We start from the raw sequence: 72,089 nt of genomic DNA on the forward strand, positions 1-72,089 counted from the left end.
AAGCAAAACCACTGTGCTCATTCTTGCTGTCTTGAAACAAACTTTAAGAAACCTAACTTTGTTTTAGAGAGTTCCCTTTATTCACCACCATGCTTAATTGAAAACAATTGTTAAGTATGCTTGCTTCTAAATTATTTTAGTAGATTAGTCCAGTACTTAAACGATTTCATCTGGGCAGAGTTTAAACCACATGCTAATGTCTCAGGGGCCTTAAAAATGCTCTGTATCCATTCTTAGCCATTTAGAAATCTTCGAGAAATTGTTTTTAAATGATCTCAGCTTGCTATGCTACAATTCCATATTCCTCAGTACATATAAATTCATTGCATTGGACTGGAATTGCTAGGTAGTTCTCGGGACAGTGAATTGTTAGCCTCTGCTTTCTGTACCATTTGGTCAGTCCATACTTCAGTTCTGGGCACCTAGGGCCTATGATTTTGGAACAGGAGTAGTCTTTCCTCCACTTTTTGATTTCTAATAGGGTGGTGGAAAATAATTTCAGCCAGGTGATTCTCAACATTAATATCATAGTTTCAGATTAAACACATACACACCCACACACACACAGAGAGAGAGAGAGAGATGCACACATTATACAGGAATTGAAGTAGGTTTACAAGTGACAGAACACAAATATGAAAGTCAGCTTGTGTTAGATAATTAGATTCAGGTAGCTATTCAACAAGAAAATAAAATTAGAATCCCGAGTCTTTATGAGTATAATGAAACAAAAATATAATTCCATTTAAGTGTGCTGAAAACATGGAAGACATTAAAAAATTACCATGACACTAAAACTACAGTATTGTTTTAGGCATGAGTCACCCAAACAGAAACAGAATAATTATACTCTCCTCGGACTCATTGTTCTGAGTCTACTTACATGCAATAAGGACCATTCAGTTCAAAATATTTGTAAAGAAAAATGAATGAGATGCTGAAAACAAAGCCTAAAGTTTTCAAAAGATACAGAGTCTTTCCATAGGTTTTAAGTAATTCTATAACTTCTATTACTTTAAAAAGAATTACAAAATAAAAATACATTAAAATATTTTAAGTACGAACGGAAAATAATTTAAAATAATTACATTGCTCCATAATTGGTTATTGTTAAGATGACAGGCATTCTCCTAATGCTTAACTACGATAAGCAAAACAAGAAACATTTTTTGGTATCTGTGTCAAGTACATATAATCTCAACCTAAAAGAGAAAAACCAGTGGGAAAATCCAAATTCAGAGACATTCTAGCAAAGTATTTATATTCAAAGGTGTGGTCATAGAAGATGAAAATAGTAATGAATTATCACAAAACAGAATGATGTTAGATATGTAATAACTAAATATCAACTGGATTTCTGGATTGAATACAGGCATAGAAAATGTACAGTTCTAGAAACATTGTTGTTATGATTTGGTCAACCTACTGTGTCACTTGTAACATTTTTTTCCAATTTTCTGATTTTTGAGAATTAGTCATTAGATTGATTAACGTACATAAAATTCAGGAATTAGGTTACAATACAATACCATACTGTTTCCTATCAATTAAATGTGTTTTTCTGTATAGTTTGAATTCTGCTTTATTTTTTGTATTTATTTATTTTATTAATTTATTTATGTCTCAAATGCTGTCCTCCTTCTTTTTTCCCCAAAGAGGCCCTTACCCCAAACACCATCCCTTTCCGATTTCTTCTTTCAAAAAGACAAAACAACAGTAGTTAGAAGGCATGTTTAGTCCCTGAATAGTTGTTCATTTGGCCACACATTTGAAAATCTACAACTTTGGTAGTGCAGACATCAGGAAATAGCTTCAAAAGTGATCTTCAAAAATTAAATATTCTCCAGTTATCAGCTATCAAGCTATCAGCTTGACAAAACTGGAAGAATCCAAGAACAAAATTATCCTTTAATGTACGTAGAGAAAATTGATCAGACAGGAAGGAAAGCAGATAGCAACCTTCCTGGATTCAACACAAGAGAGCCTAAGTTCCTATAGTGTATTCTGCATGAGTATATAGAGTTTATGGGCTAATACCTGGAAATGAACTCCTACAAAAACCTACAACAAACTAACCACAAACTGCAATATTTATAAAAGCCAAACAAATATGTGGAAAGTATTATTTTCTGCTCTATATGAGAAAATTAATGTTTTTTAATTTGTATTTTAATAAAATTTTAATTTCATTTCTGCAAATTTTTATTGCAATTTTTTAAATAAATAGATTTTGAGTGACTCATGTGATCATTATCTTTTAGTGGCTTTGATTGCACTTTAGTTCAATAAAGTGTTTATTTGACTGTGATCATCAATATGAATATTCACGAAAATCAAATTATATCAACCAGGAACTGCTCTTCTGTATTTATACTTTTTGTTGTACATATGAAAGTGTTTTACCTGCTTGTTAAAGTGTGCAGCACATGCATGCCTAGTGTCCAGGAGGTTGAAGAGTGTGTGAGATTCTGTGATGCTTAAATTACAGACACATGTAAGCTGTCACTCGGGAGCTGGTGATTGGCCCCAGGTTCTCTGCAAGAACACATAATGCTATTAATCACCGAATCATTTCTTCATCTACAGCAAATGCCATTTTTTGTCAATATAGTGCCTAAGCTGTCCTGTCTTCTGCATAGACCACTATTTTCTCAAATGTGATAATTTAATATTAAACACACACCCACCTGCTTCTTATCTTCATATATATATATATATATATATATATATATATATATATATATATATATATATGATATATATAGTCACACAGACACACACACATACACACACAGTCACACACACTCACACACAAGGACACGCGCACAACTGCTCTTACATTCAAGTTTACTTACTTACACACACACAGTTACACACACACAAAAACACACACACACACACACCTGATTCTTACCTTCAAGTAGACTTAGTTATTTTCATAGTTATTTGTTTATTTATTCACTTTACACGCTGCATATTCCCCCCCTCGACTTCACCCTTCTCACAAACCTTTCCCCAACCCTTTCTCCTCTGACCAGGTGGGGACCCCACAGGTATCTCCTCCACTTGCATATCTAGTCTCTGTGATCACATCATCTGCTACAGAGGACAGACACAGCAGCCTAGTTGGATAGGGTTGGGGAAGTAGAGGTCATATCTAGAAAGAGGCAGAGAGCTGGGGTAAAAGATGCCCATGAATCAATGGGTGTTTCCTTAGCTGAGACTCACAGGCTCAGTGATATGGACCTGAAGAAGCTATCTCCTGTAGCCACAGAGCAAACCAAATGGAATGACAGAGACACCAACTTTTGACCCAAAATTTATTCTGCCAAAAGTAATGAATGGGTCGTGCATAGAGCAGAGAGTGAGGAATGATCACCCAATGGTTAGTGCAGATTTAGACCCACCCCATGGATGAGCACCAATCCCTGACAATATTAATGAAACTCTGTTACGCTTGCAGAAAGGAGTCTAGCATGACTTCATTCTGAGGGAGTCCACTAAGCTGCAGACTCAGACAGAAAAAGACATCCACTAGCCAAACCATGGATGGAGCTTGGGGACTCTGATGGAAGAACAGAATGAAAAGGATTATGACCTCTAAGGCATAGGGACCCACAGGCTTTGGCTTCATGTGGGTACCGAAGAACTAGAATTGGGCTTTCTCAAAATATGTTGTCTATAGATGGGACATCTGTGTCTTTAAAATTCATTTATTTATTTACTCACATTCCATCCCAATATCGGTGCTCCATCTTCAAGGTACGCACACCCATTGTCAGGGGAACCCATAAAAAGACAAAGCTACACACTTCCTACCTATGTCCTGGGGGCTCAGGTTCAGTCCATGTTCACTCTCTGGTTGGTGGTTCAGTCTTTGGAAACCTCCAAGTGTCCCCGTGAGTTGACTCTTTTAGTCTTTCTGTGGAATCCCTCATATCATCTGGGCCTCAATTCTTCACCTGTTTTTCTTTTTTTTTTTCAAAAGACTCCACAAGCTCCATCTAATGTTTGGTGGTGAATCTTTACACTTGTTTCTCTCAGCTGTTGGGCGGAGTCACTAAGAGGACAGTTATGCTAGGACTCTATCTGCAAGCATGTTAGAGTATGTTTAATAATGTCAGTGATCAGTGATTGCCCAAGGAGTAGGTCTCAATCTGTGCTCACCATTGGTTGGACATTCCTTCCAAGTCTGCTCTATCTATCTTTGTCTCTGAAGATCTTGTTGGCTGTGTTCATTTTGGATTGAAGGTTTTGTGGGTGGGTTTTTTTCTTTGTCACATCACTGAGGGTCATGCCTGGCTACAGAAGTGGCAAATTAAGGATCTGTATCCCCACTGTTAGAGTCACCCCAATAGACACCCTGGGGATTCGCCTTTTCCAGATCTCTGGCACTTCCAAGAGATGTGCACCCCACACTTGTGATTTACATTCCCTTTTCCCTGTATTCACTATACCTAATTCTTCCAAATCCACTATACCTAATTCCTCCTACCTATTCCCTTCTCTAACTCCCCTCCCATTCAGTTTTCTTCCTCCCTCAATCCGCCTCAATATTTATTATGCTAAATGCATTTTAAAGTCAATATTTAGGAAATTGAGGTGGATGTTTGGGGAAGATATGAACATATTAAATTTTATAGAGGCCAAAATTACTACATATATTGTTAGAAGAGATACTGGCTTCATTACATTCAACATGAAGGAAAATTATTTATATATTCTATCAAGTTATACAAGGGAATCTGTTAAAAGAGCTACACACATCACACAATATTATTACTTTGAAAGCTCTTTATTGCAAATATTTACACAAAGAAAAGTACAAAGGTTTAAACTCATGTGAGTGTACTTTGTTGTAAAGTTAAAACTTATATATACAGGTTGATGACAAAAGTCATCTCATATTCACAGGGGATAAATACATCAGGGAGTCATCTATTACCTTACCTGTCTTCTTTCCTTTATTCCTGATGAAGACTCATCTCATTTGCAGCCCCTGCTGTGAGGGATGGATCGAAAATGCCTGAGTGTCTACAACCCAAAATACATCGATAGAAAAGATAAAAGACAACATCTCCAAATAGTATACACAATCGAAACTTTCTTGTAGGTCTTGAAAAAATGCAAAGAACAAATCCACATCCTAGAATACTACCTCATAAAGGAAAGACTACCTGTAGGAAGCTTTCTCAGGGGATTTTAAACATCTGCACCTAAGACCAAAACTGTGTCCGTGAACATGAAGATTTTGTCCTTTGGCAAGAAAGTCAGTCTGTCTCTTGACAGTTGTGTCGTCTGTCCATCACTAAAGTGATGGCCATGCTTTATGAATGTGTACAGATAAACACATACCGGTTTTCATGTCTTCAAAGAATTTCATGAAGAACCTGAAAGAGAATATATAATATTCTAGAGACGAAATACGGGTATTTAAATTAGCCAGCATACATATGTTGTTAAAATTTTCTGCCTACTATTATTTAATAATTTTGATTATTCCTGTTATGAATGAAAAGATGATTATGTAATGTCTACCAATCCCCAAAGCCTGAAACATTGTGAAAAACTGTCTTATTTCTCCCTAACTTGAGTCTTTGGTCACCAACCTTTTCATTGCTCGTCTAAATTCTGTTTCTCAAATAGATCAGAGGACTATGTGAGGGTGTCACTCTCATGTGGAAGACCAAGGAACTTTCTGTACTTGCATGTACTTGCACTTGGGAACATGTAAATAAAACTTTCAGTTCCAAGAACCAAAACATGGCCGTCCAATAGGACCCAAGTGAACCGAAATCTTCCTGCCATCAGTGAACATTAGCACACTTGTAACAGCGCAGACAATAATATTATGTAATAATCCTGTAATAATAATAATAATAATAATAATAATAATAATAATAATAACAATAATATATGATGATATTGATGATGATGATGATGGTGATGATGATGATGGTGATAATGGAATAATCCACTCAAGTGATCACAGACTAAGGAAAGTAAATGTTGAGACGTGTTTTTCAAGGGTTATTGTAACCATGAAAGCAATTTTCACTAGGACAGACTCCTCATACATGAAAATCATTCAACCTGTCATGACTTCACAGAGAAAGTTGAGAACCAGGGTGGTCTTTTCTTAGGAAAAGGGAACAATTTACAAACCTTCCAAAATGTAAAGCAATCCAGACAGTCTGTGTGTGAGGATGGTTAGCTTGTGCATGACTAACACACAGATACACAGACACACAGACACACACACACACACACACATACACACATGCACACAAACATACACAGACACAGACACACGTACACAAAGTAACACACAAAGAGACACAGACAGATAGACTAACAAACAGACACACACACAGAGACACACACACAGTGACACACACACATACACACACATACCCACACACATACACACAGAGAGACACCCACAGACACCCACACGTACACTCACACACATAAAAATACACAGAGACACAAACACACAGACACACACATACATACACATGTACACATACACACAGAGAGACACACACAGACACACACACATACAAACACTCACACACATAAAAATACACACACACACAGACACACACACACACAGACACACAGACACACACATAAAAATACACACACAGACACACACACAGACACACAGACACACACACACACAGACACACACACACACACACACACACACACACACACACATCTCTGATGTATCCTTCTTAGAGTGTCCAGGTGCAAAAGTGTGAAGTGGCCCCAGGAACCAGTCGGTCAATAGAATATTGGTGTGCCGGCAAGTGAGTTGGGGGTTGCTCCAAGTTATACAGTGTCACCACTCTGTTAGAAGGTATTCAGGGACGCGCTGTGTGCATATATTTTACTCAGGTTGAACAAGGGCTACACAAACCTTGGAGAGCAGAAAGGGGTTTTCGGGTGCATTTACATAGATGGAGGCTTAAGGTACCAGGAAGGCCTCATTGGCTTGAGCTTTTATAATCTCTGTCCCAGCATCGGTCTGTTGTTCAGAGAGCTCCATCAGACCTCCTCAGAAACCGACTCTACTGAATGTGCCCCTTCCGCAACCCTGAGGTCCCACATGCTTGATTCCAATGGATTGAAGGTTCGGACTCTGTGTTCTCTATCAGATTAAATCCTCCGGAGTTTGCCGTTTAGATTTCATGAATTAACCAGTGCATCCATCGAGTTTTTGCCTTAACTCGTATGTCCCCTAATTCTGGCCGGTTCTCTCTGCACCGCGATATCCCTCCATCGTCCCCACCGACCTTCTGCTCCTCTCCTCAGTCGTCTGAACTCACCCACAGAATCTGTTCCAGTTTTCCTTTCAGAGAGGTCGATGCTTTCCCCCTCACCGGCCTTCTTTCCTTTGTCCTCTCTGCATTTGTGGATTGTAGATAGAATAAGATTTATCTCACAGCTGACACCATCCATAGGTAAACACACGCCATGTTTGTGTCTCTAGGTTTCAGCTCCCTCTCAGGCTGTTTTTTTTTTTTCTAATTTTAACTATTTTCCCTGAAGCTTCATGATATCATACCCCCATCACTATGATATCATTCCCCCACCCCCATGATGTCATGCCCCATTCCCATGATGTCATGCCCCACCCCCACGATGTCATGCACCACACCCAGGATGTCACGCCCCTGTCCCCGTGATCTCATGCCTGTGCCCCTTGCTAGAATGGTTGTATCTATTCACCAGGTAACATCCTGAATGCTGCCCTGTCACTACACTCCTCCAGGGTACCACCATTTACAATCCCTCCTTCTATCCTGTCCCCTTCTTCTCTGACAGAGTGGAGGACCCCTCTGGGTGCACCCTCTCCCTTGGAACATCAAGTCTCTGCAGGACTAGATTCATCGTCTCCCACCCGGTCCTGAAAACGCATCCCGGGTAGGATCCACAGACAGGCGACGGGTTTAGTTAACCCACGTGCAGACCATTGTGCTCCTCTGCCTCTCTTAGTCCTTCCCTGATCTCTTCAGTGAGACTCACTGAGCTCCATCCAGCCTTGTGCCTCTGCTTCTGTGTCAGTCGACTGCTCGGTGAAGCCTTTCAGAGAACAATAACGCTACCCTCCCGTCTAAAAAGACAAAAAAAGGACCTTTAATAATGTCAGTGTTTGCCGTTTGCCCACATCCTGCCACTTATCCTTTTGCCATTCACTCATTTCCTCTTCCATCTCTGTCCTTGTGTCTATTGTAGAAAGGGCAATTTCTCGGTCAATATTTTGGGGGTGGGTTTGTGTCCTTATCCTTCCACTTTAGGTCCTCCGTGGCTACGGAAAGTGACCATTTCAGTATCCGTGTCCTTAATGCTATGAGTCTCAACTAAAGACAACCTCATGGACGCCAGGGTAGCCTCACCCATCAGAGATTGCTCTCAAATCATACAGATAGCACCCACCTTGGACAGTCAGTGATTTCAGTTTATTCTCTTGGCCCTCTGTCCTTCTTGTCCGTCTCTCCCAAGAAATGATTCTCAAACCCAATTTGCCTTCCCATCGTCTCAGGCACTCAATCCTTTCCTTCCATCTGCCTTCTGTCATTATTTTATTCCTCCTTCTGAGTGAAATTCAAACATTTTTCATGGGTCTTTCTTTATGTTTAGTCTCTTTGGTTCCATAGATCGTAATGTGTGAATTCTATACTTTATGGCTAATACCCTCTTTTAAGTGAGTATGTACCTGTTATTTTGGGTTTCAGTTACCTCACTCAGAACAATACTTTCCGCATCTTCACAATGTCCTTATTTTTCATAGCTGCATAGTATACCATAGTGTAAATGAACCTCATTTTCTGTAGCCATTCTTTGTTTGAGGAGCCTCTGGGTTATTTCTATTTTCTGCTCATTATGAAGAAAGAGTTTAGGAACCTTATGGAGCACATGTCCTTGCGGAATGGCAGAGGTCCTTTCAGATATAAGACCAGGAGTAGTATAGCTGGGTCTTTAGGAAGAATATTCCCCATTTTCCCACAATCCACTGGATAGATATGCAAAGTCATTATTTGGATATGATCTTCCCACTGCACATGTGATTTGTATCTTGATATTTATCTGTTTCCTCAAAAGAGGTTGCCCCTGACTAGGCCTCTATCATAGATTAAGGAAATTGCATATATATGAACTTTCTGTCCATTTTAACTGTTCAGTAAATGCTAGAGACTATGACAGGGAGCCAGAGGGGAAAGTTGATACTGGAGAGTTGATGGTGAGGTTAGGTAGAGAGGCAGAAGAGGGTAAGAGAGCTGTAGTATTATTACGATATTATAATTTAATATACTAAAATAATATATTAATATTAATCATGTTTTATCATGACATTAATATATAATTTAATATAATATACTATCTCTATATTTATTATTTATTATAATAATATAATTCAATATATTAATACAGTATATTAATATTTATTATATTATTATACTGTTGATATATTACAATTTAATATGTTAATATAGTATATTAATAATAATTATATTATTATGTTAGTATATAATAATGTAATACATTAATTTATTATAATGTTTTATATATGTATACACACACACACATATATATATATATATATATATATATTACATGATATGCAACTTCCACAAAGTTAACTCTAAGTGGAGATCACATGTCAATGGGAAATGCTGAGGGTAGAATATGTTTTTTCAGTTCAGTTTGCTTATACAGTGGATCACTTTGATGGGTTTTCACAGATTGATCCACTCCTGCAGCCTCAGGAGGAAGCCTACATGATGGAACTGAATGGCTGTTTTTATTTGCCCTTGAATATTATTTTCGAGCATTTTCCCTAATATTTTTTCCACCAATGTTCGTAAAGGAAATTCGTCAGAAATTCTTTCTTTGTTGAGTCGTTTGTGATTTAGGTGTCATGGCGACAGTGGTTTCATGGAATCAGTTTGGCGATTTTCCTCCTTTTTTTTTTCTTTTTTTTTTTTTTTTTTGGAGTAGGTGGAGATTTCTTTGAAAATCTGGTAGGAATCTGCACTCAAACATTCTGGTCCTGGGGCTCTTTCAGTGGGGAAACTTAATTACTGTTTGTGTCTGATTAGGTGTTGTAGAGCTATTTACATAGTTTATATTACATGAATTTACCTTTGGTCAGTGTAATCAGTGTACAAAATCATCCACTTCGTTCCGATCTTCTAATTTTGGCACAGCAGGTTTTTGAAGTGAGACCTAACGATTCTGTGACTTTCATCAGTGTCCATTGATACGGCTTCCTGTTCATTTCTGATTTTCTTATTTAGATGCAGTCTCTCCACCTATTACATTATCTGTCTGAGGGTTTGTCTGTCGGGTTGATGTTCCCAAGGAACAAGCTCTTGTTTTTTTTTTTTTTTTTATCTTTGTATTCTCTTTGTTTCTGATGGATCATTTCACCCCGAGTCTGATCATTTCTTGCTGTCTCCTCCTTTAATATGTATTTGCTTCTTTTTATTTTAGAGATCTGGGGTGTGCTGGGAAGTTGCTTGTGTGGGGTCTCTCTGTTTTCTTTATGAAAGATGCCTTGTGCTGCATATGCATGTTCCTCTTAGCACTGTTATCCTTATGTCCCTTAAGTTTGGAGAAGCTGTGCCTTCATTTTCATTAAATTCTAGGAACCGTTTTGTTTTTCCTGTCTTCTCTGCACTGGTGATTCTTCAGTTGCAAGCTATTGAATTTCAATGTGTTTATACACTTTTTCTTCTTTTTGAAGTCCAGTTTTAATCCATGGTGATCTGAGAAGATCCAATGGTTAGTTCAGTCTTTCTGTATCTGTTGTGGCTTGTTTACAGTGGGAGAACATGTTCATTTTAGGATAAGGTTCCATGAGATACTGAAAAGTGTGTGTGTACTTTTGTGTTCATGTGAACTATTCTGTAGATATCAGTGAGGTCAATTTAATTGAACCCCATGTTAGTTACATCATTTATTTATTTATTTTTTAGTTTCTGTTTCAATGGCCTGCCCTTGGTGAGAGTGGAACATTGATGTTCCCCACTATTATATGTGATGTTCGATGTGATATTTAAGCTTCAGCAATATTTCTCTCACCAATGTTGCTGCTTTTGTCTTTGGCATATAGACATCCAGAATCGAGATGCCATTTTGGTGGATTTTTCCTCTGATGCGTATGAAGTGTCCTTCCCCATCTCTTTTGATTACTTTTGGTACAAACTCTGATTTGCTGGATGTTGGAATGGCTATACCATCTTGTTTCTTGTGTCCATTTGCTTGGAAAAAATTTTCCAACCTCTTAGTCTGAGGTTGTGTCTATCTCAGTTGCTGGATTGTGTTTCTTGAGTGCAACAGAAGGATGAATCCTGTCTTTAAATCCATTGCGTTAGCCTGTGTACTTTTACTGTTGAGTAGAGGACATTAATGCTTAAAGGTATTAATAAGAAGTGATATTTAGTTGATGCTATTTTGATGTTGTGGGAGCAGGTTTTTTTTGCTGGCATGTTTTTTGGATTGGGTTGTTTGAGTGTGTGAGTATTAGATCTGTTCTGTAGGGTGCATGCTTTTTTTGTTTGCATGTTTTTGTTTTTGATTTTTGGGGAGAGGTTAGAGTATGCGTGTGAATATGAGATCCCTTCTGTAGTTTATGCTGTGTAATTATTAATTTCTAGTGGGAGGCAGGGATGGTTCAATTTTTGAAAATCTATCAATATAATCCACTATATAATGAAACTGAAAGAAAAAAATCACATGACCATTAGAAAATCATCTCATTAGATGCTGAAAAAGCTTGCAAAAATATTCCAACCCCCTTTCATGTTAAAAGCATGAGAGCGATCAAGGATACTAGTCCTATGCAGAAACATACTAAAGGCAATGGTGAGCAAGCCGGTACCCAACATCAACCTAAATGGAAAGAAACATAAAGCAATTCCATTAAAGTCAAGGAAAACGTAAGGCTGCCCATGCTCCCTATTCATTGTAGTATTTGAAATTCTATCCAGGGAAAAAGCATGGTTCAAATTTAGTTCTGACATGGAGTATGGCCAATGCCTGTGAAGGAGGAATGACAAAGATCTTTAGAACTCCTGGGGTATGGCCCACTCTTCAGCACAGTCTCGTTGGCACTTGGTTAGTCATGAACTCAACAAGAACTTCATGCAGAGTGTCGCTCAGTTATTGCACTCATATCTCTCTTAATCTAAGAAGTGCATGAAAATCCTCATGGAGCTTCCCACCACTCAGAGGACAGCATCATTGGCATTTGCAATAATAGTGGTCAAGGTCTTTTAGGAAATGTCTCTGGGGCAGATCAGTGCTTACATTATTGCCTGACGAAATGTAGAATGATCAGCGACGACCACAACCCTTAAAAAGCATTTGGAAAATTAAAATTGTTCGTGAAGTTGGCTAATATGTTTTACCTACTGACTCCTATGTAAAAAACAATTTATGGAACAATTTGAAGTTCAGAAAGGATTGGAACCTTTTAAGGTCAAGGATCAAGAACAATGGCTGCACAAGCTAATGGTGTGACTTTCTCAAAGGCTGGACTGTTGATGACTGATTTTTGACCCAGTTTTACCCTCAGCTTCCTGATAGCATTTAATAAGGATTGCCAATCACAGTTGTGCATTCTGATCATTTAAAGCAGATATGACATTTTTATACAGATGTTTAGATTTCTGTTTTTTTTTTAATTTTTTAAGAGTACTTTTAAAGATAAATAATACAATACTTAACCATTTCCCTGTAAGTTCAAATTGCTTACTTATGAGGTTATATTGGCCTTGGGAGTAATTTGTTTTCTTTAGGTTTTCTATGTAATATTCGTTCTAATACAGTATTGGGTATCACCTTTTTTCAGCACTAAGCAAGAGAAGAAAACAAGAACATGATCACATTGTGTAACACAATATTCAATAAATTAATGGTCTATAGGGAAATACTGCCCGTTGGGAAACAGAGAAAGCCTAGAAAATTGAATTCTATGTCACAGCAATGAACCTGGGAATAAAAATATTATCTAGAAGAATCTCATATACTCCATGTTCCTAAATCTTTTTTACCCATGCCGAGCCCCTGACTAACTTTCTCCAGTCAGAGCATGTAAGCACTAATGAAGAAAAGAGAAGTCTCTAGATTTAGAGACATGGAGTATGTAAGATTTCCTTTGTGTCACAAGAGACTCTCCTGGAAAAGGCCCTCTCGAAACTGGTCAATGTAAGGAAAGCTGTTCAGCAGCTATGCCATTGCAATTCTCAGTGACATCATCAAAAGGACCTCCCTGAAAGATCTCTTGTAACCTGGAGAGCCCTAGCTCCTTCTGTGAGGTCACAAGTGTTGTTGTGACAGCACCTTCCTCTCAGATATTCCGTCAGTACCTCTAGGGCTTACTAATTGACCTTTAATTCAGAGGAAACAGTCATTTGGGAGGGAGAACAAAGAGGATGAAGACATCAGAGATGGGGAGAAAGTAGCTGCCCTTTTGTATTGGTATAAAAAAAGGAAGAAATGTGTGGTCCATTGGAGAGCTCAGTGAGTCTTGGGTAGGTATTTAGTGGATTTCCTGAAGAGACAGCCTTTATCGGAGACTTCCACATATGGGAATCAGGAGATGGGAGCCTCTCAGAAGCATCAGGACTTCCCTGGTCTTATGGTTCCTGGAAGCAGAGAGTTTATGTCATTCATTTCTTCATTCCAAAAGCCAAGTGTTGGGAAGGGCACAGTTGTTTTCCTGAGAGCTCATAGCCTTTATTCTTTTTGTCAAGAAGAAAAAGGTCCTAAGTAACAAGTATTTTGTCCTCAGCTCAGAGTAAACTCCTCCAGGATTTGGATCCCTATAGTGCAGTTTGTGTCTGACACTGTTATCTGGGAGAGAGAAGTTCTTCTAGTTGAGATTTCATCATCTCAGTCTTTCACTAGTATTACTCTACCATTCCCTGACAGTGACCCTTGAGATTTCTGAGTCAATAGTTGAGATTAGCTAGCAGTTTCTTTTCTTTTATTTTTTCCATTTTTTTTTATTTTTAGCAAATTTTATTGCTTATTTAATTGGATATTTCTATATTTACATTTCAAATGTTATTTTCTTTCCCAGTTTCCTTTCAATAAGAACCCTCTATCCTTCTGCTATAACTTCCCTTATTGCACCTTGACATTCCCTTGAAATGGGAGTCAAACCTGAGAAGGACCAAGGGCTTCTCCTTCCATTGTTGCCCAACAGGCCATGCTCTGTTACATATGCAGTTGGAGACATAGTTCTGTCCATGCACAGAATATTGGTTTAGTACCAGAAATCTTTTTTCCTTGGCATTGTTTCTCTCATGGAGTTGAAAACCCCTTCAGTTCTGTTTGGAGCAATGCCCTTGATGACCTCCATTGTTGATGTCATTATTATGGTCAGAATTAAGTATGACTATTTTCATGGAAAATCCCCAGCCAGCTGCAAAATACTGATACACATCTGGTGGTCAAGAAAAATAATAATATATTAAAGTTGTCCTGCTGACTAATAATATGACAAACCTGTGACATTTCTGTATTATGTGTTTATCAGCTGATTCCCTGACCAAACCAATATTGTGTCTTGGGCCTGGGTAAATGTTTCGTACTTCTCTCTGCCCTCTATTACCCCTGTTATGGTATAAATTTAGCCTTGGAGGAAAATAAAATTATCACCTTCATCAGACTCTTATCTTAATGTCCTTCTTTGCAACCCTTGTCCCAAATTTTATTCCAGGTACCCTCAGACATATCACTTACAAATGGCACCCAAGATGCGGCTCTTTGAAGGTGTCCTGGAGGAGAAGGTCTTTCCCTGTGAATAGGCTGGTCTGTCTTCTTTGTTGTGGAAGCCTTTGCTCCCCTTTGGAGCTTTTCCTCCCACCACCCACCCACTCCCAGAGCTTTTGGTGAGTGATGGGACAAACATTCTACAGTCATCTTTTGTGACAGGACTCAGGGAGTCACTCAGGAAACTAAGAATAGGGTTAAAAATTCTAAAATAATTTAGATTTTTGTAAAAATATTTGTCCATAGTTCCCCCAGGAGGGAAAAATTGATTCAAAAGATAGTACAGGTCAGTGATTGTTTAATGGATGGGCTAACCCTTTTACTGAAGTCTACCCTCTGTAATGATAAACGTTGTGTGCTTTTTGGGTACAAGGTTGCCTCTCTTTGTGTGGATGAGCAACCACATGTAGGTGGATTAAAAATCTTATACCCTCATGCTACTGCAGCAGTCACTTTGTCAATCTGTGCTCTGTGGTTGCACTCCAGAAGTGGGTCACTATGGGGTCTTACAACATTTTGGTGAATCACAGGGAAATGTGCTCCTTCCAGACCACAATTGTCGAAGAGATCGGAGGTGAGCACGAGCAAATCTGTGTTTTGTGTTCTGTATTACTTTCTCTTTTGTCTCTGTGTCATGTCTCATCTTTGTTCAATGTTGACTTGTATTGTCTGCCTCTGCAGTCTGAAGTGTTTGAGTCCCCACTGGAGAAGGTTTAGAGTCCACTCAGTGGTCTCTATTGGCCCTGTAAGGGGCTTACAGCTGTGACAGGTTGACTTGCTAGTTTTCACAGGCCACAGGCCTTAGAGGATGCTATAGAAGGAGAAAGGAATCTAGAGGACACTCTAGAATCTCATTGGGAGGTGGGATCAGATGGTCTGCTTAACCCAGAAGTAGCTAAGGTTAAGATGAATTTTGGATCAGGTTCTGAAGGTAACAGACATCTGTGGGATTCGCTTATAGAATGCTTTTTCTTGGTCTTGTATGTCTAGTTTGTTGTCTTTGGTATTGTCGAGTGTCTTTTTTGGCTTTTGTTTCAATTTTGGACTTGGAGTGATGATAGTGTTTGAAATCATGGAACTGTTTGCTTTGTGTCTCAAGAAGTTTTACTTGGTCCCCTTGGTGTTCCACTTGGTAATAATATGCTTGACAGAAATTGTTTTCTGCCAGGTTGTCTGCCTTATCTGCTGACCCTATTGCAAGTGCGGAGTTGGTCTTCAGCATTAAGTCACCTTCCTTGTTAGTCATCATTGACATAGACAGTGCCTCTGATCCTATCCCTGCAGCAGTCAGTTCTTTACCCTATGGTCAAAATGCCCCAGGTTGGGGGTCAGGGTAGTCCCTAATATAGTTTCAGAAAGAGTCTGCATCAGACTTCGAGGAACTTTGTTTTGCCAGACAAAACAGGCTTTACTCTAGGATGACAAGAGTAGAATGTCTTGGCACTGGATCTTCAGCTTACTCCAAATGGAGGCTGTGGTCAAGTTCGGGATCAATGTTTTCTTTTCCTTGGCCCTCTATCTCAGTGAGATGGCTTGGTGAAAGGCTACTACTGCTGTCCTGGGAGGGCTATACTTCTATTAAAGATCAGTAATCCAGTGTTAGTTATCTATTTATTGGTTGTAGGTGGCAGGAAACCCAATGCAATTGTGATCCCTGCCTCAGGAATGGCAGCAGAAAGAGTCCTTAAAACCAATTGCCTCTAACTGTAGGTTACTCTCTGATACCTGAGGCTTCTGTAGGATAACACCTCCCTTGGTCTAGCTCCCCTTCAATACTCAAATACTATTTTCTCCTGGTCTTTTGGTGCGAGGTCACCAGGCATGTCTGACCACCTGGAAGAAGCTTTGCCCATAAAGCAGACGAACCATACAATTATTTTTCAGCCACTTGGCATCTAGTACTCAGGTCCTAACCATCTCTCCATCCTTTTGTTATTAATTCTTACTGGAAGCATAGTGTCCTTCAGAGACTGGATCTCTTGAGAGGCAGAGTCACTCAGCTGTCTCTAAGGAGCTGAGCTGAGCTGAGTCCAGAGAGACAGCTCTTAACAGACCAGCTGCCCCTCTGCTCTCCTTTTTGTTTCACAGGCACAAAGCTTGCGCTCCACTATAGGCTGGCCTTTTCACCCCAAGAAAGCTGGCTCATTTAGCTGTGTGACTGAATGCTATTTTTCACCTGATCCGGTTGTTCCAACTGCTCTCACCAGGCCACCTCCTAGCATTCTTGCCTGGTCCCTTATCACTGTTCTTAAGAATTTTATCACCTAAGACTCTGTGTCCTTTGACTTAAAGTATATCCCAACCTGCTAATATGTATGTCCCAGATTCATGTTCTGAAGGTCCTAATTCTAAAACAAGGGGATGGTGCATCCCGCTAAATATTAAATTTACCTCCACGGTCTGAACCAGGATTGATACACTTGGGGTCTTAGAATGTTTAAATAAGTTGCTGATACAGAGATTATATTTACTATAAAATTGTTAAAACAGACAGTGCATTCCTACTGCCCCGCTTTTGGGCACTGATCCAAAAATGGAGCCCAGGAAGGCACTGAACATGGTGCAAGGTACACACGACTTCATGTACAGCGTGCACTCCACTGAGAGGAGCTGCTTCCTCAAAGAAATGCACCACTTCAAGAAGAATTAGAAGCCTACCACCCACTCCATGATAGCTAAAAAAAGTCTTCTTCAACAATGCAATACCCTTCGTAGAATTTGACTTTTTGGATAATGCAATTATGTTGCAGGAACCCAAATTGTATTGTCTATTTGATTTATTTTGAGACTTTAAAATATGTCAATCAGCATGTTATTTTTCCTTCTATGTACAAAACATTATTTATTTTTCAGTTATTGATGCTGTACTTTAATGACATGAGGTTTGCTTATTTCTTATTTGACATGCATGGGATACCTATTTATTATCTCTTTATCTTTTGCTTATATATTTTGGTCCTTGGACATTTAATCATTTAACCAGTCTTGTTAAATAACAGGGAGATAATATAGCAACAAAACCTATTAACTTATATTATCATAGGCTAACTATCGACGATGCTTTGATGAGTGTTAAATTCACCTACAAATCTCCATCTGAGTCCAGGCAAGGACATTTTTGTCCTTCAGTCAAATGAGGCCAACATTCTCTTCTGCCTACTGTCCTAATGCCTTGCTGAAAAACCAAAAATTTGTCAGCCCTGTGTGTTGAGCTGGACAGTCAATGACGGATAAGAGAGTGATATATTCATGAATAAAGGGCCTAAGACAGGAGGGCTGACATTAGCTGCTGCCTTGTCCCATGATGCGCACTGGGTACATGATTCTCTTGGCCATGAGACAAATAACACCCCAACCTAAGAGAGACACAGTTTCCAAGGGGTACATTCCAGGACATGCATGACCATTGGTCACTTTTACATTTGAACATAAGTATGGGGGAGATGTTGGTTGTGATTCCCTTGAAGCCCTCCATTGTAGATGTTATTATTATGGTTAGAATTAAATATGACTAGGTGCATGGAAAATCCCCAGCCAGCTGCAGAAGACTAATACAAATCTAGTGGTCAAGAAAAATAATAATATGATACTGTTGTCCTGCTGATTAATAATATGACAAACCTGTGAACTCTCTGACATCCTTTCAACATCAGTTCTGTGACCAAATGAATCCTGTGTTCTTGCTCTGTGTAAATATTTCTTAATTCCTCCCTCCCTCTGTTACCCCTGTTATGGTATAAATTCAGCCTTGGAGAAAAAATAAGATTGACGCCTTTTTCAGACTCTTGTCTTGGCATCCTTCTTTGTGTCCTTTGTCCAACATTCTCTTCCAGGTACACTCAGAACCCTCACTTACACAGCATGTGTAATCCTCTCTCAAAATCTACCAACAACAGATAAGTTGACAGTAAACTAGTTTGCCACGAGCATTCACTTCTCTATTTGATATGCTCTAGCAGTGTCTCTCAGGAAAGATCTATATCCAGTACCTGGCACCATGTACTTCAAAGCTTCATCAATCATATCTAGTTTGGGTGATTATATATATATATATATATATATATATATATATATATATATATATATATATGCATTTGGTGATTAGCATATATGTGCTATATATGCATTTGGTGTCTCCTACAGCAATGAGGTTAGGTAAAATTTTAGCATGGATTCTACGCAACTAGCTCAAGAAAGTAGAATCCACAAATGACAATACCAAATAATCTCACTCCTGTTTTATGAACCTATTGAAGTTGAGGTTTAACTGGATTTCAAGCCATTCCTCTCACTGCCTGTCCTCCTAAGTATTATGTATGGCCTGAAGATAGAATCATGGTAAAACATCCAATACACTCAAGGTTGAAACTGGGATCACAGGTAGGTAATTATGAGATAACAGATACTTATTTGGAAGCAGAACCACATTCTACAGTTCATGTTGTCCTTTGTTTTATTGATATCTGGTATTTTTGGATAAAATAAGCATTTGGGAGTTTATCCTTTGAATTAGGAACACAATATTTACAGTTATATTCACTCTGTTGCTGGACCCACTTTGTTGCCAAAATCACTGAAAAAAATGTAATTGGAAAACAGATTTTTTGATGTCACATTCAGGAATATATATAAAGCCCCTATCAAGGAATGTTCAATTAGAAAATAAAATATGATACTCACACAATTAAGGGTCAGTAGGGTAAATACAGGTCTTTGGGAAACAAAGAAAACCTAGGAAATTGAACTGTATGTCACCGGAGTGAACTTGGTACTAGAATTATGATCCAAAAGAATCACCTCCATTCTATGTTCCTAAATGTTTTACACCAATGCCAAGCCCCTGAATAACTTTCTCCATTCAGACCATGTAAACACTAATGCAGGAAAGAGAAGTCTCTAGGCTTAGAGAGATGTAGTACGTAAAGGTTTCCACTGTGTCACAGGAGACACCTGCAAATCACACCCTTGAATCTATTCAATGTAAGGAAAGATGTTCAGCAGGGTAGGCCATGGCAGTTCTCAGTGACATCATCATTAGGCCCTCCCTGAAAAATCTCTTGTATCCTGGAGTGCACTAGCTTCTTCTGGGTGGTCACAAGTGTTGCTGTGACAGCAACTGCCTTTCCGATATTCCTTCAGTACCTCTAGGTGTTACTAATTGACCTCTAATTCAGAGTAAAGAGTCTTTTTGAGGGACAACAAAGAGGATGAGGAGATCAGAGATGGGGAGAAGGAAGCTGGCCTTCTGTCTTGGTATAAAAAAGAGGAAGAAATACGTGGATTATGGGAAATCTTAGTGTGTCCTGGGTAGGAGTTGAGTAGATTCACTAAAGACACAGACTTGACCTTAGCCCTCCACATACGGGATTCAGGTGCTGGGAGGCTCTCAGAAGCATCTGGATTTCCCTGCTTCTTATGGTTCCTGGAAATCAGAGAGTTTATATCATTAATTATTCCAAAAGCCAGGTGTTCGGAAGGGCACCATTGTTTCAGGAGACTTTATGGCTTTTATTCTTTTTGCCCAGAAGATAAAGGTCCAAAGGAAGAAAGGAAGACAAGTACTGTGTCTTTAGCTAAGGGTAAACTACTTGATGCTTTAGATTCCTATAGTGCAGTGTGTGTCTGACACTGAAATATGGGAGAGAGAAATGTTTCTAGTTGAGACTTCACCCTCTCAGTCTTCCACTAGTATTACTCTGACTGCCATTCCCTGACAGTGACTCTCTAGAGTTCAGAGTCAATAGGAATGTTAGCTGGCAGTATTTTTTTTTTATTCCTTTCATTTTTTTTTACGTTTTACCAAATATTATTACTTTTGTGATTGGATATTTCTACATTTAGATTTCGAATATTTTTTCTTTCTCAATTTCCTGCACAAAGTTCCCTAACTGGTCCCCCTCCCCTTCTTCTATAAACGCCCTTGCTTCCCTTTGACATTCCCTTTAACTGGGTGTCAAACCAAGGGAAGACCAAGGATTTCTCCTTCCATTGGTGCCCCTCAAAGCCATCCTCTGCTACATATGGCTCCAGTTTGAGCCATAGTTCTCTCCATGTACAGTCTTTGAATATGAATTTAGTACCTGTGGTTCGTTGACATTGTTTTCCTTAAGGGGTAGAAATTCCCTTCAGAACATGTAATCCTATCTCAAAATCTACCAACACGAGGCCCTTTTCAAGTTTACTGTTTTGCCAGTAGCTTTCCTTTCTGTATTTGATATGCTCTAGCTGGGTCTCTCAGAGAAGATCTATATTCAAATCCTGGCATCAGGGACTTCTTAGCTTCATCAATCTTATCTAGTTTTTGTGGCTGACTATATATCTCTATCTCTATCTCTATCTCTATCTCTATCTCTATCTCTATCTCTATTTCTCTGTATCTCTATCTCTATCTCTCTATATCTATATCTATATCTAAATCTATATCTATATCTATACTTTTGGTTGCTCCTACAGGTATGAGGTTATGTGGAATTTTAACATGCATTCTTGACCTGTGCAATTAGGTCAAGAATGTAGAATTCAGAAATGACAATGCCAAATAGACTCCATCCTGTACTAATGAAACTATTGAAGTTGAGATTTCCCTTGACTTCAAGCCATTCCTTTCCCTGCCCATCTTCCTGAATCTTATGTTTGGCCTGGAGAAAGAATCATGGTAAAACATCCAAAACCCTCAACACTGGCTATGGGAAAACAGGAAGGTAGATATTATAGAACTGATATCTAATAGGACTTCAGAACTGCTTTCTATACTCCGTGTTATCTTTTGCTTTACACATGTCTCGTAATTTTTGGATGAAATATGCATTTCAGAGTTCATCATTTGAAGTAGGCACACAATATTTTCACTGTTCTGTTCACTCCAAAGCTGTGCCCCCTTTGTTGCCAAAATCATTGCAAAAAATAGAACTGGAAAACAGAATTTTTGAGTGCATATTCAGGAATATATATATATATATTCCCCTATCAAATAATGTACAATAAGAAACTGTTATACAATAGTCATTCAAGTAAAGGTCTGTAGGAAAAGACTGGCCTTTGGGAAACGTAGAAAACCTAGAAATTGAATTGTATGTCAGAGGAATGGACCTGGTAATAGAATTATGATCCAGAAGAATCTCTTCCACTCCACGTTCCGAGATCATTTCGCCCATGTCAAGCCGCTGAATAAGTTTCTCTTCAGAGCATGTAACCACGAATGAAGCAAAGACAAGTGTCTAGCTTTAGAGAGATGTAGCCTGTAAAGAATTTCGCTGTGTCACAGGAGACACTGCTGGAAAGGGCACCCTCGAATCTGATCATTGTAAGGTAAGCTGTTTAGCCAGTAGGCCATGGCAGGTCTCATTGACATCATCATTAGGCCCTCCCTGAAAAATCTCTTTTTCTTGCAGAGCCCTAGCTTCTGTGATGTCACAAGTGTTGTTGTGAAATCATCTGCCTCTTAGATAGTCCTTCAGTACCTCTAGGGTATACTAATTGATCTGTAATTCAGAGTAAACAGCCATTTGGGAGGAAAAAGAAGAGGATGAAGGGATCACAGATAGGGAGTAGGAATCTAGTCTTCTGTCTTGGTATAAAAAAGGAAGAAATACATGGTCCCTGGGAAAGCTCTGTGAGACCTTTGTAGGGTATGAGTGGGTTTGCTGAAGGATAGACTTGATCTGAGCCTTCCACATATGGGAATCAGGAGCTGGGAACCTCTCAGAGTCATCTGGACTTCGGTGCTTGTTTTGGTTCCTGGAAGTCAGAGAGTTTCTATCATTAATTTTTTTATTCCAAAAGCCAAGTGTTGGGAAGGACAGTTTTCTTTCTGAGAGCTCATGGATATTATTCTTTTTGACCAGAAGAAAAAGGACCTAAGGAAGAAGGGAAGGACAAGTATTGTGTCCCTAGCTCAGGGTAAACTCCTCCATGCTTTCTATATCTATATCAGTGCAGTTTGTGTCTGACACTGATATCTGGGAGAGAGAAGTGCTTCTAGTTGATACTTCACCATCTCAGTCTTTCCAATATAATTTCTCTGACTACAATTCCCTGACAGTGACCCATTAGATTTCTATTTCAATACCTGTGATTAGCTGGAAGTTTTCTGTTCTTTTATTTCTTATTTTTTAATTTTTTTTTACAAATTTTATTTGTTTTTTTAAATGTATATTTCTCTATTTACAATTATAATATTATTTCCTTTAAGAATTTCCTTCCACAAGATCCCTAGCTGGTCCCTCTCCACTTTTCTATAACCCCCCTTACTGACCCTTCAAATTCTCCTTAACTGTCAATCAAACCAAGGGAGGACCAAGGGCTTCTTCTTCCATTGGTGCCCAACAACTCCGTTCTCTGCTACATATGCAGTTGGAGACATAGGTCTGTTCACGTTCATTATTAGTCTCATACCAGAAAACTTTGGCTCATTAGCATTGTTGTTCTTATGGGGTTGAAAGTCCCTTCAGCTCTTGTTAGCCTTTCTCAAAATCTACCAAGAAGAGGTCCATTTTCAGTTCACTGGTTTGCCACTATCATTCACTTTTGTATTTGACATGCTCTAGCTGTGTCTCTAAAAACATATCTATATCCGTTTTCTGGCAGAATACACTTCGTAGCTTCATCAATCTTATCTATTATTGGTGGGTGATATACATATATACATTATACATATATACATTATATATATATATATATGTGTGTGTGTGTGTGTGTGTGTGTGTGTGTGTGTGTGTGTGTGTGTGTATCTATACACACACACACTTTTGGTGCCTTCAGTTATTTGGTTTGGTGGAATGTTAACAAGGACTCTGCGCAACTAGGTCAAGAATGTAGAATTTACAAGTGTCAATGTTAAATAGACTCCCTCCTGTACATGAAGTTGAGGTTTCACTGTTCCTTAAGCTTTCTTCACCCTGCCCATCCTCCTGTTTCTTGTATTTGGCCTTGAGAAAGAATCATGGTAAAATATCTAAAACTTTCAAGTCTGGCCAAGGGAACACAGGAAGGTAGATAGTGTAGTGCAGTTATCAAATGTGAGTAGAGAACTGAATTTATAGTCCATGTGGTCCTTTGTTTTATTGATGTCTGATAATTTTTGGATAAAATAAGGATTTGGGAGTTTATCATTTGAATTATGTTCACAATATTTTCTCTGTTATATTGACCCTATAGGTGGGCCAAGTTTGTTGCTGAATTCATTGCAAAAAAAAAAGGAATTGGAAAAATGAAATTTTGAATACACATGCAGGAATATATATAATGTTCCCTGTCAATGAATGTACACTCATAAAATGTAAAACAATATTCACTCAAAGGTCTGCAGGGAAAATACTGGCACATGGAAAACTGAGGAAACCTAGGGAATTGAACTGAATGTCACAGGATTGGACCTGGGAATAAAATCAATTGCCAGAAGAATTTCCTTCACTCCTTGTTCCTAGATCTTGTCTACCCTTGCTAAGCCCCTGACGAACTTTCTCCCTTCAGAGCATGTAATAACTAATGAAGCAGAGAGAAGTCCCTAGCTTAGAGAGATGTAGCATGTAAAGGTTTCCACTGTGTCACAGGAGACTCTCCAGGAAAGGGCACCTCCAAATATGGTCAATGTAAGGAAATCTGTTTACAGGTAGGCTAGGGCAATTCTCAGTGACATCATCATTAGGCCCTCCCTAAAAAATCTCTTGTATGCTGGAGAGCCCTAGCTTCTTCAGTGATGTCACAAGTGTTGTTGTGACTGCAACTGCCTCTCAGGTATTCCTTCAGTATCTCTAGGATTTACTAATTGGCCTCTAATTCAGAGTAAATAGTCATTTGAGATGGAGAACAAAGAGCATGAAGAAATCAGATATGGGCAAAGAAAGCTGGCCTTCTCTTTTTTATAAAGAAAGCAAGAAAGATGTGTATATGAAAGCTCAGTGAGACATGGGTAGGCATTGAGTGGGATCATTGAAGAGATAGCCTTGATCTGAGCCTTCAACATATGGGAATCAGGAGCAGGGAGCCTCTCAGAAGCATCTGGACTTCCCTGTTTGTTATTTTTCTTGGAAGTCAGATAGTTTATATCATTAATTTCCATATCCCAAAAGCCAAGTGTTGGAAAGGGCAAAGTTGTTTTTCTGAGAGCTTATGGCCATTATCCTTTTGTGCCAGGAGGAAAAGTTTCTTTGCCAGAAGGGAAAGACAAGTATTGGGTCCTGAGCTCAGAGTAAACTCCTCCATGCTTTGGATTCTTATAGTGCAGTTTGTGTCTGACAGTGATATCTGGAAGAGAGAAGTGCTTCTACTTGAGACTTCATCATCTCAATGTTTCCTCTAGTATTACTATACGATTCCCTGACAATAATCCTTTAGATTTCTGAGTGAATAGTTGTGATTACCTGGCAGATTTCACTTCTTTTATTTCTTTCATTTTTTAAATTTTTTAAAGGAAATTATATTGCTCTTTTAATTGGATATTCCTATATTTACATTTAAAATATTATTTCTTTTCCCTATTTCTTGACGATAAGATCCCTAACCGGTCCCCTTCTCCTTCTTCTATAGCCCCCCTTACTGTGCCTTCACATTCCCTTTAACTGGGATCAAAGCTAGGGAGGACCAAGGGTTTCTCCTTCCATTGGTGCCCAAACAGGTTATCCTCTGCTACAGATGTAATTGAGGCCTAGGTCTGCCCATGTATATGGTCTTTGAATATTGGTTTAGTACACATACACCCCCCTCACACACATATAATTTGTTGGCTCCTACAGCTATGACCTTATGTGAAATTTTAATATGGATTCTGTGCAACTAGGTCAAGAATGTAGAATCCACAAATGACAATGTCAAATAGACTCCCTCCTGTACTTTTGAACCTATTGAAGATGAGGTTTCACTGGTCCTCAAGCCATTCTTCTCCCTGCTCATCGTCCATTATCTTATGTTTTGCCTTAAGAAAGAGTCATGGTAAAACATCCAACCCTCAAATCTTGACCAGGAACACATTAAGGTTGCTAATGTAGTACCGATATCAAATGGGAATAGACCACTGAATTATGTAGTCCATGTGGTCCTTTGCTGTATTGACGTCTTGCAATCTTTGGATAAATTAAGGATTTGTGAGTTTATCATTTGAAGTAGGTACACAATGTTTACATTGTTATACTTACTCTAGAGCTGGGCCCATTTTGTTGCCAAAATCATTGCAGAAAATGGAATTCGAAAACTGAATTTTTGAGTACACATTGAGGAATATTTATAAAGTCCCCAATCAAGGGATGTACAATAAGAAAGTGAAATACATATTCATTCAATTAAAGGTCTGTATGTAAAATATTGGCCTTTGGGAAACAGAAAACCTAGAAATTAGTACTGTAGGTCAAGTAATAAAACTGGGAATAAAAATATTACCTAGAAGAATCTCCTCCACTCCACGTTCCTAGGTCATTTCTATCCATGCCAAACTCCTAACTAACATTCTCCATTCAGAGCATGTAACCACTAATGAAGCAAACAGAAGTCTCTAGCTTTAGAGAGATGTAGTAAGTAAAGGTTTCCACAGTGTACCTGAAGTCACTCCTGGAAAAGGCACCCTTGAATCTGGTTCTCGTAAGGAAAGCTGTTCAGCAGGTAGGCCATGGCAGTTCTCAGTGACATCAGCATTAGGCCCACCCTGAAAAATCTCTTGTATCTTGAATAGCTCTATCTTTTTCTATGATTTCACAAGTGTTGTCGTGACAACAAATGCCTCTCAGATATTATTTCTTACCTCTATAATTTGCATATTCACCTCTAATTCAGAGTAAACAGCCATTGGGAGGGAGAACAAAGAGGAAGAAGATATCAGAGATGGGGAGAAGGAAGCTGGCCTTCTGTCTTGGTATAAAAAAGGAAGAAATACGTGGTCCTTGGGAAAGCTCAGTTATTCCTGGGTAGGGGTTGAGTGGTTCCACTGAAGAGATAGCCTTGATCTGAGCCTACCACATATGGGAATTGGGAGCTGTCATACTCTTAGAAGCATCTGGATTTCCCTCCTTGTAATGGTTCCTGAAATTCAGACAATGTAAATCATTAATTTCTTTATTCCAAAAACCAGGTGTTGGGATGAGCACAGTTGTTTTCCTGAGAGCTCATTGCTTTTATTATTTTTGCCCTGAAGAAAAAGGTTCTAAGGAAGAAGGCAAAGACAAGTATTGTGTCTGCCACTAAGTGTAAACTCCTCAATGCTTTGTATTTCTATAGTGCAGTTTGTGTCTGCCACTGACATCTGGAAGAGAGAAGTGCTTCTAGTTGAAACTTCATCATCTCAGTCTTTCCACTAGTATTACTCTGATTACCATTCCCTGAGAGTGACCCTTTGGATTCTGAGTCAAAATGTGTAATTAGCTGGCAGATTTCTTTTCTTTAATTTCTTTCATTTTTTAAATTTTTTTAGCAAATTTTATTGCATTTTAATTTGATATTTCTATATGTTGCATTTCAAATGTTATTTTTTCCCAGTTTCCTGTCCATAAGACACCTAACTTGTCCACCTAACATTCTTCTATATCCTCTTTTATTGCACCTTGATATTCCTTTTAATGCAGAGTTAAACCTAGGTTGGACCAGGAACTTCTCCTTTCATTGGTTCCCAAGAAGTCCATCCTCTGCTACATTTGCAGTTGGAGCCATAGGTTTGTCCATGTACAGTCTTTGAATATTGGTCTAGTACCAGAGAGCTCTGGTTCATTGGCATTGTTGTTCTTATAGGATTGAAAGCCCCTTCAGCTCTTGTACTCCTTTCCTAAAATATACCAACATGAGGTCCGTTTTAAGTTCACTGCTCTGCCACAAGCATCCACTTCTGTATTTGACAGATTCTAGCTGTGTCTCTCAGGAAAGATCTATATCTGGTTCCTGGCAGCATGCACTTCTTAGCTTCTTCAATCTTATCTGGTTTCATGATATATATTTTTTTCTTATATATTATATATGTTATATATTTAATATATATTTTCCATGTGGACGTAATGCTCAGAATGGGATTTATTCAGTTTCCACTCTAAATTCAAAGATATTTTTGATCCCCCTTTAAAAAGGAGTGAAGCATGCTCATTTTGGGTGTCCTTCTTGGGCTTCCAGTGGTCTGTGTTCTGCATCTGCGGTAATTTGAGCTTTTGTGGCAATATCTGTTTTCGGTGATTACATACCATGTATATTTTTCTGTGGTTGTGTTACCTCAGTTAGTATTATATTTTCTAGTTCAACCTATTTGTCTATGAATTTCTTGAAATCATTGCTTTTGATAGCCGAATAGTACACCATTGTTTAGATGTACTACGTTTTCTGCATCCATTCCTCTGATGAATGCCATTAGGGTTCCTTCTAGCTCCTGGTATCATGAATAAGGCTGCTATGAACATAGTCGAGCATGTGTCTTTTTTGAATGTTGGAGCATCCTTTTCTTATATGCCCAGGATAGGTTATCTGGGTCCTCAGGTAGTGCAAATTCCAATTTTCTGAAGAATCTCCAGACTCATTTCTAGAATGTTTGAACCAGTTTGTAATCCCACCAATGAAGGAGGATCATTCCCTTGACATCTTTATCAACATCTGTCTCCAGAGTTCTTTATTTCAGACATTCTTACATGTGTGAAGTGGAATCTCAGGGTTGTTTTCATTTACATTTCCTTGATGACTAAGTATTTTGAACATTTCTTTAGATACTTCTAAGATATTTGATTTTCCTCAGTTGAGAAATCTTTGTTTAGTTCTGGAACATAATTTTAATAGGGTTATTTGTCTCTCTGAAGTCTAAATTTTCTAAATCTTTGTATGTACTGGTAATAGCCCTCTATCAGATACAGGATTGGTATAGACCTTTTCCAAATCTGTTCCTTGCTGTTATGTCCTAACAGTGTCCTTTGGAAAACAGTTTTCTACTACAGTGAAGAACTGTCAGTTAGTAAACTAGAACACGGACTGGCTACTCCCTGACTTCCCTATATGTTTTGAACAGTAATTGGGGAAACTAAACAACCATGTTATACCCCTACAAGGCATGCCTATCTATAGTCGTGGGTCTAGAGAGACCTATCAGTGATTATGGCCATCTGTCAAAGAAATGTAGGCTGGTGGAGTTTGCAGTTTTCATCCTGCCTTTTGTGGCTACAGCCTATGGTGTTATGAAACCAAGGTAAACTATTTGGAGCTCTGAATAGGCCTGAGAAGGCTGACTCCTTGGATTTATGAAACATTGCTAAGGGATCCATAGGAAATCAGCACCCCTTGCTCAACAGAGCTCTGGGAATGCTGACACTCTTGCTTCCTCTCTTTATGAAGCTAGGTCAAAAGATCACCTGTCAGGAATGTTCTTGAATATCCCTCAGTGTGCTAGCATTGGAGTGCAATGAATTACTATTCAGGAGAGGTGTGGGAAACACCTGAACTCTTCCATTAGAGATCAGAGAGATGAGCTGTATTCACATTCAATTGACTGTGTCTGTTCCTGGTCTTTGGCTTTGATCATGCAGATCAATTGTCTCATATTGCATTGTTCATGTGGGCAAGTTGTGGGGGAAGCACGACTCACAATTCTTTCCCATTTTCCCATCCTCCATTCTGGGGTAATAGATTTTAGTGAAACCCTTCACGTTTTATATAGTAGACCAACTGACCTAACTTTTTTAATAAGCTCTTCTCTCTTATCCATAAACCGTGTGTGAATGTGTGTGTGTGTGTGTGTGTTTCTGTTTATGTGCTTAAATGTTTAGTTTGTATGCAAGTTTACAGAAACCTTGTCACTGAAAGGAGTATGTATGAAATATATAAACTGTGGATAGGGAAGCATCCAAATGTTCTCCCACAACATGACCTTCTAGAAAAAATAGGATATTCTGCAATAAAATAATACACTTGAAAGAAAAACTTGGAGGAAATGCCCTGGCATGGCTACATTATCACTGTTAACTGTGACATTTTTCTCTTGGCTTCTGTGGCCAGACATGAAGGCTCTGAAGCAAAGTTGCATCCTTTTGATCTGTGAATAAGCTGAAGGAGGCTATCAATTTGGTCACATGAATCCTATGGGAGGCATGAAAAGACAGTATCAGGCCATTTTGACACTGCCCACCCAATGGGAACATGGAAGTTTTGACAATCACAGAATGAGGTCTCATGTCTGAACTTTAACACACAGCTAGGCAAAGTGTAACCTGCCAGTTAGATTCCTTAGTACCATCCACAAGACAGGGTAGGCTCAGATGAAGCACCATTGAAGATAGCTGCTATTCCTTGTGAGATACTTTTCAGGGTATGTGGAAGACCATTCAGCCTCGTGTGACATGGGAGATCAGAGTAATGAGAGACTGACAGAGGGGACAAACCACTGTTTGTTTTTCTGGACCATCATAACTGCTTTATCCAGGCTAAGGATTTGCTCATGGAAGTCTAGTGTCTCACATTGGTATAGGCCAATCTGTATGCAGTCTCAATAGGACACCTGACTCCAGGCTTCTTTCTTAGTTACTGGGATTTACAGGCAATGATTTATACCTTGCCTTCTAGATTCACAAATTATTTTCTGGCTTCATATACACAAGGAATAGTATTCTTTCACTCTCTCTCTCTGTTTATGTGTCTCCGACTCTCTGTCTAATCTCTCTTTCTCTGTCTGTCTGCCTCTCTGTCCTATTTTTAATAGTCTTTACTAATGATAACATATTTCATGTAAGTTTATGCACTTGCTTCTCTCATAAACCCCAGTGTGATCTGAACTTGCTCTCTACTGGAGAACCACAATTAAAAATAGAATTGATGTCCAAATCTATTGAACTAGAACTTTAACAACTGAGAAGATGTAGAATATTCAACAACCCCCAACAGGCCTAGGGGCCAAGGATCATGTATGGAAGGAAAATTTTCAGAGATCAAATAAATGCATGACAGGCTTACAATGGACTGGCTTCTCTTTACAGGGACTGCCAGCAGCAGGAGAAAGTTAACATGAGGCTTTAATAAACATGCATCGTGTAATAGTCTGTTCCTACTTTACTCTTCCCTGTCTGTATTTTCCTAATGGATGTTTTACATAAATGTAGTAGTGACTGCCTTTCAGGAGTATAGACGTTGTCATTTAAGGCACCCAAATGAAGAATTTGACTTTTCTTCCCTGGCTGAAGCTCCTTACCAGTGATCTACAACATCTTTTCCTATGACTGCTGCTTTGTTTTGTGAGTGTATGTGAGTGTGTGTGTTTGTGTGTGTATATCTGTATGTCTGTCTGTCTTTCTGTCTTTCTGTCTTTGACTCTGTCTGTCTGTTTCTTCCACATGATACCTCTCTCTACTTAGTTTGACTTCTTAATCGCTTATTCCAAGATTGACCCATCATGCTTTCAGTGAGTGTCTGCTTTTGATGACTCAAATTACACCTGTGTTAATCAATACACCTGTAGCCAGAAGTGTGTACCACTGATCACATCACAACCAGCCTCATGGCTAAAATAAGTAATTTTTGAGGCTCTGAGGGAAGTTTTTATCAGAATTTATATGTTTTCTGAATTTTTTACTCCCCTATCCAAACTGTTCTAGTCTGTGGATCTTCCCCAAGTCTTTGCTCAATTGTATTTATCTATGTACCTGGCCTACTAGGAAGACATCATTCCAACCCTTCAATATTACTTATCAGGAGGAGTAGATGACGAATTTGGAGAAATTGGTCATTTGGCTACTGAACATGTCCCCTGAGATGGATTAACTGTGTTGAATCATCACATCACTGACAAGCATTCTGAACTATGTTCTCAGATTATTTTATTCTTTGTCATTTTGAGTGTGCTATGTAAGTTGGGGAGGACCATTTCTGGGCTGTGTTAGAAAATTGAGTCTTTACTATTCATGCATGAAGGTGGTAAAAATACAATAGATCAGTGATATCTCTGGGTTAGAAGGGATAGTGATAGAAAGTCTTCCCTTGTGTCTCAGGCATAGATCCTTGAAAGAGCAACTTTGCTTGTTTATTCGGATAAGATCTAGTTAATGTGTAGTTATGTGCTTTTGACGGGGACTCTCTTCTGGATACTATAATGTATGCTGGAATTTCCATGGTATTCTCTGTAATGTCAGTAGTGTTATGGAAACAGAAACTGCCATTTTAGTTAGCATTTAGTTAGTACTTATTTGCTTACCCACACAAATGCTTTTCAGGATGATCAAGCTATTTACAGAGAAAACAGAGAACATGGAGAGACAAAAGAGAGAGGAAGAAGAAATTAAAATACTTTCTTGTTATAGAAATGGAAATATAAATTATCTGGTGGAAAAGGGTGAGAGAGAGCAGTGGGCTGGTTCTGAGGATCTTCCTAGAGGAGATTCTCTTGCATCTGGCCTGCTAGTAAGAGGACTTATGACCTGAACTCTCTGTAGTCTCTCCTAAAGAAGAGACCCAGTGTCAGGAATATCTGATGAACTTTTGGCAGAGAGCCAGGAATTGTCAAGCATGCAGCTGGTCTACTATGAGTTCCTTAATTTCATTCTGAATGAAGAAGAATACCAATAAGAGTCACAGGGATCAAAGCTTTGACTCTCAGGGTAGAGTATTGAATTTTATCTTCAGAGGATACCTGGACATGCCATTGGAATTTTATGACAAGGGCTACTCCCCTGGACATGCATCAAGGTCTGTGACTCTTTGTCTTGAACACACATGATTAAGGCTTATTAGTCCTAAACACTATGGACTCCAGGACTTACCTGCATCCTATCAGATACAAACTGAAAATGTCCTCCATTTCTTCATTTCTTGGCCAGATTTTGTTGTTAAGGTCCAGGGGGACTGCAGAAGGCAGTGAGGCCTATGTCTAGCAATCATTGTTGAGAGAAAGAAAATAGCGAATAGGTTCAGCTTGAAGAGAGCTTTCCTCCTCTTTCAGTGCTTCCAAGTGTCTGTAGATTTCCCATTTCATCATGCTTCATTGGGGGACTAGCAGTTTCTCTCATGTGTCTGGGCGATTACTATGCATGTTCCCTTGTATTTATCTACAGGGCCTGCTGGGAAGGCATCATCCCAACCTTCCACCATCAGTGAGCAAGTTGGAGAAATTGACTGACTAGCTTCAGAAGATGACCTGTGATTTGGGTAAACTCCCAGGAGTGCTGACCCATTGCACCAACAGCATTTGGACAAAAGATAGCCATTATGCCCACTTCCTTGTTGACTGCCATGACCTGTCTGTGTTAACCTCAGTTTTCTCACACCACAGGAAAGTGAAACTATAATGTCCTCATGTACAAACTGATTTTCTTATGTGCCTCTCAGAGGCAGGATATGAAAAAAGGATAGCAGTGTGATAAGAAGCTATGTAATTTCACAGAAAAGCAGAAGCTGTGTTTTGAATAACAGGCTTGGGATATGGCAAGTAATGTGTGAGCTCTCATCCTGGATGTTAATAGACAGAGAATGCATTTTCTGTCCTCAGAGGAATAAAAAAAGCTGGTCAGCTACAGAAGCACAGTAACTTAAACTTTGATAAGTAAATATTTTTGTTTACTTTAAAGATTTATTTTATTTGATATGTATGATTATTCTGTAACTGTCAGACACAACAGAAGTGGGCATCTGATGCCATTATACATGGTTGTATGCCACGATGTTTTTTGGGGAATTAAACTCATGATCTATGCAAAAGCAGTCAGTGCTCTTAAATGCTGAATCATCTTAACAGCCTAAATTACTTTTGATGGTGATGGTGATTTTGTTGATGATGCTGATGTTATTGAGAAGGATGATGATGGTGATGATGATGATGATGATAATGGTGATGATGATGATGATGATTATTATTATTATTATCATTATTATTATTTTATTTTACTGGAACTCTAAATGGATCAAGACTTACCTTCCTCCAATGCTCTTCCCCCTCTCCTGTCTCAAGAAGAACCTACAATAAGGAAGACACCATCAGAGCTGCCTATCCTTCCCAGCACTAAAGAAAGAAAATATTTTCTTTGACTTGGTTATGTAGATTTTCTTGTTGACTGGGCTCATAACTTCAGACCTGAAGTCAGGTAGACTATGGAAAAGGGAGCTCCTTTTGGAGGAATCTGTTTATCTTGCAGTAACTGGAAAAGAGTGAGCAAGCATAAGATATTAGCCCACCACCTTATCCCTTGTTGAGAATAAAGTCTCCTGGAAACTGGGTAAGCAAGGTAAGCCGGCATGGCTAACAAGTCAATCCAGGTGGGTTAACATTTGTCCATTAGGTATACAGATGGATCATTTCATTGAATAAGCTGAATGTATCTCCTGTCCACTATGTTCTAATCCCATGCAAGGAAAGTTTTGTTGATATTGTCTATCCTGTGCCCCAGCAAGTGTTTTTCACATTCGGTGTGCAGTCTTCAGTGGTATGAACCTTGTGAGAATGGAGGGAGCCAGGGAAAGCCACAGACAACAAAATTCTACATTCTAGAAGATCAAGGCCTTCTCATAAAAAAAATCCTTGGACCTATGAATTCAGCAGTGAGGTAAATTACAATCAACATCTGGTCATGCAGCTGATATCTGGTAAACAGGCCTGTTGACTAACTATTCCTTGGGGGAAAGAAAGCATTAAAAATTAGCATGAGATTAAAAAAAAACTTAAAAATGAGTTAGAACTCTGATAATTAGCAGTAAGTGGTCCCGATGAGGGTCACAAATAACACTAAGTGCATTATCTTGAGCAAGATTTATTCTGCTGGAAATCTCATATGTTCATACGTGCTTGAAAATCTGTCACAGAAGACTGTATTATATTATACTCTAAACCAGAAAGACCATACCCAAAAGTATATTATTCTTTCTGCAGTAAAGTGTTGCTACTACTTCACATCACACTTTTGTATGTGAGGATGAAATTAATGATCTACATAGATGAAGGCAGTCCCTCAATCCTTGTCTTAGTAATTTTTTTAATATGGAAAATGTCTGAGAGTTCATCAGTTCCACATCTGAACTGAAGTAACTGTTCTTCTGACTGTATACATAGAGGACATCTGAGTAGTAGTTGATATTTTTAGTCAGTGACATCTCCCCATGGATCTGTTTGAGCCTGAATAAGCATGCATAGTCATATTTTAGCTAAGGGAATCATGTAGTATCCAAAACATTACAGGATTCGTCTGTTGTAAATATTTTTCTTTTACACAGGTTAAGGAAGGTGCATAAAAGTCTGTATATCAAAGGTTGAAGATTTTACACCATCCATAGATGAAAATATTTTGGTTTACACAGGTGAAGGAAGGTGCATAAAAGTCTATATATCAAATGTTGATGATATTAGACCATCCATAGATGAAAATATTTTGGTTTACACAGGGGAAGGAAGGTGTATCAAAGGCAGTATACCAAAGGTTGTAGATATTACACCATCCATAGATGAAAATATAACAAGATAAATTCTGTAGGGCTACACAGATCCCCCCATTGCCGCCCTCCCCCCAACAGTCTAGTTCACTGGGGGTTCATTCTTAGCAGGACCCAGGGCTTCCCTTTCCACTGGTGCTCTTACTAGGATATTCATTGCTACCTATACGGTCACAATTCTAAGCCAGGAGGGAAAGAAATCACTTCACATGGAAACTTAAAATAAGCAGATGCTTGGTATGTAGACTGTTAATAGATAATGAAAAAAACATCTAAAAATCACATGCATATATACAAGATGCTATTCAAAAAGTATCCAGAGGCAGTTTCCAACCTATATTTAGCACAAATAGATTGATTTTCCACTTTAAAGATTGTGATCACAACCATTGAGTATTAAGAACACTATATTAGAACTCACTTGCATATCATAAGACTGTATAACTAGGTAGTCACAGCAAACATGACATTCAGGAAACATAGCCTGAATTTGCCAAGAATGGAGGGAATGCATTTAGCTGATGATTTCTGGCCATGAAACTCAAAGGTCAAAAATACCATCTGGATTCGCATTTACACAACAAAAAATAATTAGTTTTAGGACAAAATTTGAATCTAAAGGCTCCAAAAAATTATTTATCATTGACCTCTGAATCCCTATGGAGATTGGAGGATATTATGAGTTTAATGTGTTACCCAGAGGTATAAGTAAATGGTGCTATTTGAAGTGATTAGATATGTTAAAGAGGAATGCAAAACAAAGGATGCCATGGTATCTTTGAAGAAGTGTGCTTCTCCAACATGTATCAGGAGTTACCATGGAGTGACCTAGACAAACACACACACACACACACACACACACACACACATCCTACAAATAAGTGACTTTCTCTGTGCTCTTGGGGTATGCTGGATTGATTCAAGGTCTGAGGTGTATACTCCACAAGTAAGTCAAACCCAATGTCAATGAAATAATACAGAATTCCTCCTCCTTTCTTGAGAAAGAATTCTGCCCATGAGCAATGCTTACATTTTAAAGTTTAAGAGGAATGATTTGAAAATAGTAACAACTGAATCCCACTTTGAAAACAATATTTCAGAGAGGTCTAGTGACTCAATTTTTGTTTTATGGAACTGTAGAAGCTCAGTTCTCTTGATTGCAGGATTGAACCAGGTCATCAATAGTCATAACTCTATAGGGACACTAAGAGTTTTGACAATTCTTTAAGTTGAAAAACCTAAGAAACTGTACTGGCAACAGCTTACTTCAAAGGGAGAAACTTGTGCTTGAGTAAATCCAGTACCTAAGACTGAGCAGCTGGTTCAAAGCCAAGGAAAACATTGTATCTAAATAGGGACTTCCTGATGCAGAAAATGTTACTAAAATGAAGAAAGCTAAGGGCTTCAGGAAATATGCATTAGTAAGAATTTGAATGGTAAAATTATATGCAATTAATTTAGTGGTACACATTGAGAGGACAAATTTTTAAAATCTTTATCTCCTTGGAAATGAAAATGTTTGAGCTGAGTAAATGCTGTAGCCCAGGTAGGAAAGGGAAGTGAGTTTTCATTTAGATATTGGAGTTACCTTCACACTGATCATGAACATGAGAGGGTTTCAAAGAAGTGTTGAAGCACATCAAAAACTGCTGGGCATCCAGGAGAAGTCTCAGAGGGTTAATTCATTCTTTTTTTTTCACATAACATGACATAATTTATTTTTTCGCAAATGCAAATTCATAAATTTAACTGGGTGGAATCTTGCTCCAACATCACCAATCTTTTAATTACATTTAATATGCTTGAACATAGGATTAAGTTTAATTCTACTTTCCCGGTAACCCTTTACTCTTTGAACCATATATTTTGTGTTTTTCCTTCCTTCCTTCCTTCATCCCTTCCTTCCTTCCTTCCTTCTCTCCTTCTTTCTTTCTTCTTTTTTATCAAATTATTATTTTTTTATTAACTTGAATATTTCTTATGTACATTTCGAGTGTTATTCCCTTTCCCCGTTTCCGGGCAAGCATCCCCCTTCCTCCCTTCCCCTTCCTTATCAGTGTTCCCCTCCCAACCCTCCCCCCATTGCCGCCCTCCCCCCAACAGTCTAGTTCACTGCAGGTTCACTCTTAGCAGGACCCAGGGCTTCCCCTTCCACTGGTGTTCTTACTAGGTTATTCACTGCTACCTATTCGGTCAGAGTCCAGGGTCAGTCCATGTATAGTCTTTAGGTAGTGGCTTAGTCCCTGAAAGTTCTGGTTGCTTGGCATTGTTGTACATATGGGGTCTCGAGCCCCTTCAACCTCTTCCAGCTCTTTCTCTGATTTCTTCAACAGGGGTCCTATTCTCAGTTCAGTGGTTTGCTGCTGGCATTCGCCTCTGTATTTGCTGTTTTCTGGCTGCGTCTCTCAGGAGCGATCTACATCCAGCTCCTGTTGGTCTGCACTTCTTCGCTTCATCCATCTTGTCTAATTGGGTGGTTGTATATGCATGGGTCACATGTGGGTCAGGCTCTGAATGGGTTTCCTTCTGTCTCTGTTTTAATCTTTGCCTCTCTCTTCCCTGCCAAGGGTATTCTTGTTCCCCTTTTAAAGAAGGAGTGAAGCATTCACATTTTGATCATCTGTCTTGAGTTTCATTTGTTCTAGGCATCTAAGGTAATTCAAGCATTTGGGCTAATAGCCACTTATCAATGAGTGCATACCATATATGTCTTTCTGTGATTGGGTTAGCTCACTCAGGATGATATTTTCTAGTTCCAACCATTTGCCTACGAATTTCATAAAGTCATTGTTTTTGATAGCTGAGTAATATTCAATTGTGTAGATGTACCACATTTTCTGTATCCATTCCTCTTTTGAAGAGCATCAGGGTTCTTTCCAGCTTCTGGCTATTATAAATAAGTCTGCTATGAACATAGTGGAGCACGTGTCTTTTTTATATGTTGGGACATCTTTTGGGTATATGCCCAAGAGAGGTATAGCTGGATCCTCAGGCAGTACAATGTCCAATTTTGTGAGGAACTTCCAGACTGATTTCCACAATGGGTTTACCAGTCTGCAACCCCACCAACAATGGAGGAGTGTTCCTCTTTCTCCGCATCCGCGCCAGCATTTGCTGTCACCTGAGTTTTTGATCTTAGCCATTCTCACTGGTGTGAGGTGAAATCTCAGGGTTGTTTTGATTTGCATTTCCCTTATGACTAAAGATGTTGAACATTTCTTTAGGTGTTTCTCAGCCATTCGGCATTCCTCAGCTGTGAATTCTTTGTTTAGCGCTGAACTCCATATTTTAATAGGGTTATTTGTCTCCCTGCGGTCTAACTTCTTGAGTTCTTTGTATATTTTGGATATAAGGCTTCTATCTGTTGTAGGAATGGTAAAAATCTTTTCACAATCTGTGGGTTTCCGTTTTGTCCTAACCACAGTGTCCTTTGCCTTACAAGAGCTTTGCAGGTTTATGAGATACCATTTGTCGATTCTTGATCTTAGAGCATCAGCCATTGGTGTTTTGTTCAGGAAATTTTTTCCAGTGCCCAGGTGTTCCAGATGCTTCCCTAGTTTTTCTTCTATTAGTTTGAGTGTATCTGGTTTGATGTGGAGGTCCTTGATCCACTTGGATTTAAGCTTTGAACAGGGTGATAAGCATGGAACGATCTGCATTCTTCTATATGTTGACCTCCAGTAAAAACCATCACCATTTGCTGAAAATGCTATCTTTTTTCCATTTGATGCTTTTGGCTCCTTTGTCAAAAATCAAGTGACCATAGGTGTGTGGGTTCATTTCTGGGTCTTCAATTCTATTCCATTGGTCTATCTGTCTGTCTCTGTACCAATACCATGCAGTTTTTTTCACTATTGCTCTGTAATACTGCTTGAGTTCAGGGATAGTGATTCCCCCTGAATTCCTTTTATTGTTGAGGATAGTTTTAGTTATCCTGGGTTTTTTGTTATTCCAGATGAATTTGCAAATTGTTCTGTCTAAATCTTTGAAGAATTGGATTGGTATTTTGATGTGGATTGCATTGTATCTGAAGATCGCTTTTGGTAAAATGGCCATTTTTACTATATTAATTATGCCAATCCATGAACATGGGAGATCTTTCAATCTTCTGAGGTCTTCTTCAATTTCTTTCTTCAGTGTCTTGAAGTTCTTATTGTACAAATCTTTTACTTGCTTGGTTAAAGTCACACCGAGTTACTTTACATTATTTGGGTTTATTATGAAGGGTGTCGTCTCTGGTGGAACTTTTAGGATCACTTAAATATCTTCTGCAAATAATGATATTTTGACTTCTTCTTTTGCGATCTGTATCCCCTTGACCTCCTTTTGTTGTCTGATTGCTCTGGCTACAACTTCAAGAACTATATTGAATAAGTAGGGAGAGAGTGGGCAGCCTTGTCTAGTCCCTGATTTTAGTGGGATTGCTTCTAGTTTATCTCCATTTAGTTTAATGTTAGCAACTGGTTTGCTGTATATGGCTTTTACTATGTTTAGGTATGGGCCTTGAATTCCTATTCTTTCTAGGATTTTTATCATGAAGGGGTGTGGAATTTTGTCAAATGCTTGCTCAGCATCTAATGAAATGATCATGTGGTTTTTTTTCTTTCAGTTTGTTTATATAATGTATCACATTGATGGTTTTCCGTATATTAAACCATCCCTGCATGCCTGGGATGAAGCCTACTTGATCATTGTGGATGATTGTTTTGATGTGCTCTTGGATTCGGTTTGCCAGAATTTTATTGAGTATTTATGCATCGATATTCATAAGGGAAATTGGTCTGAAGTTCTCTTTCTTTGTTGTGTCTTTGTGTGGTTTAGGTATAAGAGTAATTGTGGCTTCATAGTAGGAATTCGGTAGTGCTCCATCTGTTTCAATTTTGTGGAATAATTTGGATAATATTGGTATGAGGTCTTCTATGAAGGTCTGATAGAATTCTGCACTAAACCCATCTGGACCTGGGCTCTTTTTTCTTGGGAGACCATTAATGACTGCTTCTATTTCTTTAGGAGTTATGGGGTTGTTTAACTGGTTTATCTGTTCCGGATTTAACTTCGGTACCTGTTATCTGTCTAGGAAATTGTCCATTTCCTGTAGATTTTCAAGTTTTGTTGAATATAGGCTTTTATAGTAAGATCTGATGATTTTTTGAATTTCCTCTGAATCTGTAGTTATGTCTCCCTTTTCATTTCTGATTTTGTTAATTTGGACGCACTCTCTGTGTCCTCTCGTTAGTCTGGCTGAGGGTTTATCTATCTTGTCGATTTTCTCAAAGAACCAAAAGTTGGTTCTATTGATTCTTTCTATGGTCCTTTTTGTTTCTACTTGGTTGATTTCAGCTCTGAGTTTGATTATTTCTTGCCTTCTACTCCTTCTGGGTGTATTTGCTTCTTCTTGTTCTAGAGATTTTAGTTGTGCTGTCAAGCTGCAGACATATGCTCTTTTCTCTTTCTTTCTGCCGGCACTCAGCGCTATGAGTTTTCCTCTTAGCACAGCTTTCATTGTGTCCCATAAGTTTGGGTATGTTGTACCTTCATTTTCATTAAATTCTAAAAAGTTTTTAATTTCCTTCTTTATTTCTTTCTTGACCGGGTTATCATTGAGTAGAGCATTGTTCAATTTCTACGTATATGTTGGCCTTCTTTCCTTATTGTTATTGAAGACCAGTTTTAAGCCGTGGTGGTCTGATAGCACGCATGAGATTATTTCTATCTTTCTGTACCTATTGAGGCCCGTTTTTTGACCAATTATATGGTCAATTTTGGAGAAAGTACCATGAGGTGCTGAGAAGAAGGTATATCCTTTTGCTTTAGGATAGAATTCTTGTTATGAGAATTTTAACGTTTATTGGAAACAGTCAAGAGAAATTCAAAATCTAGCAAAAAAATTCTGTACATGTCTCATATGAGCCGTGGAAGTCCTTGAAGTGTAAAGGCCCCAAAGGGGCATAGCTAGATTCATCTTTAAAACACTATTACAATTGGTGACTGACTGCCTTCCCTCTATGTTCCCAAGGCCAACCACAGGGTACGACTGTGGTAGTAAATCTTCAACAAGAGAATGCTGCTTAGATTAATTACTGTGTTTTGTTTTTTTTTTTTTGGAGTTTTGTTTTCTTCAGGTTTTAGCTTTGTTTGGTTTGGTTGGAAGTTTTGTTATTGATTCTATTTTAATTTTTGTTCTTCTAGTGAATTTTCATTTCGGTTAAAGTCATGCACTTTATATTATGATTGTATCATTTAACCAGTTTTTGAAAAATGTTAATATATATTTTTCAGAATAAATTGTGTTTTTCAACTCTTAAGAAACTTGTTTTTTTATGTGTGGTGTAGCCATGTGTAATCTGACAAACCATATGCAGAGATAGGTCACTGAAACATTCAGGTGCCTTGGGATTGATAATTTGTTCACAGCAAGCCAGAGGTAAACATGTGGATTGGACTTTCAATGTCGCTAATATGGCTCACTGTGGATGACAATTTCATGATGGAAAAGGTATCCCTGATGCATCATTGTGGTCATATATTTAGGTTCTCCTAAAATATAGTACTCTAGGGGTATTCGTATAGAACATACTAGTGAGAAACTCAATAGTTTTGCTCTAATGATTCTCAGACATGGAAACATTCACCAATGGAGTAAAAATAGAAATCAGAAAAACCAGACCTATCTGTCTCTGGTTTCATGAAATATAGTCACAGTGGGAATCACTTGGGAGAGTTAATGAATTCCATGTTTCTAAAAACCATTTTTATTCTTAGTTTTTATGGTTTTGGACTTGAATATATATTTGGTGCCTATTTTGAATAGTTGTTTGGGTCAGTTTATTATCATTAACATCATTATTACTATTATTTCTTTTATTTTTTATAATTTTTTTAATCTTTATTAACTTGAATATTTCTTATTTGCCTTCCCGATTGTTATTCCCCTACCTAGTTTATGGGCCAACATCCCCCTAACATCTCCCCCCTCAATATGGGCTTCCCCTTCCCATCCTCCCCCCATTACCACCCTCACTGCAACAACCACGTTAACTTTGTGTACAGTCTTGGCAGAAACAATGGCTTCACCTTCCACTGGGGGTCTTACTACCTATTCATTTCTACCTATGCAGTTGGAGTCTTTGGATAGTGGCTTTGTCCCTGGAAGCTCTGGTTGCTTGGCACTGTTGTTCATAGGGGTCTCGAGCCGCTTCAAGCTCTTCCAGTCCTTTCTCTGATTCCTTCAACGGGGGTCCCATTCTCAGTTCAGTGATTTGCTGCACCCATTGGCCTATGTATTTGCTGTATTCTGGGTGAGTCTCTCAGGAGAGTTCTATATCCGGTTCCTGTTGGCCTGCACATCTTTGCTTCATCTATCTTATCTAATTGGGTGGCTGTATATGTATGGGCCACATGTGGGGCGGGCTCTGAATGGGTGTTACTTCTGCCTCTGTTCTAAACTTTGCCTCCCTATTCCCGGACAATGGTATTCTTTTCCCCTTTTAAAGAAGGTGTGAAGCATTTGCGTTTAAGATCTGTATGATAAGAACTTCAAGCCTCTGAAGAAAGAAATTGAAGAATACCTCAGAAGGTGGAAAGATCTCCCATGCTCATGGATTGGCAGGAGTAATATAGTAAAAATGTCCATTTTACCTAAAGCGATCTGCTGATTCAATGCAATCCGCATCAAAATATGAATCCAATTCTTCAGAGAGTTAGACAGAACAATTTCCAAATTTATCTGGAATAACGAAAAATCCAGGATAACGAAAATCTCAACAATAAGATGACTTCTAGGGGAATCACTGTCCCTGAACTCAAGCAGTATTACAGAGCAATAGTGATAAAACTGCTTCGTATTGACACAGAGACAGACAGACAGAGCAGTTGAATAGAATTTAAGACCCAGAAATGAAACCACAAACCTATGGTCATGTGATTTTTGATAAAGGAGCCAAAACCATCTAATGGAATATAGCATTTTCATCAAATGGTGTTTGGTCAATGGGAGGTCACCATGTAGAAGAGTGCATATAGATCCATGCTTATCAACCTATACAAAGCTTAAGTAAAAGAGGGTTAAGTACCTCCACATCAAACCAGATGCACTCAAACTAATAGAAGAGAAAGTGGGGAAGGATGTTGAAGACATGTGCACTGGAGAAAATTTCCTGAAAAAAAACACCAATGGCTTATGGTCGAAAATCAAGAATCGACAAAGGCGATCTCAAAAAACTGCAAAGCTTATGTAAGGCAAAGGACACTGTTATTGTTTCTCTTTTACATAAGTGTTTTGCCTGCTTTAAGTCCTATGCACCATACACTTGCAATTCCCACTTAAGCCATTTGGGTGAGAGAATTCCACATGGAATTGGGTTACCCTTTTTGTTCTATGCTTAACAAAGTCTCAAAATGCATGAGCTATGTTTCCAGCCCATGTGCATGACTTTTATCCTTTCTTTTGTACTGTATTAGTTGAACAGGATCAAACTCTACCAAAGAGAGAAGTTTTGTGATACCTAAAGGAATACATATATGGTATAGACATGGTCATTATCTAAACTGCCATTCATCCATGTAGGTTATTCGTGGAAACAGCATTATACCTCAGTATCTCTAAACTCTCAAATCTCATTCTTGGTGACAATGTATATTAGACCCATCAGATGTAATGAAGAATTAAAAAACTCTTCTTGTGGTGAAAGGGGAAAGGTAATCACATTGCTTTATAATAAATGCAGTGCTAAGAGCAAGATTCAGACTAGTCTGGTGGGATGCAGCCTGCAGCTGAGACAACAGACATTTGGTGGAAAATGATTCAGTTCAAAAATGGTAAGGGGGGAAGGTATTGATATTGTTCTAATAGATTTCACAACATTTAAAACGTGTTTCTTCCAGATCAGTGAATGACTGTTGTAAAGCAACACCTGAAATGAACTTTTGAGACCAAACATCAGCCTGAGAATTAATGTGTGAATGAATTAATTCTGTGCCACCCCAGCCTGTTGCTTTGAATCTAAGAGTCAAAAGTATCCATTCTATGAATGATATGTAGATATATGCACATTATAGCAGGGTGGATACAGAGTTCTTCGTTTCCAAGAATGAGGTATTCAGCAGGGGACTTGGGTCAGCAATAAAGGTAATTTTTGCTGACTCTTGATACTTGAAATACTTCCCTAGGAGACCCATGATTGAAAGAAAGAATAAACTTCAGACAACTTGTCTCAGATTTTTATATAGTTCAGTTTTCATGGTCTTGATCCACAAAAGGAAAGACATCTGGTTTTCCAATTCTTGTTTATCTTGTAATTCTTCTACATGATGCACTCATGCAAATATATTACTGTGCATTGACAGATGACTATTTCTATTTTTATTCTGTTGCCAAGAACTATAGAAAATAAGAAGATCTGTATCAAAGTATCATATGAAAATCATGATAAGGTAATGTGGTGATTGGAAATTTGTAACTGAGCTGAACCTCTTACTAGACACAAACTCCACTAACAGGTCTTCTCTAGATTCCTGGTGCAGAAGCCGTTACTTCCTAACAGAACATATAGGATGAATCTCTCTGTACAGAGAAAACGGATTTGTCACAATGATCACAGGCTATGGCCCACATAATTTAACAAAGACTGGCTATTTGGAAATTCCAAGAATCCATTAGTTTATTGATCCAGTCTCATCTGGTCATTAGTATTTGATTAAATCTTCAGAATGCAGTTTCTATTGTCTGTGAGGGTTTGGTAGCCATGTTAATGCAAGCAGGAAAAAGGAAAAGCTTCTTCCTTCCATGTTTTCTATAGGCTTCTGGTAGAATGCATGGTTAAGAATATATTGGGATTACGATGCTCAATCAGACCTATATCTTCAACTGAACTTTCTTTTTGACTTTTCTTGTACTCTGACTAGAATCAACACACAACTGTTTGGGATTTTCTTGGCAATCAATCAGTTTGTGAACAGAACTGAATTCATCATTTGGTCTGCTATTTATGTTAATATTGCTACAGTGAGGGACATCTCTGCTAAAGCTCTTCATCTATTTTTCAGAGAGCATCCTCATACAAGTGTGGACATCTGTGGGTTGTGGTAAGGAAAGGTTCAGAACACTGTCTGAGAGCCGTAAATGCAGAAGTACATGCATGGGATAGGGAAAGGCCAGTGTTTAGATCATAAACAACCTCACAATATTCATTGTTTTAATTATCATTAGGAAGTGGACTTCTGCTAAATGACCTCAGCAGAACAGCATGGTAGAAAAACAGTAACTGATTCGATGGAGATTTAGATGCATTGGATTGTTAAACATGGGCTCAGAGGTAGTGACATATCAGCACATGAAGAATGGATAGTCAATCTTGTGTGATCTGTTAAGCTTCCCTACCCCATGGTTTCAGGCAAACAGCATCAGATTTTAGCACTGAGTAATAGAATAAAACAAATTTGTTGAAAATACCAATCATAAGAAAATACTTACATCCTCCATGATGCACATCAACTCTCAGGTGCACTGGCTTCAGCATGACTGAATGTCTGCTGTCCACATGGGTATTTAATGCCACTCCTTTCATAACTGCAGATCTCCAATCTGCTTCAGCCACATCATCATTTCCCCATTCTGTTGGAGGGAGATTAGATCACTGTGTCTGCCTATGCAGTCTTTCTTTACTTATGAAGGCCCAAGGAACTATTCTCACTCCACTGAGCTGTTGTAAGTAATCTTGAATCACATTGGTGTTGTTGGTGGCTGTGAGGTCTACAAATCCAGAACACCATGTTTAAAAGGGAGTTGATTGAGAATTTCTTGCATATTTCTGCAAAAGTTACAGGTGTGATCGATGAACAGAACCGACTTTCCATACTGGATCTTGCAGTTCACATACACTTGAGCCATGTTGAGAGGCTGCAGCTTCCCAGAAAAGAAAGTTCAGTTGAAGATACTGGTCTGTTTGAGAATCACACTCCCAATGTATTCTTAACCATGAATTCTACTTGAAGCCCATAGAAAACATTTTTCCTGCTTGCACTCACATTGCTACCAAATCCTCACAGACATTAGAACCTGCATTCTGAAGATTTATCCAAATACTAAGGACCAGATGAGACATCTAGCCTTTTGGATAAAAAACTAATGGATTCTAGGACTTTGCAAATAGACAGCCATTGTTAAATTATGTGTTCGATAGCCTGTGTTCATTGTGACAAATCTGTTTTCTCTGTACAGAGAGATTCATCCTTTAAGTTCTATTAGGGAATACCGGTTTCTGCACCAGGAATCTAGAGAAGACCTTTTAGAGCAGTTTGTGTCTAGTAAGAGGTTCAGCTCAGTTACAAATATCCAATGGCCACATTCCCTTATCATGATTTTCATAAGATGCTTTGATACAGATCTTCTCATTTTCTATAGTTCTTGGCAACAGAATAAAAATAGAAATAGTCATCTGTCAATGCACAGTAATATATTTGCATGAGTGCATCATGTAGAGAATTACAGGATAAAAAAGAATTAGAAAACCAGATGTCTTTCATTTTGTGGACCAAGACCTGGAAAACTGAACTATATAAATATCTGAGACAAATTGTCTAAAGTGTGTTCTTGCTTTCAATCATGGGGCTCCTATGGAAGGATTTCAGGTATCAAGAGTCAGCAAAAATTAACTTTATTGCTGACCCAACTCACTTGCAGAATACCTCATTCTTGGAAATGAAGAAATTCTGTATCCATTCTGCTATACTGTGTGTATAGCTATATATCATTCATAGAATGGATACTATTGACTCTTAGTTTCTAAGCAACAGTCTGGGGAGACAAAGAATTAATTCATATACACATCAATTCTCAGGCTAATGTTTGGTCTCAAAAGTTCATTGCAGGAGTTGCTTTACAACAGTCATTCACTGTTCTGGAAGAAATACATTTTAAATGTTGTGAAATCTATTAGAACACTATCAACTACCTTTCCCTTCCCATTTTTGACCTGAATCATTTTCCAGCAAAAGTCTGTTGTCTCTGCTTCAGGCTGCATCCCCCAGACTAGTCTGAATCTTGCTCTTAGCACTACATTTATGATACATCAATGTGATTTACTTTGCACTTTCACCACTAGAAGAATTTTTCAATTCTTCATTTCATCTGAAGGGTCTATTCTACATTGTCCGCATGGATGAGATTTGAGAGTATAGAGACACTGAGGTATAATGCTGTATCCACGAATAACCTACACAGATGACTGGCAGTTTAGACAATGACCATGTATATACCATATATGTATTCCTGTAGGTCTAACAAAACTTCTTTCTTTGATTGAGTTTGATCCTGTTCAACTGATACAGTACAAAAGAAAGTATAAAAGTCATGCACATGGGCTAGAAACACAGATCATGCATTTTGAACATTTGCTAAGCATAGAACCAAAAGGGTAAACCAATTCCATGCGAAAATCTGTCACCGAACTGGCTTCAGAGGGTGTTGCATGTATATGGTGCATAGCACTGGAAGGAGGCAAAATATTTATGTAAAAATGAAACAATACAGAGACAGACAGATAGACCAATGGAACAGAAATGAAGACCCAGAAATGAACCCACACACCAGAAATGGTCACTTGATTTTTGACAAATGAGCCAAAACCATCAAATGGAAAAAAGACAGCATTTTCAGCAAATGGTGATGTTCAACTGGAGGTCAACATGTAGAAGAATGCAGATCAATCCATGATTATCACCCTGTAAAAAGCTTAGGTCCAAGCAGATCAAGGACCTCCACATCAAACCAGATACACTCAAACTAATAGAACAAAAACTAGGGAAGCATCTGGAACACATGGGCACTGGAAAAAATTTCCTGAACAAAACACGAATGGCTTATGCTCTAAGATCAAGAATCGACAAATGGTATCTCATAAAACTGCAAAGCTTCTGTAAGGCAAAGGACACTGTTAGGACAAAACGCCTACCAACACATTGGAAAACGATCTTGACCAATCCTACAACAGATAGAGGCCTTATATCCAAAATATACGAAGAACTCAAGAAGTTAGACTGCAGGGAGACAAATAACCCTATTAAAAAATGGGGTTCAGAGCTAAACAAAGTATTCACAGCTGAGGAATACGGAATGACTGAGAAACACCTAGAGAAATGTTCAACATCCTTAGTCATAAGGGAAATGCAAATCAAAACAACCCTGAGATTTCACCTCACACCAGTGAGAATGGCTAAGATCAAAAACTCAGGTGACAGCAGATGCTGGCGAGAATGCGGAGAAAAAGGAACACTTCGCCATTGTTGGTGGGATTGCAGACTGGTAAAATCATTCTGGTGTGTGTGTGTGTGTGTGTGTGTGTGTGTGTGTGTGTGTGTGTGTGCTAAATCAGCTGTGTATGTCTGGAATTTTAAGAAAGATTACCAGGTTGAAGATTATTTTTAATGTCGTCTTCAATCTGTTCACTAGGATTTTATTTAGAATATGTGTGTATCGGTCTAATTTAGTCTGTAATACTCAGTTTTTCTCTCTTTCTGTCAGTCTTTAATTTTTTCTCCCTCTCTCTGTACCTTTCTGTTCACCTCATTTTCACCCTGCCTCACTCTCTTTCTTTTGTTCTCTGTCAATTTTTGTATAATACCAGTTTCAAAATAGAATTTTAATGTATTCCACCCTTTTGTCCACTTTATGGAATCGTCTAAGAAACTTTTAATACTCTATAAATGTCTAATCAAATTTTTAAACTGAATACATGTGGTCCTATGATATTTTAGGAGGGAGATATTAAATGCCCGATCCTGTGTCATTGTTCAATATAGTCCTGGTTAAATCATGCATATTGAGGTGATTTAATATTGGTATATCCAATACATCCAGGAAATCATTAATGGTATAAAAATATTCTAGACTTGGGACTGTAAATATAAAAAGTGTTTTCTCCACGTCTCCTCTCTTCTCTTTAATTTTGTTAATTCTACCCTTTCATTAACTTATTTGGCCAGAGGTTATGACAATCTTGTTAATACTTTCCACAAATGAATTCTTCCTTTTAGTCATTATATTGTTGTCCTCATTTTATTGATTTCAGTCATGATGAGTTGGATATACATGTTTGAGCCCTTCCACAAGGCTCAAAGGCCACCCTGAAACAAGGTGCAAAGAGACTGTAGGTCCCCAAGATATGTAGGTGATCATAGGGACATCTTGTCTTCTGGATACGTAGAGTGCTGACCTCATGACACATAGCAGCTGTGGTTCCTTGCACAGCTTCAAGCCAGTCAACAGTACAGAATGCAGTGTAAATGTTTGAAAGCTCTTACTCCCAACTAACATAATATGGACAGTTAGTGTCTTCTATTGGAGGTTTGAACGATTTTTGTAAGGAATCATCATAGGGTTATTAAACAGTAATTTAATGTAGAAGATATACAAAGATAGAATTTAAAGAAATATCGTGATGTAGGTTAAATAAATGGGAAAATTATTATCAAAATATTTTGGTGGAAATTCCCAAAAAAATAAAAGAATTAAAGTATATTCCTCAATATTGTATAAAATGAGAATGTTTTATTATATTGGGTTGTTTCATAAAGTGACCTCAATGAATTCTGTTAGTTACAACAGATCTGCCAATTCTGTGAGTTTAGTGAGAGCTCATTATCTGATTTGACCTTAGTAAATTTAAAATGGCTATTTCCAAATATATTAAGCGTTTTTTCCATGTATACATCCAGCAACGGGCTTCTATAAATCATAATGAAAAGACTAAAACACTATATCCAGAAAAAATAATTAATTGGGTACATATCTAAATAAAATATTCACAATTGAAGAAATTTAAATGACTAAGAATCTAATGCAAAATATATATCACCCTTATACATTACAGAAATGCAAATCAAAATTATTCTGACATTTTTTCATCTCTTTCAGAAACCTTAGTTTAATAACACATGAGCCAACTTATCTTTACTGTGTTATGGAGAGAGGAGAACATTTCTTTTCTCTTGGTGGGAACGCAAACTTCTACAGCAACTTGGTAGAAATAAGTACTATGTTACTTCATGAATGTAGAAATGGATACACCTAAAGATATAACTCGAGGAAATATATCCAAATGTTGTTTTATTTTAGTATATAGACCCTTGTTAATTCGAAATATTCAAGTTGTTCTGTAACAAATGAATGCATAAGGAAAATATGGTGCATTGGCAGACTAGAAAATGGAAAGCATGTAATTTTCAGGACAGTGAATGTATCTTGTGAAAGTTATCATAGAATACTTAACCCAGATCATAAAGGGAAAATGGGATAATTATTCACTTTTATCTGAATGTTAATTCAGCCAACTGTGTTTCTGTATGATCAGTTTAGTGTACACTGTCCTCATTTTGGGAAGTACAAGTGTACTTATGAATTGCTGAGGGACACTGTCAGGAACAGGAACGTGAGATGTGAAGAGACAGGGAAGAGGGCGACAATGGAGGGAATATAGAGATGTACAGCTAAATTTGAGTGAAATTTCAGCCAGAGAATGGAAACCTAATGGTGTAGAAGCACTTTTTTAAAAATTTTTATCAAGTTTATAACGAATTATTATAGGAACATGGACAGAAGATAAAATATTGTTAGGGTTTATCTATGTAAATTTTCAATAATAATAACATCCCAAAAATTATGTATTTCAGCTTCCAGTAAACCTGTAGTACAGATAATGACTGTATAGTCCTGTATAGTGAGATGAGAATATCTCAGTTGGAAACATAAATGTATTATATTATAAACATTATATGTATACAATAATCTATTTATTTGTTAACATTTCAAATGTCATTTCCCCAATTGGTCTTTCTTCCTTGAATCACCCAAACCATTCAGATCCTCTTTGTTTCTAAGATGTTGCTCCCCCATCAACATGCCCACTTCCACTTTACTCCTCACCACCCCCCTTCTCTGGGATATGACGTCTCCACAGGACCAATTGACTCCCTTCCCAGGAATGGAAGATGAGGCAGTTGTCTTCTCCATATGCTCTACGATCTATGTACCAGAAGCAATGGTCTGGCCCCAGTATACACTTGTTTGTAGTAAATTTCATGAGCCTCTGAAAGGTAAACTTAATTGACACTGTTTTTCTTCATATTGGGCTCCAATCCCCTTCAGATCCTTCAGGCAATCCCTTAACAATTCTTTTCTGGCTCTCAGTTTCTGTCAAATGGTTATTTGTATGTGAATCTGTCACTGTGAGGTGATGACAGAACCACTCAGAGGACAGACATATTAGGGTCCTATCTACAAGCACGTCTTGACATCAGGAATAGTCTGAGGATTTGGAGTCTGTGGATGAAGTTGCTTTTCTGGTCAGGTGATCTCTGGATTGCCTTTCCTTCAATCTCTGCTCCTTTTTTCTCTTTGCATTTTTTAGACTTTTGGACATTTATAGGTTAAAGATTTTGAACTGTGTCGGCATCACCTGCTATTCACAGGTGGGCATATCTAGCTACAGGAGGCAGACGATTGTGGTTCTAACTCTTTGCTGCTTAGTATTTCCACTACCACCGTCCCAGTAAATTTATGGGACCCTCTTACATCCCTTACATCTGCGTATTTCCTGGGGATACCCAAGTTCAATTCCCACCACTGATGCTTATTGTTATTTATTCCAATTTTCTTCTAGATTTCTCTCTTTTCTTTTTATATTGCTTCTACTCTCTCCATTTTGTCCATTCTTCTCTACTTCTAGCAAGGTCCCTCCATCCCTCTGTCTTCCAATATCAATTTGTTCTCACTTCTAAGTGGGTTGCAAGATCGACAGTTTTGCCTTTTAACATTTTACCCACAATGTGATAAATGATTTGTGTATTGGGTATACTGATCTTTGGGGCTAGCATCACTTCTGACTAAGTACATCCCATGTTATGTCCTTTTGATCTGTGTTACTTCACTAATTTTCAGGTCCATCCCTTTGCCTACAAAGTTTTTGGTTTCCTCATTTTTAATACCTGAGTAGTATTTCTTTGTTTAATTATAGCACACCTTCAGTATTTATTCCTCAGTTGAGTTGATGTATATCACGATTGTTTCCAGCATTTGACTAATTTTAGTAAGGCTACCATGAACATGTTCAACCACATGTCAATGTAATATGTGGATCATGTTTGAGTATTTGCGTTGAAGTGAGTGGTAAAGCCGCGTCATCAGGCAGTGCTATTTGCAATATTATCTGAACCTCTACATTGATATCCAATGTGGCTATACAGATAACATTTCCACCAGCCGTGGAGGAGTGTTATGCTTTCTCTACATCCTAGCCTTCTCTGCTACTGCATTAGCTTTTTGTCTTTGTCACATTGATTTGTGTAATGTAGACTCTCAAGATCATTTCAGTTTTCATTTTTCTGATATCTACGGATGTTGAACATTTCTTCATGTGTTTCTCAGCTATTGAGATACCTCAGTTGAGAATTCTTGGTTTAGCTCTCTAACCCAGTTTAAAAATTGGGTTACTTGGTGTGGGAGTTTACCTTTCTGAATTATTTCTTTATTTTTTTATTATGGCCCTCTACCAGGTATAGGGTTGGATAAAGTCTTTTCCAAATGTGTAGATTTCTGTTTTGTCCTATTGGCAGTGTACTTTGCTTTAAAGATAATTTTCAGAATGATGAGATTTCATAAATTGACTGGTGATCTTAGAGCCTGAACCTTTGGTATTTTGTTCTGAAAAATTTCTCCTGTGCAAATGTGTTTTAGGCACTTTTTGACACTTTACCTTCTCTTGGTTTCTGCATATATGGTTTTATATAGATTTCCTTGATGCACTTTGACTTGAACTTTTAAGAAAGAGATAGAAATGGATCTATTGGCACTCAGCTATATCCAGACCAACAGTTAGGGTAGCATCATTTCTTAAAATGCTTTCTGTTATGTACAACATACTAAGTCATCAGGTAAATGCAAATCAAACAAACCTGGGATTCCACTTCACTTCAGTCAGAATGGCTAAGTTCAAAAACTCAGGTGATAGCAGATGCTGGAGAGGATGTGAGAAAGAGGAACATTGTTGTTGGGATTGCAACCTGTACAACCTCTTTGAAAGTCTGTCCTGAGTTTCCTCAAATATTGGACATTGCACTGCCTCGGGACCCAGCTATACCTCCCCTGGGCATATACCCAAAAGATGCTGCAACATAGAACAAACAAACATGTTACACTATGTTCATATCAGCCTTATTCATAATAATCAGAAGGTATTTTCTGGTCCTGCATATATCAGTGTCTATAAAGTTTTTATCAACAGAGTAAGAAGTAGGAGGTTTGGGGTCTGGAAGGAGAGAGAATGAAGATGGTTACTATGTGTAAAATGCATGGCAATTCAGCTCCATAAATTCAAAGAGATCTGGGTCAGAGAGGGGTGACATGCACACACCAGAGATTCTGAGCACTATACCAAAAATGGTAAAATGCTAAACTTTGTGCTGTATATTTTTTGATACCAATCCAAACCAAAGGAAAAAAATAAAGAACCATGAGTGTTTATAAAGATCTGCTGGAAGATCTTTGTCTGAGGCTCTCAATATTCAACATTAAATAAATAATCTAAATAATCTAAATGACCCACACCTTCATGGAGCTGGTCACCAAGTAATATTGGCAATAGTATTGTGAAACACCATGGAATCCCATGGCAAATGTTCATTGCACAATATGTTGTAAATATTTGCATGCTTTATTTTTTTCAGTGGGAACCAAGCTCTGGTTACATGTGTTCATGGATTTGTGTGAACATTCAGCTTCCTGAGGTCCAGGCTCACTGACCATTGTTTTCTTGCTGAAAGGACCGCACTGACAGCAGTGAATCATAATAAGCTGTTGTCCAGTGAATGAAGAAGGAAGTGAGGGACAAAATACCAATCAAACAGTACACATGGAGGCAACCATGCCTTCAGCCTCATATATAAAAGAGGATGACAGTGTCCAGCATCAATAGGATGATTGGCCTTGGTCGAATGAAGTCTGGTTTCCCTAGTGTAGGGAATGCCAGAGAGTTGAAGTGTGAGTGGGCAGGGAGGATTGGTAGCAAACTCACAGAAGCATGGGAAGGGAGGATGGGAGAGATGGGAAGCAGCAAAGGATATAACATTTGAAATCTAAATACAAAAAATATCCAACTAAAAAAGAAGAAAATGAGAGAGAAAGGAACAGGAGGCTTACCTTAAAGGAATGAGAGAGTTTCTAGATGCTGGTTTGAGTTAAAAGATTCAAGAAACTTTGTTATGTATGAAAGGCAACGGTCAGCAGACTATAGAATTTCATGTTTTTAAAGAAAATTAATTGAAATAATAGTTCCATTTTCTTATATGAACACACAGAATCATTGGAAAGAAAAATAGACAGCATGTTTTATTGATTTTATTGGTTAAAGAATCATTGGTATATCTTCCAACATAGCTTAAACCACTCTCAGAAAGATTTTTATGTTATAAGACAGCAGTACAGAGTATTGGGTCAGTGTTGGGATACAGGTATCTTCCATGTATTTTCAGTCACATACAAACACTCTTTTAAACTGTGAAAATATAAAATTATTAATTGATTGAAAGAAATCCTAAGAATATAATTCCTTACATGAAGCAATAGTGTCTGCGTATATAACTTTCACACTTAGAATAATATCAGGAGATGAATTCATTTAAAAAATTGTTAAAAGTGCTGTGGTATATTGGTGGAATACACCATCTAAAGTCTTACTGTCTCAGATGGGATACTGGCTCTCCATTATCTAATCATAAAGCAAATACGAATGTAAAGAGACAAGTTCCTCTGAGAAAAGACTCACTATAAAATATAAAATGCCCTTATACATTCAAAAGAATACTATAAGTATTTTAGATCTTCTAAAAGGACATAAGGATGATCACTTTAGAATGGGTTCATATTGCCATACAATATATTTTATTTAAAATTTAAAGCTCACACGTGTGAAGTTTTGTTTGGTCCAAACTCTTTTCAAGCTAGCATGCATTAATATTCTACCTGACTTACCACTTTAATTCTGATTGACTGGTTTTTATTGCAACCTTCTAAGTTGCCAAATTTTTGTCTTCTCTGTGATAGCAACAACCATTTGTGTGCAGGTGTATTTTTCAAACATGGACAACCAGAATAAATCTGATGTGTCATGGTGAATGGAATTGCAACAATAGCTAAAATTCACAGGATATATATTTGATATTAAGTACATGAATAAGGGAAACTCTGTAGTGCATATATTTTTGCAAAATTTGTTTGGAGATATTTTGAGATAAAAATGTAAAAGCATGTTATTTGAGAAAATGAGAATAGCCAATTGCTAAAATGCCAGAACACATAAGATATTTATTCTGAATTGAAAGGGAATGCAAAACCAAAATGAAGAAGAGTAATTTGATGGGATGTCTATTGTGCATGCAATATTTCTATGTCACAGAATTATACCCTTACATTAGTACTCCTTGGTACATTAAAAAGCAAAATGACCAAACTGCATTTTACTTTTTCTAGGACAGTTAAAAAAGCACCCAAAAGCTATCCTTTTAAGTTCTTTAAAAGTTATTTTGCATTAGATAAATATCTCCTTTAATAAGAGTAGAATGACTTTTTTCTAAAACACTTTTGCTAACTTGAGACATTCAAAAATTAATTTTGCTTTCTTTTTCCAAAAGCCAATATCAATGTACATGAAGAAAGTCCATCAGTAGTGAGAAAGATAATTGCTGCAGTTCTTCAATAATCGTTTCCTTTGGTAAGTGGAATTTTATCCTAGTGTTTCAGAATTAATCAAACTATTGTCAGTTCCATCAGTAGATGGAGAAGAAACCATGCTATAAACAATGGAATTCACTGCTACAGAAAAATCTCATTAAAGTAAAACCATATGTGAAAGATATAGGAACTTTTCCAAGCAATTCCAATTAACATTCTTACACAAATTATTTTTATAATAAATGTAGTAAACAAAATACACCCATACAAACAGCAATATCTTTGGATTTACGTTCACATTAAACTCTATATCTCTCTAGATATAGAGCATTATTAATTAATCTTTTATTACTTTGGAAGGAACAATAGAAAATATGTATTATGTTGGGTAGCAGGCAGCAATCAGAAGCATCAAACTGTTTGTGGTGAACTAATAGACATGAATTTCATTTCTTCCATGAATATTTAACCAAGATTCTTCTCTTTTAATATTCCCAGTCTCTTGATTTGTTTCTGAATGTCACAGATCCCATAAGAGTTGCATTAAAAAGTGTTCATTATGTCATGATAATGAACATAGTCTTAGAAATTCCATGTTTGTTGCTACCTCTGCATAAGGAAGTTTGAATCAGATAATGCAACGTGACTTTACAGAGATATCATCCTTCTTTAATTAGCATTTGCACACTTTTGTCCATAATACTATGTCTTAGGAAGTGTTTCTATTGCTGTTATGAAATACCATGGCAAAAAGCAAGTTGGGGAAGAAAGTGTATATTTTAGTTTAAATTTTCTTTTTTTAAATTTTATCTAATAATATTTTACAATCCAGATTTCATCCCTCTCCTAGCCCATATTCTGACTGTTCTACATCCCATACCTATTCCCCTCATGCCATTCTGAATGAAGCGGTCTCCCACTCCACCCCCATTCTACCAGACCTCTCCAGTCCCTGGGGACTCCAGTCTCTTGACAGTTAAGTGCATCTTCTCTTGTTGTGTCCAGAACCAGCACTTCAGTCTTAGAGGCCTCATATTAGCTGGTTCATGATGCTGCATTAATGGTTCAATGTCTGACAAAACCACTCAGGTCCAAGTTAGTTAACACTGTTGGTCCTCCTCTAGGGTTGCTCCCCTCCTCAGCTTTCTCCAGCTTTTCCCTAGTTCGACCACAGGGCTTAGCAGTTCTGTTCATTGGGTGAGTGTAATTATCTGAATCGACTGTTTCAGCTGCTTGTTGGGTCTTTCAGAAGTCAGTCATGTCAGGTCTGATTTTTTAACACGACAAAGTGTGAGTAGTAGTGTCAGACCTTGGGGACCTCTACTTAATCTGTTTCCCAGATATGGCAGGTCACTGGAATTCCTTATACTCAGGCTCTTCTCTGTTTTTTTCCCTGAAGTTCTTTCAGACAGGAACCAATATGGGTCAGAGTTTTGACTTGTGGATGGCAACATTATCCCTCACTTGATGCTCTCTCTTCCTCCTGGAGGTAGTCTCTATAAGTTCCCTCTACCCACTCCTGGACATTTCACTGAGTCCTGATAGTCTCTTACCTCTCAGGTCTCTGGAATATTCTAGAGGCACCCCCCACCTCCAACCTTTTAGCTCCAGAGGTTGCCTCTTTCCTTTCATTCTGCTGGCATCAGTGATACATTCCTCCTCCCCACCATTACCTGACCATGTTCCCCTCTTTCCTTTACTGCCTCCTTTCTCACCCAGGTACCTCAATCTTCCCTCCTGTGGTTCATTTCTTCTCCCTCTCATGTGGGATTGAGATTCCTCACTTTGGCAGTTCATCTTGTTAAACTTTTATTTTCCCTTTTATAAAAATCGGATATTTTTGTTTACATTTCAAATATCATTCACTTTCCCAGTTTTCCAGTCATAAGACTCCTATTACTTCCCCCAGCAGTTCTTCTATAAACATGTTCCCCCTCACCAACCACTCCCATTCCCAGCACCCCCTGACATTCACCTACACTAGGGGTTCGAAGTTTGGTAGGCCTAAGAACTTCTCCTCCCATTGATGTCCAACAAGGCCATTCTCTGCTACATGTGCAGTTGGAGCCATAGTTCTTCCATGTTCAGTCTGTGAATATTGGTTTAGTTCCATAAAGCTATGAATTGTTGGTATTGTTGTTCTTATGGGCTTGAAATCCCATTCAGTCCTGGTAATGCTTTCCCCAAATTTATTAACAAGAGGTTCATTTGCATTCCACTGGTTTGCCAATAACCTTCACTTCTGTGATTGGTATTATCTACCTGCATCTCTCAGTAAAGATCTATATCCATTTCCTGGCAGCATACACTTCTTAGCGTCATCAATCTTATGTAGTTTTGTTGCAGATCTATCTATCTATCTATCTATCTATCTATCTATCTATCTATCTATCAATCTCTCTCTATCTATCTATCTATCTATCTATGTATATATTTGGTGACTTCTACAACAATGTGAATAGGTGGAATTTTAGGATGGATTCTGTGCAACTAGGTCAAAATGTAGAATCAGCAAAGGCCAATGCCAATCAGACTCCCTCCTGTTATTATGTACCTATTGAAGTTGAGGTTTCTCTGGACATCAACCCATTCCTTTTCCTGCAAATCCTCCTGTGTCTTGTGTTTGGCCTGAAGAAAGAATCGTGGTAAAACGTCCAAGACCCTTAAGTCTGGCCCTGGGAACACAGAAGGTAGATATTATATAACTGATATCTAATGGGACTAGAGATCTGCATTCTATAGTCCATGATGTCCTTTGCTTTACTGATGTCTCATAAATTTTGGTTAAAATAAGGATTTAGGAGTTTATCATTTGAATTAGGTACACAATATTTACATTGTTATATTCACTCTATAGCTGGGCATGCTTTGTTCCTAATTCATTGCAAAAAAAAGAGGAATTGCAAAACAGAACTTTTGAGTACACATTCAGGAATATATATAATATATATGTATATGTATATATATATATATATATATATATATATATATATATATTCTCCTATAAAGGAAAGTACAATACAAAAAAGAAATATAATATTCAGTCAATTAAAGGTCTGTAGGAAAATACTGGCCTTTGGGAAACAGAGAAAACTTACGAAATTGAAGTGTATGTCACAGAATTGGACCTGGGAATAGAATTATTATCCAGAATAAACTCTTCCACCCCATGTTCCTAGATTTTTTCTACCCATGCCAAGTGCCTGACTAACTTTCATCTTTCAGAGCATGAAACCACTAATGAAGGAAAAGAAGTCACTAGCTTTAGAGAGATGGAGAAAATAAAGGTTTCCCCTATGTCACAGGAGACGTACATGGAAAAGGCAGTCTCAAACCTAGTCATTGTAAGGAAAGCTGTTTAGAGGTAGGCCGTGAAAGTTCTCAGAGACATCATCATTAGGCCCTCCCAGAAAAACCTCTAGTAACCTGAAAATCCCTATCTTCTTCAGTGATGTCACAAGTGTTGTTGTGGGTGCAAGTGCCTCTCAGATATTCCTTCAGTACAACTAGGGTTTACTTTTTTTTTTTTTTTTCGGAGCTGGGGACCGAACCCAGGGCCTTGCGCTTCCTAGGCAAGTGCTCTACCACTGAGCTAAATCCCCAACCCCACAACTAGGGTTTACTAATTTGCCTCAAATTCAGAGTAAATAGCTATTTGGTAGGGAGAACAAAGAGAATGAAAAGATCAGATATGGGGAGAACGAAGAAATCTGGCCATCAGTCTTGGTATAAAAAAAGGAAGAAATATGTGGTCCTTGGTACAGCTCAGTGAGTACTTGGTAGGATTTAGTGGAATTGCTAAAGAGATAGCTTTGATCTGAGCCTCCCACCTAAAGGAATCAGGAGCTGCACCCTCTCAGAAGCATCTGGACTTCCCTGTTCTTATGGTTTCTGGAAATCAGACAGTTTATATAATTAATTTCTTTATTCCAAAAGCCAAGTGTTGGGAAGGGCACAGTTGTTTTCCTGACAGCTCTAGGCCTTTACTCTTTTTGACAAGAAGAAAAAGGTCCTAAGGAAAGAGGGAGAGACAGGTATTGTGTCCCTAGCTCAGAGTAATCTCCTCTATGTTTTGGATATCTATAGTGTAGTCTGTGAAGTAGCAGTGCTATTAGTTGTGAATTCATCATCTCAGTCTTTCCACTAATATTTCCACTGACTACCACTTCACTTTTCTGAGTCAATAGGTATGATTAGCGGTCAGTTTTCTCTTCTTTTATTTCTTTCATTTTTTTATGTTTTAGCAATTTTTATTGCTTTTTTAAACTTGATGTTTCTATATTTACATTTAATGTTATTTCGTTTCCCATTTTCATGCCAATAAGATTCCTACCCGTATCTTCCCCTTATTCTTTAACACCCCTGACTGCGCCTTCACATTCCCTTTAACTGGGAGACAAACCTAGAGAGGTCCAACAGCTTCTGCTTCCATTCATGATGAACAAGGCCATTCTCTGCCACATGCAGTTTGAGCCATAGCTCTGTCCATGTCCATTCATTGAATATCCGTCTAGTACCAGAAAGCTCTGGTTCAATGACATTGTTATTATTATGGGATTGAAAGCTCCTTCACCTCTTGAAATCCTTTATAAAAATCTGCCAACAAGAGGTCTGTTTCAGTTCACTGGTTTGCCACTAGCATTCACTTCTTAGTTGACATGATCTACCTGTCTCTCTCAGGAAATATCTATATCCGGTTGCTGGCAGAATGCGCATTTAGCTACATCAATCTTATCTAGTTTTGGTGGCTGGTATATAATATAATATAATATAATATAATATAATATAATATAATATATACATATATATATTATATGCATATATATATATATGTACTTTAGTTGGCTTCTACATCTATGTGGTTAGGTGGAATGGCAACATGGATTCTGAGCAACTAGGTCAAGAAGGTAGAGTTCAGAAATGACAATGCCAAATAGACTCCCTCCTGTTCTTATGAACCTATTAAAGTTGAGGTTTCACAGGTCCTCAAGCAATTTTTATTTCAGCCCATCCTCCGGTATCATATGATTGGCCTTCATAGAGAATCATGGTAAAACATCCGACCCTCAACTCTAGCAATGGGAACACCGGAAGGTAGATAGTGTAGTACTGATATCAAATAGGACTAGAGAACTGAATTCTATAGTCATTTTGTCCTTAGCTTTGCTGAAAATGGAATGAGAAACAGAATTTTTGAGTACACATACAGGAATAAAAATAAAGTCTCTAATCAAGGAATGTACAATGAGAAAGTGAAATACAATATTCAGTCAATTAAGTCTGTAGGCAAAATACTGGACTTTGGGAAATAGGGAAAACCTGGGATATTGAACTGTATGTCACAGGAATGAATCTGGAAATAAAATATTATCTAGAAGAATCTCCTCCACTCTATGTTCCTAAATCATTTCTAGCCATGCTAAGAACCTGACTAAGTTTGTCAATTCAGAGCATGTAACCACTAATGAAGCAAAGAGAAATCTCTAGCTTTAGAGAGATGTAGTAAGTAAAGGTTTCCACTGTGTCACAGGATACTTTCCTGGAAAGGGCGCCTCATATCTGGTCAATGTAAGGAAAGCTGTTTAGCATGTAGGCCATGGCAGTTCTCAGTGCCATCATCCTTAGGCCCTGCCTGAAAAATCTCTTGTATCTTGGAGAGACCTAGCTTCTTCTATGATTTCACAAGTATTGTCGTGACTGCAACTGCCTCTCAGATATTCCTTCAGTACCTCTAGAGTTTACTAATTGGCCTCTAATGTATTGTAAACAGTCATTTGGGAGGGAGAACACAGAGGATGAAGTGATCAGACATGGGGAGTAGGAAGCTGGCCTTCTGTCTTGGTATAAAAAAGGAAGAAATATGTGGTCTATGGGAAAGCACCTTGAGTCTTGGGTAGGGGTTGAGTAGGTTCACTGAAGAGATAGCCTTGATCTGACCCTTCCATATATGGGAATCAGGAAATGCGAGCCTCTCAGAAGCATCTGAACTTCCCTGCTTGTTATTTTTCTTGGAAGTCAGATAGTTTATATAAATCATTTTTTATACCAAAAGCCAGGTGTTTGGAAGAGCACTATAGTTTTCCTGAGAGCTCACAGCTTTTATCCTTTTGCCAAGAAGGAAAAGTTCCTATGGAAGAAAGATAAGGCAAGTACTGCGTCCTTAGCACAGAGTAAACTCCTCCATGCATTGGATTCTAATAATGCAGTTCGTTTGTGTCACTGATATCTAGGACGGAGAAGTGCTTCTAGAGGAGACTTCATCATATCAGTCTTTCCACTAGTATTGCTCTGAATACCATTCCCTGACAGTGACCCCTTGATTTTGAGACAATAGTTGTGATTAGCTGGGAGATTTGTTTCTTTTATTTCTTTCATTTTTTTTAAATTTTAAACAAATTTTATTTGCTTTTTTTTAATTGGATATTTCTAAATTTACGTTTAAAATGTTATTTCTTTTCACAGTTTCCTGAATATAAGATCCATGTCCAGTCCCCTACCCTTCTATAACCCGCCTTACTGCCCCTGGACGTTCACTTAAATTGGGAGTCAAACCTAGGCAGGATCAAGGGTTCTCCTTCCTTTGTTGCCCAACAAGGCTATCCTCCGCAACCAATCCATTTGGAGCCATAGGTCTGTTCATGTAAATTCTTTGAATATTGGTCTACTACCAGAAAGATCAGTTTCATTGGCATTGTTTTTCTTATGGGGTTGAAAGCACCTTCACCTCTTCTAATCCTTTCTAAAAATCTACCAACATGAAGTCCGTTTTCAGTTCACTTGTTTGCCACTAGTGTTCATGTTGTGGTTTGCTCTGAAGTGATCTGTGTTTGATGCTAATTCCACTGCCCCAAGGTCAGCTGCATAGCCCTGTACTCAGAACTCAGGTTACTTCAGCAGAACCACATTCCCATTGAATTTGTAAAGTATATGTGAGTGGCAGTAACAAGATAGAAGGATTGTTATCATGGGAGGAGAAGGAAGAATGGGTGGGAGAGATGTTTGAAGGAAGAAGAGGAAACTAGAGGAATAAAGTGACAAAGGAAGATGACAGAGTGAGAAGCCATGGTAGGTAAATTTAAGGTTCTGCTCTGTTTATTTTCAGGTCATTAAGGAATAGATGGTACCCAGCTTTATATTTATAAGTAGGCAATTATATCTAATCAACTGGATCAAAGATTATTGTGTTGTGTGTTTTTTAGGTGAGGATTTGAGTATAGGAAAGTGTGTGGCGGCACAAAGAAGCTAGGTCTCTCCAGGATACAAGAGATTTTTCAGGCAGGGCCTAACGCTGATGTCACTGAGAACTGCCATGGCCTACATGCTAAACAGCTTTCCTTACATTGACCAGATATGAGGGTGCCCTTTCCAGGAGAGTCTCCTTTGGGAAGGTGTTTCTCCAAGATATCTAGGAGAGAATTTCAGACACATCGGTGCCAGAGTTAGCAAGGTAAAAGTAAATTTTACTTTTCTATTTTTACTAGAACACATTCACTTCTGTATATAATATGCTCTACCTGTGTCTCTCAGGAAATATCTATATCTGGTTACTGGAAGTATGCTCTTTATATCTTCATCAATCTTGTCTAGTTTTGCTGATATATATATATATATATATATATATATATATATATATATATATATATATATATTCTCCTTTTGGTGGCTCCTACCACTATGTGGTTAGGTAGAACTTTCAAATGGATTCTGAACAACTAAGTCCAAATGTAGAATCCACAAAGCACAATGCCAAATATACTCCCTCCTGTTCTTATGAACATATTGAAGTTGAGGTTTCAATGGACTTCAAGCCTTTCCTCTCCCTGTCCTTCCTCTTGTATCTTATTATTCCTGATGAATGAATCATGGTAAAACATCCACAACCCTCAATCTGGCCACAGGTACTCAGAAAGTCAGATAATGCAGAACTCATATCAAATGGGACTAGAGAACCGAATTCTATAGTCCATGTTGTCCTATCCTTTACTTATGTCTGGTGATTTTTGGATAAAATAATGATTTGGGAGTTTATCATTTCAAGTAGTACATAATATTTATACTGTTATACTCATTCTATAGCTGGGCCACATTTGTTGCCAAAATCATTGCACAAAATGGAACTGGAAAAAAGAATTTTTGAGTACACATTAAGGAATAAATATAATGTCTGAAGAAAGAATCATGATAAAACATCTACAACCCTCTGTTCTTGCCCTGGGACCACAGGAATGTAGATATTCGAGAAATAATATCTAATGGAACTACAGAACCGCATTCTATAGTCCAAGTTGTCCTTTGCTTTACTGATGTCTGGTAATTTATGGATAAAATAAGGATTTGGAAGTTTATCTTTTGAAGGAGGTACACAATGTTTACACTGTTATATTCACTCTATAGCTGTGTCCCATTTGTTGCCAAATTCACTGCAAAAAATGGAATTGGAAAAATGAAATTTTTGAGTACACATGCAGGAACATATATAATGTCCCCTGTCAGTGAATGTACAATCAGAGAATGTAGAACAATATACACTCAATTAAAGTTCTGTAGGGAAAATACTGCCACTTGGGAAACAGAGAAAACCTAGGGAATTGAACTTTAAGTCACAGGATTGGACCTGGGTATAAAATTAATCTCCAGAAAAATCTCCTTCTCTATGTGTTCCTAGATCTTTTCTACCCATGACAAGCCCCTGACTAACTTTCTTCATTCAGTGCATGTAACCACTAATAAACCAGAGAGAAGTCTCTAGCTTTAGTGAGATGTAGCATGTAAAGGTTTCTACTGTGTCACAGGAGATACTCCAAGAAAGGGCACCCTCATATCTGGTCCATGTAAGGAAATCTGTTCAGCAGGTAGGCCATGGCAGTTCTCAATGACATCATCATTAGGCCCTGCCTGAAAAATTTCTTGTATCCTGGAGAGCCCTAGCTTCTTGATCTCTCAAATGTTGTCTTGACAGTCACTGCCTCTCAGGTATTCCTTCTGTATATCTATGGTTTACTAATTGGCCTCTAATTCAGAGTAAAGAGCCATTTTGGAGGGAGAACAAATATGATGAAGAGAACAGAGATGGGGAGAAGGAAGCTGGCCTTCTGTCTTGGTATAAAAGGAAAGAAGATATATGTGGTTCTTGGGAAAACATCCTGGGAAGATGGCTTTAGTTTTTTGTTCTTTTGGTTCACCAAGCTCTTGAAGTTGCTGAACATCCTAAAGACTTTTGCGAGATGGTAAAGGTTCTATATACAACTTTTTAGATTTCAATGGTCCTGGGGATTTTATGGCTGATGGTAAATGTTTCCCAGGAAGAGTGCTAGAGCCAGATTGATTTTTAGATGCTTTAGGAAACATGGAATTTTTCTGATATATTTTGGCTAGTGGAACAATGTCTAAATGATTTTTTTTTGATGTGGACTTTCCCTCAGACTTTTGGAAATAAAAAAAAAAGGTTTTGTATTTTTGAAGTCTAATTTGCACAATGACAAATCACTTTGAGTATGGAGAACATTTTCTGGAGCCCTAGAGAGGTGTGAAAAAATTCTCTGAATCCCTGGGGCAGATGGTGAACCTGCCTTTTGGGTAGAAGGAGGAGTAACTTGAGCATGTTTGGACGATATGGAATATCCAGCATGCCCTTGTAAGGATTGGCAACTTTCCACATTTCCATGGTCAGTTTTGGAAAATCCCAAGGCCTTTTGGACATATGGAGGTGTGGGACTCACCTGAGGAGTAGTTGTAGGTTTTAATGTCACTTTGACAGCAGAAGATGGCACAAGATCCCTTTTGGCAGAAGGGGGAAGGTTGAAACTGTCTTCGTTAGAGAAGAAATTTCTCAAGACTCCATGAGAAGGATCAAATCTTATCCCTGTGTTTCTAGAAACTGGATGCCTGTGGTCCAGTTTGGTAGAGGGAGAATTTCGAATATATCTCCCCGGAGTGGACATGTGAAATAAATCTACTTGGGTAGATGGGGATAGTTGTAAAGCATGTTGTTCTGACGCAGTATATCCTAAGACATCCTTCTCAGATGAGGAAGGTTTTAATGTACCGTGTATATGTGTAGAAATCCTGACTGTGACATCAGAATGGGGGGAAGGTATTAGAGATACCTCTGAAGATGTGACCTCTCCCTGAGCATCATGGACATATGTGAGAGGTTTGAGAGACTCGTGAGCAGATAAGGATGTTTCTAGATATCGTAGTGTAATTGTGGAAGTTCCAAGAGAAATTTCTTCTGCTGGAGAAGTGGAAACCGACTTTCATATAGAAACGTCAGGTTCCATAGCCTGCTTGCTAGGCAAAACAGGTTCCAAGGCCCCTTCAATAGATAAGGTAAAATCCAGAGCCTTTCATGTATTTGTCAGATATTCTGGGTCCACTTGTGGGTATAAAGAAGGACTGGAAACCCTTTGTGCATATTTGGAAGGGTGTGTAGCTTCTTCTGTAGTTGGGGAAGATGGCTGATCTTAAGGAGATAAGGAAGTTCCTATAGCCTCCTGTGAATTTTGCGGAGGTCGTATGCATTCTTTGGCACAAATGGAATCCAAGGAATCTGTTTCCTCAGATGTCGAGGATGGTACAGACACTGGAGTTTGCATATCATATTCCTCTACTCCTCATTCATATATGGTTGGATCCATAAACTTCTCTACAGTTGTAATATGTCCTAGAACATCTTTTTTACATGTGTCACAACCACAAGACACTTCTAAATATGTGACTGTGGGTAGAACTCCTTTTGTAGATGTTTCTTGTCCCACAGTCTCGTTATGAGATAGAGTACGACTCAGAATAGTGCTCAGTTTTGGGAAATTCTAGCATCTCTGATGTATATTTGGAAAATGTTGTAGCCCCTCCTTTCTGGACAGAATGACCTAGAGTTCCCTGAGGAGGTAGGGGATGTTTTCTCTTCTCTGCACGTTGTACATATATAGAGTCTGCACAGATCATTCACTGTGTGTTGTGATAAACTTGGCTCTTTTGGGCCTGATGACATGTCAGGAGGGTCCTTTAATTCTCTGTTGTAGAGGGACATAGGAAGCACTGAGGAAGACGGTGAGGGTTTTAGATACCATTTTTATGAGCACAAGGCACAAGAGCCTTGTAAACTCAGAATTTTCTACCACATCTTGTGTGGGTGTGGAACTCTCAAATAGCCCCTTTTGAACTGGCAATGTTCCTTGATCTAATGGTGTACATGCAGAAAGTTTTGTCTCTTCTTGGGCTGGTATGTGTGTTATGAGGTACACTTGGGTATTTGTGGCTGCATTTTGTCCACCTTGGACCATAAGTGAAGATTAAAGCCCGTTTTTTATACTGGAGGACTTTGACGGTCCTCTTGGTTTAATAAGGATGTTCTGAAATCCCCTTTGTCAGCAGAATCAGGTTCAAACTCACTTTACCCAAGCAGATTGCATAAGGCACTTTGGTGGAGATGGGGGACATCTTCGACTGTCTTTGTGAATGGACATAGCTCTCTGCCCTGCTTTGGCAGCTGGAGAAGGTATTAAAGTCTTGTCTGGAGAGGGGGAAGGACTTAATAAACTTGTGGAATATGAGAAATCACTGAGATTACATTTAAAAGGGGAACAAGAATACACTTGGAGGGAATGAGGAGGTAAAGTTTACAACAGAGGTAGAAGGAAGACCCTTTTACAGCCTGCCCCACATGTGGCACATACATATACTGCCACCTGACTAGATAAGATGGATGAAGCAAAAAAGTGCAGACTGACAGGAAACGGAAGTAGATCTCTCCTGAGAGACACAGCAAGAATATAGCAAATACATAGGTGAATGTCAGCAAAAACCACTGAACTGAGAACGGGACCCTTGTTGAAAGAATCCAGGAAAGGACAGAGAGAGATTGAAGGGTCTCGAGACCCCATCTGAACAACAATGCCAACCAATCAGAGCTTCCATATACTAAGTCACTACCCACAGACTCTATATGCACTGACCCTGGGCTCGAATTTTATAGGTAGCAATGAATAGCTTAGAAAGAGCACCAGTGCAAGGGGAAAACCTTGGTCCTACCAAGACTGAACTCCCCATTAATTGGGATTATTGTGGGGAGGCACTAATGTGGGAGGAAGGGGAGCTAACACCTATATAGAAGGAAATATGTAGGAAATATGGGGATGTTGGCCCAGTAATTGGGAAAGGGAGTAACAATTGAAATGTTAAAAAACAAAACAACCAAGTTAATATATGTGGAGGAAAAAAAAGAAATTTTCAAAATGTTTAATCATTAGGAAAATGCAAATCAAAACATCCCTGACATTCCACCTCACATCAGTCTGAATGGCTACAAAAAAAAATCTCAGTTGACAGCAGATTCTGGCAAGGATGTGGAAAAAAATGAGCACTCCTCCATTGTTGTTGGGATTACAGACTGGTAAAAACCATTCTGGGATTCTGACTGAGAGCTTCTTTAGAATACTGGACATTGCACTATCTATGTACCCAAGAATATCTCCCCTGAGCATATACACAAAACATTCTCCAACATACAACAAAGACATATGCTCTACTATGGTAACAGAAGAAGATGGAAAGTACCCAGATGCCCTTCAAGAGAGGAATGGATACAGAAAATGTGATACATCTACACAATGGAATAGTACTCAACTATCCAAAAATGACATCATATAATTCATAGGCAAGAGGATGGAACTAGAAAATATCACCCTGAGTGAGGTAACCCAATAACAGAAAAAACACACATGGTATGCAGTCAAAGATAAGCGGATATTAAACCAAATGCTCGAATTACCCAAGATGCACAGACCACAGGAATCTCAAGAAGGATGACCAAAATGTAGATGCTTCACTCATTCTTTAATAGGGGAACAAGAATACATATAGTAGGGCACAGGGTGGCAAAGTTTAGAGAAGAGACTGAAGGAACAGTCATTGAGACTCACATGGGGCCAATACATACAGCCACAAAACTAGATAAGATGCATGAAGCAGCAAAGAAGTGCAGGCTGAAAGGGACTGGATATAGACCTCTACTGAGAGACAAAGCCAGAATATGGCAAATACTTAGGCGAATGCCAGCAGCAGACCACTGAACTGAGAAAGGGATCCCAGCTGAAGGAATCAGAGAAAGGCCTGAAAGAGATGAATGGGCTTGAGACCCCATGTGAAAAAAATGCCAACCAACCAGAGCTCCCAGGGACTAAGCTACTGCCCAAAGACTATATATGAACTAACCCTGGTCTCCAAACTAATAGGTATCACTGAATGCCTAGTAGGGGCACCAGTGGAAGGGGAAGACTTTGGTCCTCCCAAAACTGAACCCCAGTGAATGGCATTGTTGGGAGAATGGCAGTAATGTGGGGGTGGATCGGGAGAGGAACACCACTATAGAAGGGGAGGGGGAGGGGCTAGGAAAATGTTAACCTGAAAATCTAAAAAGGGAATAATATTTGAAATGTAAATAAGAAATTCCCAAGTTAATAAAGATTGAAGAAAAAAATCACTCCTCTGGAAGAGGAGAATGTGATTTTCCGTTCAGGATATGTGAGAAGAATTTTGGAGACCTGGGCAAATGTGGAATAACCTTATACAACATTGCAAACATTTGGTTATTTCCGAAAGTCTTGGGTGGGTAGGAACATCTTGGGGAAAAATGGGATATCCAAGTTCTCCATGTCTAGATAGGGAAGGATGTTGGGAACCTGGAATGTGTTGGGAAAGTACCAGTCCCAGTTTGTCAGTAGAAGAGTCAGCAGAAGGTGGCCCAGGCACAGTGTGATATTCTTTGAATCTTTCACAGTTCTCTCCAGTACTGTGTTTTGTAGATGTTGCAGGCACTCTGGCTACCAACTCGTCAAAGTTCATATGTTCTTCAAACCCAGTAGATATAACCTGCTTTTTTTTTTCATCTTCCCAAGAATGGGCACTAAAGATGAGGCCACGCTTTTTCTGGTAGCAGGATAAAAGCAGATGTCCTGGTCAGTGGGTTATTCAGTGACCTGCTATCCTTGGTCAGTGGATTACTCATGCCCTCAGGAACCCTCAGAGGAAGTGGAACTGTCCATTTCTTGTTCTCTGTCAGTTCCCTTCTGGGGTCTAGGGCCCTCTTATTGACTGAAGCATGTATACGATCTTTGAGTTTCTGTAGCTTTTCTGTAACACGAGCATCAGGTTTTTTGAATCTCTAGTCTTCATAGGGTTTTGTGCATCTGACCTTGTGCCGACTCCGTCTAAGTAGTCCCGGAGGTGCAAAGTCGCTCGGGTCTTCTCTGTTCAAGTGCTTCCCCCGTTGGGGTAGGATGTTGTATTCTGGTTGGGGGACACTGATAGGGGTCTCAGGCAGCGGAGGCTGGGAACCCTTAAAGTGCTTCCCCCGTTGGAGTCCGGTGTTATAATCATCTTGGGGGACACTGAAGGGATTCCCAGGCCGTGGAGGCTGGGAAATCGGCGATGCATGGTCAGAGGGTAAAGTCCAGGATGAGGCTCCCTGGCCTCTCTCCACACGTTTGGCCTTTTATTCGTTAAGGAAATTGAACAAGAAATGGGAAATGGACTACTACCCCCTGAAGGGGCAGTGAACGTACTTGCCAATGGTGAGTCATTGCGAACAACAGTTAGGCTGTGTCCTTTGGTTATAACTCTCTCTCCCGAGAACCATGGACACGTAGTGAACCGGAAGCAGGGCGAACTCGAGGGACCATTGATCTCGAGAAACAAACGTGCTCTTGTGCCCACTGTCAGGGGCCAAGACAAGGGATTCTGGAAGGAGCAACGTGAATGGAAAGAGCAAGGGTTCTTAGGCGACTGTGCGGTCAAGCGACTCTTAAAACAGGGTAGATCCCTCTAACCAGAGGGCATAAGTCGTGCAGTGATGTGTCTTGGAGCCTCAAAACTGAATGGGAAAGGTTGATCCAGACCCTTGCTCCTCAGAGACAGCAGGGACTAGAAAATCACTGGTGGACTGTGTTAGGGAATAAACATGTGATAGGATTTGAATAGAGCATAGAATGCATGGGATTCATATTAGAATTCCATGTGAGTTCCATGTGTTACTGTGATGCTTCTACCTTGATGTATCATTATTTTTCTTGTCCTAAAACTCTTAATATTCTTTCCATGATGATAGTTTTGAAATATTGAGTATGCTATACAATGGAATGTATTTTGTCTAGGCACATATATTGAAATTCTAAATGACTCTTGATATTGCACGCAGTTGCCTTGCTAGAAATACCAGGATGATTTCAATATTGGTAAGTTGATTGAATAAAAACTGTTTGTGTTACAAGCTCTGCTTGTAAATAATTCTTTTGGTGACCCCCAATTAGATTGTATAAACGTCTCCTGCCTTTTACAGACATATCTACAATCACCCTTGCTTGAAGAAAGGAGTTAAGTGTTATGCCTTCTTTGAATGAAGAGAAAGGTCTCAGGCTACACTCCTCAGAGAAAAAAGAAATCAGGAACTGTAGTAAAAAATAGGCATCTAGGCAACAATAAGTGTTCCAAGCTAACCTGTGCAGAAAAATAATGTATGGAAAATACCACTCCTTTATTATTAGTATTATTAATCATTGTTTTTGTTTTCATTTCAAATATTAACCCCCTTCCAGTCTTCATTAATAAACACCACCACCACATACTCCTCCTCTTTGTCTCTAAGATAGTGCCTCCCCAACTCTCCCACTCATTCTTGGCTCACCCCTCTAGAATCACTCTTCTCTGAATGCTCTTCTCTGGAACATCAAGCATCTAAGGGACCAAGTGCTTCCCCTTCCACTGGTGTGAGATGAGGCAGTTCTCTGCTACATATGTAGGGTACCAGACTATGTATATTCTACGGTTGGTGGTTAGGTACATGGGAGCTCTGAGTTGTCTGGTTAATTGATATTGTTGTTCTACCTGTAATTACATTTCCCTTCAGATCCTACAGTCCTTCCCCTACAACACCCATTGTGATCTCTAGGCTCAGTTCAATGGTTGGCTGTGAATATCTGCATCTGTGTCAGTCAAGTGCTGGCAAAGCCTCTCAGAGGACAGCCATATCAGACTCCTGTTTGCAAGCACATCTCAGCATCAGCAATAGTGTCAATTTTGGTGTTTGCAGATATCTGGATGGCCTTTCCTTCAGCCTCTGCACCATTTTTGCAAATGCATTTCCATTAGACAGGGATAAATCTGAATTAATAAGAGATGGGTGAGTGGTCCCATACTTGCATTGGGGGCCATGTCTTTCTACAGCAGGTGG

General features: G+C 38.5%; 1 pseudogene; it reads right to left on the reverse strand.

The window, feature by feature from the left end:
- On the reverse strand, positions 45,705–46,031 carry LOC103694740 (glutaredoxin-1 pseudogene; annotated as a pseudogene).

This window comes from Rattus norvegicus, chromosome Y (assembly GCF_036323735.1).
Source record: "Rattus norvegicus strain BN/NHsdMcwi chromosome Y, GRCr8, whole genome shotgun sequence".
Taxonomy (NCBI): Eukaryota; Metazoa; Chordata; class Mammalia; order Rodentia; family Muridae; genus Rattus; species Rattus norvegicus.